This window comes from Copidosoma floridanum, unplaced genomic scaffold (genome assembly GCF_036245765.1).
Source record: "Copidosoma floridanum isolate Cflo_tuat_1 unplaced genomic scaffold, Cflo_Japanese_pri ptg000016l, whole genome shotgun sequence".
NCBI lineage: Eukaryota > Metazoa > Arthropoda > Insecta > Hymenoptera > Encyrtidae > Copidosoma > Copidosoma floridanum.
This window is the reverse complement of record NW_028321893.1, coordinates 15,419,579-15,491,667: the sequence shown is the minus strand read 5'-3', so window position 1 is coordinate 15,491,667 and position 72,089 is coordinate 15,419,579. Positions and strand designations below refer to the sequence as shown.

The following is a 72,089-nucleotide window of genomic DNA, read 5'->3' as shown; positions in this document are numbered from 1 at the left end:
ACTAAATGAATAAGTTTCTTTCACTATTTGACTCAATTGTTCTGATGAGAGTAGTAATGGGTGGAGATGACCTTCGGTGGTATTCTCAATTGCATTAATTAGAGTTTTGTAGGATTGTAGTATGTAATACAAGAATTCTTGAAAATATAATACTCATACGTTAATTGAGTCAGAGAGTGTGTTAATTTTTTCCTGTTCTAATAAGTATGTAGTATTCATTGCTATTTCATGTACTTGTTGTGCGAGGTTTAGATTATTAATTTTTGCTCGTTCCATTTTCTTATAAAGCGTTTCTAAGTTTGATCGTACAATATGTGTTTGATTTGCAATAAGAGTGGAAATATTTCCTGTTTTTAAATAGATATAATTTAGTTCTGTAGCAATTTCTTCTCTATCGTCTGCATCCATTATTCCAAAAATTTTTTTAGACATCCATCCTACGAGTTCAAGAGGTGCGCCCCTTCTTTTTATTGTATGAAATTCGTTTAATGTCGAATCAAATGTTTCAATGGTAGGTGAAAAGAACTGTTGTAACTCAAATTGTAGTAAATCAATATTTTTTTGTAGTTGTTTTAGGTGAGTCATAGGTATAAGTTTTTTACTCTGATGCGTATTTAATTGGTTATGGCACTGATGTGATATTTCGTTCATTTGATTTCCCAAATCCTTGTTACAACTCATAAGGTTTTTACAATCTAAAAGCACGGTTATAGTCCATTCTGTACGGATGAGACAAATTTCATTTTGGTACTCGAAATAAATTCTGGGGTTGTTGGAAATTTTTTGGTTTTCATACAAGTTTTTTTAAGAAAAGTGGTCCATTGATAATGCAAGAAGGTTATTTTCCGTAATAAATCCTATTATGAGTAGCTTTAGAATCATCTTGACCGGTTGTGGAGATTCCTGTAACAAAAAGGAAATCTCATTCGTAACAGCGCTTTACTTTATCTAAATGTTTGATGATTATTTTTCCATTCTCTGCCTTAAGTGTTATATAACTATTGTTTTTATTTATATTGGTGATTTTAAAAATTCTATTGGAATATTTATCTTATCTCCTTTTCCAAGGTTCTTTTATTGCGTAAGCTTTCCTACTGACTTCTAATTTCTGAGGTCTAGCATGTTTATCGTAATTTTGTTTGCTTTTATGTTTACATTTTATGAGCTCATCGTGAGTTTTTTCATGCATATCCCTTAAACAATGGATCAAATCAATCAGATAATTATTATAAGATTGCACTTGATTTTCAGTTGGGTATAGATTCAGTGGATGGTCTTTTCTGCCGTACACTAATTCATATGGTGCAAGCCCGATAGCTGTATGCAGTGATGTATTGTATTCATGTATGACAAAAGGTAAAATTTCGTCCCAGTCTTGTTTTGTTTTAGCTTTTAATCTTAAAAAGCTTGCAAGCATGGCATGGCTGCGTTCTAGTGAACCGTTTGATTGAGGATGATAACGTGTAGTGGTCTTAAGGTTGAAACCGAAAATTTGGGCTAAATTTGTTAGTATATTATTTCGAAAACTCTTTCCATTATCACTGAGTACTATTTGAGGTACTTCATACAAAGCTATTAAGTGTCTTGCCAGAGCATCTGCGACTGTGATAGCTCGGATGTCAGGTAAAGCTACTGCTACGCAATATTTTGAGAATAAACATTGTATAGTTAATATATGTTTATTTCCATATGTTGTAATTGTTAGCGATCCTACAGTATCGATGGCTATTTTTGAGAAAATTTCAGCTGGAGTATCAGTTATTATCATAGGTTCTTTTGTTTTTATCCGTGTTCATTTTTGTTCTTGGAAAATTTTGCATTTTCGCACAAAATTTTTAATATCTTTTCTCATACCTTCCTAATAATACAATTCTCGTATCCTTCTATAAGTTTTATTCATACTCCTGTGCCCACCGAAGAGACTGTTGTGGCATTTAATTAATTTTTGCTGTCTCACTTCGTTCGATAAATAAGCACATTCCCCGGAACATATAGTTATTTTAACATTTAAATGACTGAGTTCTTCTTGGAATTGCTTTGGGAAATATTCCTCCAGGTAGTTTGTCAGTTATTTCGTCCTTCCTGGATATTCTCAACGTTTCTATATTCCTATTTTCTATTGCCTTGGCTAGACCTGCTAAGCACGAGTAAAGATCTTGAGGCAATATTTCATCTTTTTCTCTTTCTTTGATAACCAAACAGAATACTGATTCATTTTTATAAGTGGTTGTTATTACGTCACCCGTTTGCAGTCTCGTTTTATTTAATTCGTATTCTGAAATGTAATTTAAATCTAATAATAATTTATTATTTATAGAATTAAGTGTTAAGTCAGCCAAAATAAACGTTGCAATGTTGTCTTTTGCATGTGTTAAACATTCTTGTGTGCTTCATATTTTGATATGATCCATTCCTGTTCTTATCAAAGGTTTAATTACAGAGCTTTCTTTGCAAGTGACTACTTCTATAATTTCTGGATCGTCAGTCTGAAATGGCTGTGGGTCTGTCCGGAGTATCTGAACTTCGTTTTTCTTGAATTCGGCGCTTAAGTAACCTTTGATCTATTGATGGTCCGGTGAGATCTCCTTGCCTTCCTTCCATTCCTGTCGGTATACTGAGAGGAGAATTTTTAGAGCCCTTTTTTCTTCCTCTTGTTACCTGCTTCGCTGCAGTAGTGAATTCAAGCTTTTTGAGCTTTGATTGTATAAATCGCTGGCTCTATTAGCACGTGCAATAGATGTTTTTGTTTGTCAGGGGATTTTTAAAATAGGGTTTAAAGGTAACATACAAGACTGTAATGTTTTATGATTACTAGACTCGCTGTCGGAGCTTAAGCTATTAGAGCAACTTCTGCTTCTGTTGCTGCTGGATGTTGAAAATTTCCTTACTCTTTTACACCCCCCCTTAAAATTTATGTAATCTTTATCAGTATTTATTTCATAAGAATCTGTGGGGTTACGTGATAGAGCATCAGCACTTAAATTTAAACGTCCGGGTTGGTACTTATAGGTGTAGTTGTACCCACGGAGCTTCGCTCTCCATCGAATTAGGCGACTCATGGGATCTTTTGTTGATTCGATCCATGTCAAAGGCTCGTGGTCTCCGTAAACCGTAAATATTTGTCCGTACAGATGGTGTCAAAAATGTTGTACAGCAACTATTACTGCTAAACACTCTTTCTCAGTAGTAGAGTCATTTCTTTCACATTAATTAAGAGTGCGAGACATGTAAGCTACAGGGTGGTCTTCTCCTGGTTCTCCTAGACTTAAAACAGCACCAAGAGCTTAATTGAATGCGTTGATAGTTAGAATAAATGGTTTGTCGAGATCGACACATGCAAGTACCGGGGCTTCATACAAGGCTGATTTTAATTTCTCAAAGCACTCTTTTTGAGTTTTAGTCCAATCGAATTTTTGACTTTTTCATAATAATAGGGTTAAAGGTTCTGCGATTCCAGGATAATTTCTTATAAATCGTCTGTAATATCCTGTGAGTCCTAAAAATTCTCGAATTTTCGTGCAATTTGTTGGTATTGGAAAATCTTAAATTGCTTTAAGTTTCTTGGGGTCGGGTTTCACTTCATAACCACCTATTTTATGTCCCAAGTATGTCACTTCAGGGGTTAAAAATTCATATTTATCTAGCTGTAATTTTAATCCAGCATCTGATAGTCTATTTAATAGTTTTCTTAAATTTATTTCATGTTCTTCTAAAGTTTTGGCACATATTGTAATATCATCTAAAAATATAAATAGTTCTGTGCCTTGTAATCCCAATAATACGGAATCCATAAGTCTTTGAAATGTTGCTGGTGAGTTGCATAATCCAAATGGCATACCTGTATACTCATAATGTCCGTATGGAGTACTAAAAACTGTTTTGTGGTGATCTTCTGGAGACACTTCAATTTGATGAAATCCGTTAGCTAGATCGAATACTGAAAAAAATTTTGACCCACCAATTCGCTCTAATATCTTTGTAATATTAAGCAATGGGTAAGCATCAGGGATAGTTTTAGCGTTTAATTTCCTGTAATCTATTACACGACAATGTCTCTTTTCTCTGTTGGGTCCTGGCTTTTTGGGGACAATCCACAGAGGGCTATTGTATGGGCCAGAAGAGTAGCTAATAGTTCTTTCTTGTAATAATTTATCGATCTGATCTCTAATTTCCTTGTGTAGAGCAGGAGGGTATATATATTGTTTAGTAAAGACAGGTTAATCGTCAGTTGTCGGTATATTATGTTGTACTTACGATGTATGTGGAGCAGCATCACCTTTGACATAAAGAAGATGTGAGTCCTCTTTTACTACTTGGAAAAGTTATTTATAACTTATCTTATCATGATGACGCCAGCAAAGTTCTTCTGTAATATATTCTATTCTGTCCTCTGTTGTTATGTTGGTAACATTATTACTAAAATATGAATCGAGAAAATTTTCTGAATCATCTAAATCAAAAGGCACAATATCTTGAGGAGGAATCACAATTACCACTGGCTCTTCTCTGGTGCTTACAGCCATCGTAAAACAGCGACCCTTATCGTATGTTACTGCTGCTTCGCCTATGAATATACCAGGAGTAGTTTTTATCAAATGTAAGTATGCTTATCCGTGGCTGTTAGTTTCCGTTACAGGAATTTCTATTGGAATTCTCATTCTGGCTGGTATTTTTGATACACGATTTTAACGAAAGGTTACTACTGTAGGCTTAAAATCTTGAGAAGTTGGCAGATATTCTGAATTTTCTGTATTTATGCCAATGTCATCTATAATTTCGTGAAAATTGTGTTGTTTACTTATATATTATGTCGTTGTATCGATCAATTTAAGTCCACGTTCTTCGTCACTTGTTGTTGCAATTCTTTGTATAAATGGAATGGGACTTATAGGTCTTCTTTTTAGTATCAAGGCTCTCATGTTATAACAAAGTCTGGCTCGTTTTTCAGCTATAAATAAATTTCCTAATATTCCTGGTTCACTGAATGGTGATTCTGGTGACAAAACATGAAAAACGTGATTTTTGTCAATTATATTAAACATCACTGTTCCTAATGTTATAATATTCTGAGAAGTTAATCCAATGAGGGCAATTTTTGTATCTGTATTTATAATAACATTTGATAATAATGAAGATAATTTTATGGCATTAACGTCAGCTCCTGTATCTATGATAAAAGTGTCTTCACTTTCATTTAGTTGTGAAATTTTTAGTCTTATTGTCGGCGCAGTGCCGATAGTTTTTGCGACGGACACTTGGATGATTGCACTAATTGGTTCGTCAGTGGACGCTAATTCAGGTCTTCGCTCGCCGTTGCGTTGGGGCAACGAGCAACGTGTTCGTTTAAAGAATGGTACGGTTGAGTAGAATTTGGCCTGAAAACTTGTTGATTACTGAAGGAATTCGACCTTGATCAAAAGCTCGTGTCGTTTCGTGATTCTCGTGGATATGTCTGAACATTTTTACAAGTGCAGGGGTAATTTCCCATTAGAAAAGTAGAAGAACTGCCAAATACACACTGCAGTAAGCTTGTGTGAAAGGGGCAATTTAAATAGGCTAATAATTGATTTTAATGTTATATTGGATGCGTGGGGCCAAAATTTCGATGATTTTTCCACAAGTCGTTCATAGGTTAATTAGATTGCGTTTTATTCGATTTTTGTAACAATTTTACAGATTGATCAGTAGAGTCGTTATTTCGATATTAAAGAGCTGGGTGTGATACTATTTTTCCATCTGAATTAAACGTAGTAGAAGAATTTTTGTGTCATTAAAATTGTTATAATAAGATATATTAACACGACTGTACATGTTGGGATCATCATACTCAATTTTTCGTATATTGTTTTGATTGGGCTGAAAATATGAAAACTGTTCTGGTTTATTTTGTTGGTGTACTGATAGATTTTGTCTTGCTGTAGAGTGTAACTGCTGAGCAAGATACGTACGTAAATTCTGATGGTCCATGGTAGCGTCAGTATTGGGGTACAATATTTATCCAACTTCTTCGGCTCTCAATGCTACCCGTAAAGCGCCAGTAAAGATTTTTGGTATGTTTGACATCATGTTGGCCTTGAATCCATCGGGTAAGCCTCGCATAAATGATTCACGACCAACCATTTCTAGATATAATTTTGAATCAGACTGTTGATTTTCTGGAATATTGTTGGAAGCGGCTTCTATTTTTGATGCACTAGCGCCTTGGTTAATGAGTTAAGAGATTATTTTGTGAAAATCGCGAAACAGTTTCTTCCTGTTTCATCTGAGAATTATTGATGACGCTGATGTATTAAGCGTAAGTTTTAGAAGAAGCAAAGTGTGCCTTTGAATGGTTTATAAGATCGTCTAATGTATTAATTGTTAATCTGTCTAGACAACTTCTTGCTCTACCCTTCAGCCTAGAGATCACTGTTCTTAAGAACATGGGTTCTTCTGCATTTGAGATAAGGGACCTACCATTTTCAATATGTTTCAAGAAATCTCTAAGTGGTGCATTTTGTCCACTAGATATGAGACTATGTAGGGCAGCTTGATTGACGCGTAAAGCTAAATTATTTAGAGCCACGTTACTTGATAATTCAAGTAATTTTTTGGCTTCCCGTGCGCTATAGTATTGTTCAAGTAACTGTACCCTCGAAGCTACATCAGCTACCTTGTTTATATCCTTAAGTGTATAAATCATTACAGAAAAATTCATAGATAAAAAAGAAAAAAAAAAAATATATATAAAGAGAAAAAAATATGATAAAAAAATTTGGGTAAGGTTAAAGCATATTTCAAGTAAAACAAAAGGCTGAGTTCCCCACAAGGGATGCCAATTTGTTACGTCTGAGCTTCAAAATAAAGGGTGGAACTCGTAGATTCGTTCTACAAACAAATAAGCTTAATTTTTATTCGTCAAGAACCAGCCATAGGCCCAAAAACCTTATTTGCTCTTACTTACAGTATGCTTTTCTTTTAAATCATTTACTCAGCGTTGTGGTATTAGGTTTCAACGAATTTTATGTGTACAAAGGTGTTAGTATATCGTACGCCAAGCTGGTGTTGACCTACTATTTGAATTTATCTGATGTAATATGGACATTGCGTATTTTGTTCGTCTCTTTATCTCACGTCCTTGTAAGGTCATTATCATCCGTTATGGATTTAATTTTTCTTTGGTATATAATTAATTTATCAAAGTAAAATTTATAATTCTATCAATTGAAATCTTAATTCTTATAAAACTTCATATAATTTGGAAATTGGAGTATTTTAATTAAGAAAAGAAATATAATCAACAACCAAGTTATGTCTTATCTGATGACTTAATAATTCAGTGATGCGGAAAATAATTAATTTTACAAATAATATAAATTATAAAGGTTCAGATTCGCGTTTACAATATTTCAACAAATTTTTATTATTCTTAACTTAACTTACTTCTATGATCGTTGCTTAACTGCTGCTTGCGCGCACGCAGTCGCAAGATCTTACAAAGTTGACCGCAACGATGATCTTAATCCTACACAAGAGTACTCGTGGCGATGGAAATAATAAGGCTGCTGCTTTTAACGTTGGAACCCAAGTTAACGGTCCTTTCTTTCTTGTTCCTCCTTGATTTACTTTTTAGGCGAGTTTACAGTGGCCTGGTTTGCTCAAGCTTTTCTCACACAGCTTAGTCACCGAACTAAGTCTTACATCCGCTTGAAATGCACTCTTTTAACACGTAGCTTAATCACTGAACTAAGTCTTACATCCGCTTAAAAGACGCAACAGAACTCATTCTCCAACCTTTATAGTTACTTTGGAGCACTTGATGAAAGAGGAAAGGCAATTATTAGTATGTTCAAGGAGTTTTTATACTCTTGCATTTAAAAAGGACACGTCAAGTTGGGGATCCAAACGACCAATCAGAGCTTAACCCAATTACTCTCTATTTACATAAACATAAACGTGGTGCAACAACTACACCTCGAACAATGGTAAAAATCGCTGATCTCTCGGTTGCTGCATTTGGTACAGTTGATGTTGAAATTGTTCACGACGTTCGCTGCGGATTATTCACAGTAATACATGTTAAAACTGCTAATTGTTTTTATTGTTGCGGACATTTAGTGCAAATTAATTTTTGTAAGATGAGCGCTGTACAAGATTATTTGGAATTTGCACGCGTAGTTAGAGTTTTGCGACGGCAGCTCTTTTCAAAGGAAGTAAGTCATATGTCACAAGATTGCATAAGCAGCTATACAGCTTAATGTTTAACAATTGCTGAGCATTCGCTTTTTATAATTTTTTAACGGAGCTGTCAATTTTGAAATAATGAATAATAAGTATATGACATGGGATGTCACAGAGGTATGTAAAATGCACAATAAAAGTTACCGATCAGACAGATATTTTAACGCATTTAATGTCAAACATCCAACAACAAACACTTCTGATTTAAGGACAGTCAATAAAAACCAACTTTGAAAACTATACTGGGCAATTTTGCTAGATGCTTTATAACAAAAAATTTGTTTTTTTTGCCACTTGAAGTTATCAAAGTTTAAAAAAAAGATACATAAGAAAAAGAAAATAAACTAACAGAATTAGTACGTACAATATTTTCAATATTATATTAAGTTCAGATATACCTAACCTCTCATAGAATTTCATGTCAATGTTTTGATCCAATTTTTTTTAGTTCCTACAAAAGGAAGATTCTTCAAGTGAAGAATCTCATACAAACGTTGGGAGCAGTTACAGTACATCTGAATTTTCGGGAGATAATCCATCTTTGCTAAGTGATCGAGTAGATTTTTTCAACAAAGGAATAAGCTTCTCAGAATTCTAGCCCATCAAAAAAAAAAAAAAACTGTCGTTGAAAAGGTATTTAAAATAAAAATAAAAACAAATGTTGTTCGTAATTGATAAAAAAATTTTCAATTCGAGTCAAGACGATCCAGATGATCTTGAAAAAGAAGACGACGAGTCCTCGATAATAAGTGCTTTACAAGAAAGTCTCAATACTTCGGCCAACCGTGATTATAAAATCAAAATTTTGACTATTTTCTTAACGTGGTCTTTTGAACAAATTAAGCACACATTTCCTTCCGCAACTTGTCACATGATAGGCGTAGCAAAAAATATTGCTAAAAATAAGAGATTAGTTGGGGATTTAAACCCAAAACAACATCCATCTCTAGATGATAATGTTATCGATACCATTGTTAGCTTGTACCAGTCTCACAACTACACTAACTATATGCCCGAAAAAAACGATTGCGTTTTGATAAAAGTTGACAATAAATCAGTACCTATTCAAAAAAGACTAGTATTAAATAATTTAAAAGAATTGTATGAAATTCTTGCCCTATGAATTGTAGTTTCTTTAAAATTGCTAGCTTAAGGCCAAAGTATTGTATTTTGGCAGGTGCTTTTGGTACTGACTCTGTTTGTGTATGTCCTATACACAAAAATGTTAGTTTATTAGCGCATGCTGCCAATTTTAAATCACTTTCTTGCAGTTCTGAGCTGCCTTTGACTAATCTTTAGGATTTTTTGGATCGTGTAGTATGCAAAAACAAAACGACTGATAGTTGTTTAAATTCTTGTTAAAAGTGCCAAGGCGTGACGAATGTTATTGAGCAACTGGAGAATATTTTGAAGAAAAATGTATTGAAATTGTTACCTACAAACAATGGGTTGCGGTTGAAAGAACCTCATTGCAAATCCTAATATCTCTAGTTAATGAATTTTTACAGAAGTTAGGTGAAGGTTTGCTAAAACTGTTAATTTATTTATTTTTGGTTAGCAAACAAAGTGATTTTTTAAATGAGATAAAAACAAACTGAGAGAAAACGAGTGTATTGTAATTTACGACTTCTCAGAAAATTATGCTTTCATAATTTAAAATTTGGTTCAGGGTATATATTGGAACAACGATCAGGCAACCGTACACCCATTGTTAATTTATTATAGGAATGCCTTGTATCAATTAAAAATTTCAAGTTTTTTTGCATTTCTGTATGCCTACATCACGACACAATTGCCGTACATCTATATCGAGAGCAGTTGATTGAATTTTTTGAAACAAATTTACCGTGTGTTAATAAAATAATATACATGTCTGACGGTGCGAGTTGAAAGTATAAAAATAAAAAAAACTTTATTTATCTTACTCATCACTTTGAAGACTTGAAGATAGCAGCAGAGTGGCATTTTTTTCCCACTTCACATGGGAAGGGGCCATGCGATGGAATAGGCGGGACTGTAAAACGACTAGCTGGCAGAGCAAGTCCTTAGAGAATTAACAATCGCATTTAAACGCCGTGAGAACTTTTTAACTGGGCCACAGAATCTCTGCCAAATATTATTTGTTGTTATTTTACAAATGATGATTACGAAGAAAAAAAAAATTAGTGCCAGGAAGATTTTTGAGAGCAACAACGTTTCAGGAAACGCTTAATCATCATAACATGGTTTCACTATCTCGTCAAGAATTGGAATCCAGGCTGTTTTTTTTTGCACAAAAAAACAAATATTGTGAAAATTTTTAAGTGTCATGATTTTGTATTGAAACTGTAAACAAGTTTTAGGTGTACATGAAAATTTTGTTACATCTGTAAATAAATATTAAGCAATCATAATGTTTACTTGACTTCTTATAACACATTTTTATTAATTTAATAAAACATAATTCCTTTGGTTATTATTGCTCATCTTTATTTCACAAGTAAAAAATACTCTTAATAAATGATTAAATGGGGATTTCTCGCTTTTTTGTATGATAATACAAAATTTTGAGGTTATACTGACAAATGGTAACTACAAAAGTTGTAGATCATTTTATTATCTACAACTTTTACGTTAAATTTTTTTCTATACGTGGTACAGAAATCATTTTTCACTCAAAAAACAGTTTTTTTTACCATTACGCGCTACATAAATTAACATTTTAACAAAAACAGTTGAAAAGTTTCCATATTTTAAAAACATGATAGTAACTTAAAATTTGACGCAGAATACGATGGTAATAATAAAAACTCGATTAATTTTGGGGACAATTTTTTCAAGTCAATTAAAACAATTTATCTGTTAATAACAATATTAATTTGTTGGTAACTTTTTTTTTCAATTTTTTTTTTGAAAGTGCAACTCTTTAGCTGAAAAAGTGCCATTGGTAAAAATTTCGTAGATCTTAAACATTTGGAGCCAGACATTGTTAAAAATGAGTCTTCATCCACCATTATAAGATTTGTTATAACTTATAAAATCGAAAATAGGAAATAAATAAAAATTTCTTGGATACGTATCTCTTATTTTCCACTATAGAAACTGGAAAAAAATTTTTAAGCAAAATCAGAGAGGTGAAAGTCAAAATCCGTTAGATTTGGAAAAGAATGACTGATATGTAAACTTTCGCGTACAATCCGTTCTCACGTCTTATTGGCTAGAGTCTTAGTAACGGGAGCGCTGTCTGAAATTAGTTTGCTAAGTTGCCATTCCCATACCCTACGTAGTCCAGGAAAATTACTTGAATTTTACAATGTTTCAAAAGTCCACAAATAGTGAAAAAGTTAAATGTTTTTAGTAAACTAGTTTGTTACTCATGATTTTTGTATGAAAATGTTGAAAAAACGTTTAATATGCAACATTTGATGATATGCGTGTCATCATACTTTATGAATAATAATCTTTGAATAAGTGTCGTAGCTAATCAACTGAGGAATAATTATAGCTCTGTTTCGTAAAAATCTGTCTTATTACGACTAAAAATTTGTTAAGCTACAGCATACCCTCAACGCATGGCAAAGCGACTGCTCTATACGTAATACTTACTTATAAAGTGTGGTTTCACAGATATGAAATATTACGTATTTTACATAGGTTCAACATTTTTACATAAAAATCAAGAGTCGCAAATCAGTTTCTTGAAAAGAGCGTATTTGTTTTTTATTTATAGACCACAATCTCGCTCTTGTATAATGTACCATGAGAATCATTGTAAAATTCAAATAATTTTCCTAAACTTCTATCTACTTGTCAATCACATCGCGCCTCATATATGGGCCTTGACCTTCCTATAGCCTCACCGCTGTAACGTAACATTTATTTTATTGGTATTACTTGTCAAGACGCAATACAAACTTAGAGTATCGTGCATTAGTAAAGATAAACTAAAGAATTGTATTAGCCTCCTAAGCTTTTTGTCAACTTTAGCTGGACTTAAATTCTAACGCCCAAATTCTGTGACCGTTTTGTAATTTAGTCATTTTGTGTACAATAAAAAATGTGCTACATAAGTCTCCGGATACGCCCAATATCGTGTACGAGGAAAGGTTATCTAAGACGTAATAGTATATAGTTTGTGAAAGACATACAAATCATAGAAATTGGTTCGCTGTACGCTTCGTGGCTCACGCAGTCAATTGCTTTGTTAAAAAATTGATTTTGATAGTACAGAGTACAGTGACCCCTACATGAGAGTTATTACTGCAGTTATCTTTTTCTAATATGAAAAAATATATAAATATATACATACATATTTGCAGGACTGGTTATTAGTGTCTTGGGTTTTGTTTTGCCAAAGATACCCAGTAGATAGTGTCATAAAACAAAATTCAACTCATCTACATCATAACTATAGATGTACGTTCCATTCCAAATAACCTCACAGTAATGAAAAGCTTATCAGTATCAAGTGTAAGTATTTTTAACTTTTCAGATGTAATTGGTAATAAATTTTTTATGCAAGTCCAAAGTGTTTTCCATTAATTATAGTTTGAAAAACCATTCAGTATGGTACTGATGGAAGGTGGTTGAAACAATCTGTCACCCAATCAGAGTACTCGTGGGAGTAAATGAAATTCTGGAAATCCTGCGATCAGTGGTAATCTGTGCGAAATCACCTCTGAATCTGATACTATTGCATCGTCAAGCAGTAACATGAATGTTAAGGTTAAAGCATCGTGGTATGTTGACATGCTTGAAAAAGTATAAGAGGATGATGCCTGCAAACATGTAGCTAAATTGAAAAAAGCTCTGGTTCAACGTGTCAATAAGAAAAAAAAAAAAAAAAAAAAAAGTAATCAAAATGTGGTAATGAACGTTCTGCTGCAGCAGCTGTCAAAAAGCAGCGTGAGGCTAAGCAAAAAAGAAAAAAATCTTCAGATGTAAATCGTTTCTGAAGCAAAACAAGTTGAGAAACTTGTGAAGAAAGAAGATTCCATGCTACTGGATTTGTTGGCAAGTGTTAACTGTCGTAAATCAGCGGAAAAATCTGCCGACGAAGCTATTCCTTCGATGAGAGCAGCAGAGGCTTAACTCACAGCCCTCGAAGCTAGAAAATTTAATCATGAAATTCTTTCAGCAAATACTGATGAGAAAATAGAGAATCAATAAAAAAAATCGATAAGCAAGAACGTGTAAGTGTATAAATTATTCCTGAGATACAATTATGATAGACAAGTAATTGATTTTTATTGATTATAAGAATAACTTTTTCTTTTACAGCAACAAGGAATAACTTATACTTTAGAGCATAATATTAAACGTGTTAAAGAGTTGCTCGTAGAAAATAGAATTCTAACTGATCAAGTAAGGTCGAAGGATTATATGGTGAGTGCAACAGAGTTAATTGATTTTTTTATATACCGTATACGAAAATAAAGACCCTTTTACGTATTAAAAAAAAAAAAAAAAAAAAAAAATAGTGTTCCCACTCTTGTATGTATAGTTATCAATAGCTAAGCTTAAAATTCAGTGTATTTTATGTAGCTTGATAATACCAATTATCATTATACGCAAGAGGTTGTTGGTAAAAAACTCAATTTTGTTATCATTATAATTATTATCATTATTATTATTACTTTTAATATTATTAATGTTACTATCGTTAATATTATTATTATTATCTAAATAATCAATTGTAACTATACAATTTGCATGACAATGATGGATAAATGTCGTGATTTATTTCATTTTGTTGTGAATTATTTTAAAAATATTCCTGATTCTTAATAAACCGTACAAGTACTAATTAACGATTAAAATAAGTGAAAAAAAAAATTTCGAACATTTATTAAAGGTTTTATAGTTTCTTCAAAAAAGAGAAAGAAGCAAGCCTTGCTTCCAACAAGAGAGAAAATAAACAAGTGAACAGTTATTCAAAAATTTCATAGGTGTAACAGAAATGAAAAGAATACTTAGCCTTACGTAACATTAAATGATATACTTTTAATGTTTATTATGATTACATGAGGTATTTTCACTCCTCACGTTATCATGCAAAATGGCGAGGGCTGGGGGACAAAGTTTGGATTATCACAATAACTTTAATGTGACTATAAAATTTTCTTGAGATATTTCAATTACTCAAATTGACTATAAAAACTTCTCCTTTTCACAAGCTGTCGAATGGGTATCAGATATACGGCATTTTTTCTTTGTAAATAAGTGAAATCGATAAATAAACTTGTCTTGGACAAAAAGTAAAGCCAGAAAACATTTTTTTTAATCCTTTACAAGCATCTGATCGCACCTGTTTTGAAATTTAGCAGCAATCGATATTTGATTATTAATTAAAAATGTTTGCTGCATTACATAACATTACGTAAATAGCCTAAAACTCAGCTTAGCTGAAAAGTGTGGATTGTTTGGTTAGAGTGCGAATTACTCCTATACTTATTTATACAGTCTCATTAAATGCTTTGTCCAGCAGCCGATGCGACAAAATTTTTTACCATTTCAATAAATAATTTTATTCTTGTTCAGTATCTCAGGCTCAAACTTCCAGTGATAGCATGTAAGCACTACTTATGTGCATTGGTGTGACAGCTCGCGTCAATCGCATCGGCTAATGGGTAGAGCTTTTCATAAAACTGTATGTATATGTATCGGAGTAACTCGCACTCTAACCAAACAATCTACACTTTTCAGTTGAGCTGAGTTTTAGGCTATTTACGTGATGTTGTGTCATGCAGTAACAATTTGTTATAATTAATCAAATGTTAATTATTGCTGTATTTTAAAACAGGTGCGATTAGATGCTTGTAAAGGGTTTAAAAAAAATGTTTTCTGGCTTTACTTTTCACCCGTGACAGCTTCATTTATCGATTTTACTTATTTAGAAAGAAACAATGCCGTATACTTGATACCCATTTGATAGCTTGTGAAAAGGAGGAATTTTTTTAATGAAATCAAGTTACTGACATATCTCAATAAATTTTATAGTCACGATTAAACTTATTGTGTAAATTGAAACTTTGTTCCCTAGCCCTCGCCATTTTGCATGATGACGTCAGAAGTGAGAATAGCTCATAACAACTTTCACTTTTTAAATTTATATTTATACTTCAAGTGTATAAATTTTAATCTGTAAGTAAATTAAGACATTCTACCATTCATACATCCAATTTCTAAGTTATTTAAAGTAACGACCAAATAATAAATTAAAAATGATGCTGCTCCAAAACATACACTCTGTATCGTTTTTTGTTTTATAAAATTTAGTTTTCACACAAGCATTGCTGATGAGTACAGAAAGCTGTTTTAAGATAAAAAATCTGGTATTTTGTGTTAATAATGACTTTTATATACACCTATACATCTTCAGTTCAAAGTCCATTACACGAATAGTCAGGTACCCTAAGCTATCGATACTTACCGCTTGAATTGGATAGGTCTGTTATGTAGTATGTACATTTGTATACAGTGCTTATGGGTAGATTACGTATTTTTACTATTGTTGTTATCAGTCTGGTGGGACGATCGCCGCATCACATAAGAATTGTAAGATCCAACAACAATAACATGATTAGTCTTGACCTTTATTACATAAAGTCGAATAAGCTATAACTTATGAATGAAATTTTTTGTATGTAGATGTATGCAAAAAATTTTTTTAGGTTTTGAGGCAACTGCTGAAGATATTGCTAATTTATATGCTATAATCTCGGGCTGCAAAAAGTTTGGAGCTACTGCAGAACTATGTTGGCTGCTGCATCATAACGACAGCCCATGCACCCTAGTATGTCGAAATTTATCTGGCCTTCTAAGAAGTCGATCAATTAAGCAGTTGTACGAGAAAAAAAATAACTGAAAACCTTACCGTTGTCTTAATATAGACCCGATAAGATGAAGACTTTTATCAACTGCCTCTTATTGTGGGTGAAAAAAAGTTTATAGCCAACGCAGAGCTGTACAACAGGTTTGTTTGCTTCAATTGTGGTTTAGAGTATTGTGATATTCGGGTAGATAGGAGTATTACTTATGACTTACAAATTAAGTTTCATATTATGGACATGTGAGCATAATACTTTTTTTGGTTTTGTTGCAAACTGTTAAATAATATTGATGATTTATGGAGTTTTATCTCGAGCTACAAAAAGTTCAGAGTTTCTGTAGAGCTTTATTTGCTGCTGCATCACATAGACAGCACACACGCGCTACACTGTTGATCTTTAGTCAGCCTTTTAAGGACTCTATCAATAAAACGGGCAAAACTAGAGGCATATATTGATATTAATTCGATGAGTATAGATACTGTTATCAATTGGCTCTTATCGTGGACTGAAAAAAAGGTGTATAGCCAACGCAGAGCTATGCAACAAGCTTGTCCACTAAATTGGTGGTGCAGGATATTGTAACACTCGGGTAGATATTAGTATAAGCTATGGTTTATGAATAAAGATTTTTGTGTGTGAATGTTTGACAAATATTTTTCTTAGGTTTTATTGCAACTGCTAAAGGTATTGCTGATTTATAGGATTTGCTCTGGGGCTACAAAAAGTTCAGAGCTTCTGCAGAGCTATGTTGGCTACTTCACCACGTAGGCAGCACATGTATACTAGACTGTTAATCTTTAGCTAGCCCTTTAAGAACTCGACAAATTAAGTAGGCGCACGAGAGTAAAATAACTGAAAATCTCACCGTTGTCTCAATACAGACCTGATAAAATGGAGACTTTTATAAATTGCCTCGAATCAACGGCTTAAAAAAAGTTTGTAGCCAATGCAGAGCTATGCAACAGGCTTTTTTGCTAAAATAGTGCTGTAAGACATTGTAACAGGTCAAAATAGATAAAACAGCTGCTGGTTGAGCCTAGCAGCGTTATAGTCGTTACTTCCCATAATTTATGCTACATGACTTGCGTCCAATCTTAGCACGTAGAACGGCACCCAACGACAAATCAAAAGTTGAACGTGAAACATTATCTCACTTGCTGTGGCATCAGTTAATACATTTGAGCTGTGTTTTTGATTCACAATGTTTTGATTCATGTGGGTCAGCACAAAAGCTGCAGGAGGCCGCACTGTTACAGTTGCAAGCAACGTGTTCAAAATTCTGGCATTTATAGCATTGTAGTATGCTTATGTGGTCCGCAAAGTGATACCGAAACCATTCCAAATATATGAGAGTACGCTGGAACAGTACCGAACGAGCAGCAGGTATGACTTGAATTACACACGACTTGTATTTCTTTCTATTCATTGGGTACATATAGGCCATGTTAAGATCAGTGGGTATACAATTAGGTAAGTTTTGCTGTGCAATAGCTTCAAGTATTTCCTCTTTGGAGAGACTGACAGGTGTGTCATAAACTACAATCCATGGCAATAGCTTGCTCTTTTGCTTGACCTCAAGCACAATATTACGCAAATCAGAGTAGTCTGCTGGAGAACTTAATCAATCCCCTTTAATCACAACGTTCTTCTTAGATAGCATATTGACACATTTGACTAGAATGCTGAGAAAGGAGGATTTAACCTTTTCCAGTAATGCACTTTTCGTTGCCTTAGCTGAATCAAAGTTCTCGGCGGCATTCTCGCACAAGAGAGAGAGAGATAAAGGTAAAAACCATTTACAAAAACAATAACAAAAACTATTTTATCTTGTGAGATACATTAGATTTTTTCACTGCTGTAAAGTAAAATATAGGTAATTGAGACTTATTCATAAAATTAGTGGCCAGTAAGTTGGAAGTGAGAACAAAACACGATTGGCAGCGAACGTTTGGTTGTGATTCTGGTCCATCTACCCTCAATCAACTATGTCACTTTTTCTGCAACTAAATCACTATTGTTGGAAAAAATTTGTGATCGATCTTGTCTAGTAAATCAGTTCAACCAAAGCATGCTTTTTCTGATACTTTTAGCCCCGATCACAAAAAATGTCATCTGTGTGTTACTTTTCATTCGTTGAAATCCTGTCCAATCTTTTAAAGCAAAAATGTAAAAAAAAACTAAATCTTTGTATTCCAGAGCATGTATTGTCTTAATTGCTTACACTATTATTTCAGAAAGAATCACCTAACACAAAGGCATCGTAGTAAAAGCAACAAAAAAGGTAGTTGAAACTTCTTTTTTTGCATCAAACTCATACAGACAATTGTAAAAGTTCAAAGAAAGGTAGTGAAGTAGCTCATATCAATTACGTTAAAAATTTCAAAAGTCATCAATCAGTCGAAATTTTTCCATGTACCGTTCGAGTTTTGATCAGCTGTAATAATGGAGAAGAGCTCTTGGTATGAGCGCTAGTTGACCAAGGATCACAACATTCTATGATCTTTTAATGTCTGTGTAATCTCATCCATCTAAAATAGCATCGATATCATTTGATTTGGGGACACTATTCTTGATGTTACATTTTAGAAAAGTATTCTTTTAAGTGAGTCCTTAAAAAGTGGTTTTTTACGAGGGGTATCATACACAGCATGGGAGAACAAGAGGAATCAATCATGTGTTTGCAGGATCGTAGAGATAGAAAGACTAGGGATAATGTTTTTTTTAGTGGATCTTTTTAAAGTGCTAGTCTTTACATAGTCAGAGGTATTCGTTCTTTTTGAAATGAAGCTTTACGAAAGGGAGTGAATATAATTGACGATGTTAAAGAAAGTAGTATTCCGTTTGAAGACGCATTCAAAAATCATGTGAATTAATCAGGTAAAAATTTAAAATGTAAAGCTATAGAAAAATCGTAAAGCTCATGGAAGGATCAGAATATAATGTTTTACCATAATCGATGTATGCGTGGAATACTATCACAGCGTGACGTCACCCCATTTAAAATAATATGGTGTGACGTCACCCTGTGATAGTCTTCCACGCATACGTCGATATAAGAGAAGAGCTTAGTCTTGACGTAAAGTGGCAGTGTTAACATCTCGTTAAACAGTGCAAAAAAAATCGGTCGAAAGTAATAAAACGAAAAATTGGTCACGTAAAGAAATGAAAAAATAGTTAAAAGAAAAAACCAAACAGAGAAGGAAGAAAAGTTGGTCGTCAAATAAAGAAAAGTCGATAAAAAATTTAAAAAAAGCCAGTAGATATTTTTGGAAAATCATGTCTTACTTAGATAGCCACACGGACCCTTGCCTGAAAAGCGAATTGGATTTATTTTTTGTTTCCCTCACACAGACATCATTAGAAAATAAAAAATGGGTGCATTACAAACCTGTTTTGTCGTTAAGTGATAAAAGTCCCATAATATTCATTATTAGTTCTGAAAACAAGAATTACATCGACTTAGCTAAAACGATGCTTAGAGTAAATCTCAAATTGAAACCTGATGACATTGATGGAGATGTGGTTGTAGCTCGATCCAGTAAAAAATATTTTCTATTTGATATATAATCAGGTTGACGTATGTTTTAATCAAAAACTCGTGACTCCTCCAAATAATCCTAACTGATATGAAGCGCACATGAAAACGCTTTTAAATTACAGTCCTGTGGCAAAATTATCGGATTTGCCAACAAATCTGTGGGAAAAGGACGTATCTGGTAAAATGGATGAATTATCTGGCTCGAAAAAAAATGTAGTTCTTACTCAGCGTCAAGAATATTTAAAAGATGGAAAAGCCATGGACTAAGTAGATAATTTACACTGTGATTTATTTAATCAAGATACATAATTATTAAATGGCATCATAGTTCGTTTACGTCTAGTACGCTCGAAAGATGCTTTTTGTTTCATAGATACATCAGTGAAAAGTCATGATTAGCTTTACCAAGGCTGCGGTTCTCGCTCAGCAAGTAAAAGATAGCCCTACAGTTTTGATAAAGCACACAAAGCCTCTGTCAAAGTTTACAGCAAAATATCCAATTACGTGACAGAAACTAGTAGGGAGATTGCTGGTGCCAGTGGTTGAGAGTGTGTCGCTTTTTTTCCACTGATTTAAGCGCACTGTCACGGCTGACCAGTCGAACTATACGCACGTTTTCAGCAGTGGAGGGAAAGACTAAAATGTGTGAAGGATAGGTACCTAATAGAGGGGGAAGAAAAGTATGCGTATACATGGGTAAAGCTATATATGTTTTGGCTCCCTCCTTCCTGAGCTCTCGGATCTCTTGCCTCTTGGCTCTCACTGTAGCTCGCAGCTCTCGCACACATGTATACCTATATATGTTCCTGATGCACTGTCCCGAGTAGAAATGAACCTACAGTTTGAATCCAGTCTTGATCCATCAACTGTAACTTTGGGTCCAGCCTGGATACATTAAATGGATCAAGGCTAAATCAATTGTGCTCGCAGTTTTGGATCAATAATAGATCCAGGCAGCTGGACATATAGATAATGGATACAAAATTGATTAATAGTTGATCCAGATGCTTTATTATTCATCTTATTATTTATTATAAAAAGAAGTATTGACATTTGTATTGTAGAAATTATGTCATAAGTTAACTAAGTGACAATGATTGTAATTTGAAACTGTACGTAAAAATAAAACTTATTGAACGAATTAATAAAAACAAACAAATATTATACTACCTTACTTTTTACATATTTAAAAGTAAATAAGAACATTTGTAATAAAACAAGACTAGCTTTCGTTTATCGACTTCTTAATGTTATTTTCAATTGCAATCCAATTTGTTATAGACAGTAAATCCTGGTTGAACAAATAGTTACTTTTGTATACTCCAAAACTTCAATTATTTAATACATACATTCAGCTTGGTTTTTACTATCTTTACTCAACTTTCCAGGAAACATAACCTTATTACTTTTATTTATAATCACGGGATTTTTATTGCTTAGACTTTCTGACGACACTTAATATGAACAGTGACAACTGTCATGCGCTAACGGGGTGACATCTTCAATGGTAATTTACAAATGCGAGTAATTGAATTTATCTACATTTTCCATCCAATACGGTATTGCCAAGGCAAGTCAACTTTTTCAGTTAAAACTACCGTTTGTAGAAAATTTTCATACGTAGCAATTCAAAAAAAGTACCACCTTGATCAGGACTTAAACCTACAACTCTTTTCTTACCGGGAAAGTGCGTTACCAATTTCGCCATCGAGGTCTCAGTGATTCCTCTTCTCAACCACTACATTTTATACTTTTTGCGCGATTTTTCGTTTATTTATAATTTAACTTTTGATTGATAACTTAAGTCATAGATTCATACATTAATTGTGCATACGAGAATACATATATACACAAGTATAAAATTCTACAATTCGTAAGGCAGCCAGTATTATACGTTTTGTGTGTGTGTGTGTGTGCGTGTATGCGTGCGTGCGTATCACGTGATCTCATTATCCAGTACTTTAGCTAAAATGGGCCCATCATGGATCCAAGACTGCGAGCACAATGGATCCAGGCTTCATCAATATAGTGGATCAAGTCTGGATCTAATCATCTATTTCCCTTAAAATCTTTCTACTCGGGGTGTTGAAAAAAATTTTGTTTTGAATGTAGGACAGTTAAGTATCTTACTATGTTCAGTGAAATATTGAGTAAAGATTTTTCGACTCCCAATATTTCATGTAAATTCTAGGAACTTCTCCATAAAGTTATTATTTTAACAACTCGAATAACTAATGTTATTACAGCTACGAGAAAAAAAAATTTACGTGATGAATAACTACGTTCTGTAACGTTAAAAGATTGCAATTCCTTAATGAATATTTAAGAATCAAAACTTTCTCAACAACATGTTTTATTTTAACGTTTATCTAATAATGAATGACTTTTCTAGAATTGGAATATTGTTCTTCGACACGTGTTACCGTTCCAATATGAAAACGTAATTATTATAATACTGAAAAAAATAACAATTCTGCTTTAAAGTACTTGAACTTTAACTCTATTACCAACAGAGGAAAAAACTAAAACTTAAACTCAAACCTTGGCGATTTACTGTAAACATATGTCACTGTGAGTACCTTAAGGAACAGTGTACCAGTAGTCAAGGCAGCTAAGTATCAAAATATATATTTTTGCACCCATCACTTCAGGGTTAAAATCTCCATGACAACATATTTGTTTTTTTTTTACATGTGATTTTTCTCTATTTTAGTATCACTTAGTATAAGTGCTTGTTGTGGTATCAGCCCCAGAATGGCAAAGTTGGTGTGGCTGTGGGTGACTGGGATCAGCTTTAGCTGCAGGAGCCAGAGTTTGGAATGTGACTGTTGTTGTTTTTGTTGTTGTTGTTGTTGTTGTTGTTGTTGTTATTGTTGTTGGCGTAGGCTGCTCAAGTTGCCGGTAGGTGAGAGCAGTGAGGTGTGGTACTGCGAGCCTGAGGGTGGCAATTTCCTGCGTGAGGTCTGGGTGTCCAGGTTGACCTTTAGATAAACTCACGGAACGTGACGTGGGACTCACAGCCATTACGGACGTTCCAGTTTTCATCAGCTTTTCTGGGGCCTCAGCGAGCTTGGACATGTCAGCTTGGTCCAGTACTTAAAGCAGCATAGCAGCATTGGGTGGTAAAAGGTCCAGCCACCTGAACTCGAGAGTTTTGTTGGTAAAATTGGCGCCAGCCTGGCTTTTGAGTTTGTGCCAAAGCTGTGAGGGTTTCATATGGCCAAGTTTCAAGCCGGAGAGCGATTTTTGTAACTGTTTCTCGGGCGAATCGGACGTCCTCGTAAGAATGGCTTTCGAATTGCCATGAATTTGCCTGTCTCTGAAGGATCGCTGATGATGTCTGCAAGCTGGTCAATGGTGTCACTGTCAAGTGTAATGATAATGAGTTTATATTTTGCTGCATCGTTGATGCCATTGTGCGATGCAAAAAGACACTCAGCGTGTTGAAGCCAGAGTATGCATGAGCTTGGTATACCAGAACCGGGGCACTTCGCACTTTGTTGCCATTTCCACGTCCTCGGGAGGGTCCTCGTCTGATGTTGTAGGCAATACATCGAGGGGTGACAGCAGTTTGAAACGAGAGGTTATGTTCTCGATCATCTCGTCAGTAGCGTGGGTTGCGTCGGAGCTTCCTGCGGTGGCTTGACGCTCGAAACTCGTGCGGATGGTCATGTGGCTGCTTGTGGAAGCAGGCTCTAGCACTTGTCTTGGTACGTCCATGGGATCGATCACGTGGGCGAAATTGAGGTTATAGCTCTTGCTAAAAAGCTCTTGGCTCACCTAGCTGCTCTGTGTCATGTTCTCCTGAGGGCGATGAGTAGTGTTCTCGAGGAGCAGAGACATTTACGTCAGGCACTCGAAGGCTGCGGTTGAGCTGAGAGCGAGATGGAGCTGAGGCACGATGGTTGTTGGCGTGGCTTGAGTGGGCAAGATGGTGGACGACAGGAAGCCGTGTAGCTCTCCACTAGCATTGGTCAAAAACGGAAAAGGTGGAGGCAGCTAAAACCGTGGGACAAAGCTTTCTGTTAGTAGGATAGGTGCTGAAGCCTGTTGCTGGGCTGCTGCTTCTGAGCTTATGCCAAAAAAAGGCTTGCTGCTGCTGTTGCGAATGCTTCTCTTGCATGGCCTTGCTCTCTGGGCCATGGCTTCCGCCACGGCCTCGTGAACGTGTGTACGGAATCCTCGTGCATCGACTGATAACTTGCACTTGAAGTCACTCTTTTGGGAATGTATTAATGGCAGAATTTCGGGTTAGAGTAAGTGCATCCAAAGATGATTACAAAATGTATAGAAATGCTTTTATTGAGGTACAACATTATTACAAAGAGAACATGGCTCATTAGCGAGCGGCACGTGTTGCAGCTCAAGGCTTTTTAATAGAACTGTGTAATATAAAAGAACAAAAAGAAGGCTTGTAAAACTCAAGTAATGTAACACTGAATTAGTAATAGAATATGCGCTCTAGCTGTTGGTGCAAGTGAGAGAGAGCTAGCTTGCGCCGACGCAGAATATGGCTCTCGGAACTAGCTGTTGATTCTTGCGCGAGCAACCTGCTTGAGCGCAAGGTGTTGAAGGCGCGCTGGACGGTGCTGCCACATGTATACTAAACATTAACTGGGAGCTACTTTCAAAATTAATGATACAAGAGATCATTGAATTTTGAATACAACGAAGCTTTGCGACTTAAAGGCCATCGAACTATTTTAATAGTCAAAAACAATATTTCAAAAAAAACAAATGAAAGCTACGCTGAGATGCATCGTACTTTCGATAAATTATCTGTACAATTTTTTGTATTTAATACTTGAACATGAAACGTTGGGTGGATGTTTTTGGGACATACTAAAATATTGCCACGTAAAATTGTAGATTTAAAAAAAACTTTTTACACACGTCTGTCTATTGAATCAATACAGCATTCTGTAAATTTTAAGACTATAACCATTATTGACATTAATTACTGCACACACCGACTTTTTAGAAAAAAAAAAAAATCAGAAGGCACATTTGACGATCACTACATACTTTTCTGGTGATTTATAAAATAGTTATGCCAATAATAGCGAGATAGATTTAAAAGTTAACAGCGCAAAGCTATTATCTTAACTTAGCAAAGTACACGGCAGTAAAGCCGTTTCAATGTTCATTTTGTTAGCTATACAAAGATAAATTCTTAAAAGAAAAATTATTGTTATACTTCGAACACATTTAAAAAATCAGGACTTAACTTCTTATCAGTCTTGAGAAGATCTCATAGTATTAAACAAAATTTGTATTTACACATATCTTTAAATATATATATACATATATGTAGAAAGTTACAAACATTTTTAGTATTTTTCACCTATTTTTAACAATTTTCTATTTTGAGTAGCATAAGTATTGTTTTGTTCATGCCGTCTGCCATGATTAAGATCACTCGTTTTTCTATAAATTTTGACTAATAATAATTTTTGCCAAGCTTAAACCCTGTATTCGTAAGATTTACGTTCTTTTTCAAACCATTAAGGAATCACGTCACTTGTATATTTTTTAACAATTTTGGTTAATGATAGTAACAATTTTCTTTGATGCCAAACACTTGCATAATGATTGTCAAAAGCATTTAGTTGACAACTAATAATTTTAAGAAAGTAATTACTGGCTCTAGTTAAATTACTTATTGTTGGTACATTTTTGATCTGAATAGGGATATTCTCTTATTTCTAAATATATTTAAGTATTACATAAGTTTTCTGTCAGTTGTTTGGTCATCTTTTTTGCGCAATCACAACACTTATTTTCATTAACGATACTTTGCACACGTAACCACTTGAAAAAGTAATTGAATTTTGTTTGAACATTTGTTTGGCTTTAAAATCAGGCATTTATGTACAATCGATTAGTAAACAAAATTGCATCATTTCATCCATGTTAAATGGCTCATTAACTTCTTTAATTTCAGAATCATTGTATTCAGGTACAAGTAAACTTTCTTCATTCTCTTGAATAACTACTTTATCAGACTTTGAGTATTAAGAAATTTTATTGTACCAATACAAACTGTTACATCTTTAACCAGAGAATTCTTACTCGAGCTTACTAGAGTGTGCTTCATTTATCGTGATGTTACCTTGATTGCTAGCTCCCATAGCATCTGTTGATGAAACGTGTCTAAAACTTAAACGGTACATTCGAAAAGTAGGATTGTTATTAAAATCACACCTCCCTCGGAACCGTGAGTGAGTATGCTCAACGCTGTCTTGATTGAAAAGACCTGTCGACAACTTAAAATTTCAAAATTCCACGTTTAAATTTTTCTACAATGAAACTAAAGCTCTTACCATCTGTAGCAATTCTTTGAAACAAGGTGGTCTCGAATTTTTAACAAAGTGCCTACCCTTAACACTTCTACTTATTTCTACGGTGTACCATTTTTCAGACCACTGAACAAATTTATTAAATAGCTCAAAAATCTTTAGATTTTGTTTTGATAAGGGGCGTTTCTGTTTATCTACAGTTCGCAAGGAATAACTATTACAAGCATTAATTACAGTATCTCATTTCTCGACAAATTTGACAACATCTGCCGCAATATCAGATACTAACCCATGAGGATATTGCGAAGCTGTATAAACAGCAGCTGTTATTTGACGGCTTAAAAGTTGCATCGCTATTAATGATTTCGAAACTCAAGGGTGTGAAGTGACTTTGAGTTAAATAACTTGATTCAGTATGATTTTATCATTGACATAAATGTATCTGTGAGATCTTAACTAGACAAGCAATAGTTTTATAATATGAGGCCAATTAAAGACGACGTAAATTTTGCCATTTTTCGGAAAAAAATAAGGTTCTTTACCAGTTACATTAAATAATTTTCACATAAGTGTTTGATTTTTTGGACCTTGATCACAAACGATCACTTTCATATTTGCTCCAATTTAAAATAAAACAATGATTTATTTAGATTTGTGTCACCCTCATCAGGCTACAAAATTAAAAACACAATAGGAGATCTGATAAAACTAACACACAAAAATAAACTAAAATTTAAGATACAAATTATTACCGTTGGTACGCGAGAATTCGTAAGTATATTGACTTACTCGTCACCTGCCAAATTATTGACTGACAATAAATTACAAAAAAAGCCAGCGCTTATATAGGCGAAGAAACAAGGGTTGAAGTTGTCTCAATCGAATTCATGGTTACAAATATTTAAATGTGCGCAAACAACGGAATCAGAATTTTTTTTTTAAATTTGTTAATTAATGCCGACCTCAGCAGCTTGCTTTGTCTCACCCACATATGACGCAGGACAATTTTTACAATAAAATTTACACACGACATTTGTCTCTCTTCAAGTTTCTCCGTCTTGCCTTTTCCGAAACAGACGACGTGATTTAGTTTGTTGTTGATAAGTGGGTAAGTGTAAACATTGTAAGGTTTTAACATGGTCGACATTTTTTAAAAATTATTGTCGATGCATGGTTTACCAATTTTGTAAATAGGATAAGTGTTTATAGTAGTTTTGTTGTGATTTATATATTTATGTCTTTTAAATCTAACTTTTATATTTTTGTTAATAAAGTTAAAAGGATTATTTTTTTGTCCAAAGGTTTTTTACTCTAGTAATATTCTTACTGTGAAAACGTGTACTAAAAAGTAAGATGGCTCTATGAACTAAATTGAAATCAATACTTTTTCTGCAGCTAACTGGATGACCAGAAAAATAATTTCAGATACGTCCGGAAGTAGTAGGTTTTTCAAACCAGTCAGAATTAAAATAATTAAAATCTTTGATTATGGTAAAGTCTAAAAAATTAAGTTTACTGTCAGTCTCCATTTCATGTTTAAACTGTAGTTTAGGATGATATGAATTAAAAATATTTAATATTTGGTCAATGCGGTCCACGTTCATAAAAAGTAATTCATCATCTACGGAACAAAAATAAAAAGATTAATTAATACTGTAATTATGTTTTAAAATGGAGAGACAGTTATTTTCCAAGTCATTCATTACAAGGTCAGCAAAGAGAGGTAAAATGGGAGAATCCATTGGCATGTAAAAAATTTGTTGGTAAAAATTGTTGTCAAAAGTAAAAAAAAGTAATGTTGAATAAAAATTTTGTGCATTGCTGAATTTTGACAGTAGGGATTTGATATTTATTCATTACGTTCGATGTACGTCGAACAATGCTTCTCAGTACTAACTCTAAAGGGATATTAGTAAACAGGGAGCTGGCACCTAATGACATTATTCTGTAGTTAGTAGGGAGTTGTACATATTTTAGTTTGTTTTTTCATTAAAAACTATGATTAATGCGTGATTTTGGAACATTAACAGAAATCTTAAGTTCATTGTAACTTGTTTTTGCCAGAAAATATATTAGGCTATTGACCAAAGAGGCGATAGGGTGTTAGAGGGCATCGACCTTATGAATTTTTTACAAGCCATAGCATTTAGCTAAAGTTGTGTCTGTGAGTAAAAAAGCGTTGGGATGGTACGTTCTAAAAAGGAAACCATTAGAATTCAGATTATAATAACATTAATAAATAGAAAAATGTACTTTTATTCAACCAAGCGTACCTTCCTTTACTACGAAAGTTTCAATGTATTGATTGAGTTCATCGTCCTTTACTGTCTAACTTTGTTGCTTCACCTGTATAAGCGCTGGCTTATTGTGTAATTTATTGTCAGACGATAGTTCGACAGGTGCCGAGTAAGTCAATATACTTACGAATTCTCGTGTACCTGCGGTAATAGTTTATATCTTCAATTTTATTCCATTTTTGTGTGTAAGTTTTATCAGATCTCTTATTGTGTTTTAAATTTTGTAGCCTGATGAGGGTGACACAAATGGTCAGTGAAATATTGCATTAATAAACCAACATAAGAAAATTTAAACACACCTTGTATTTATTTATTTCTTATATCTCGCTAACGGATTACTGATCACCTTGAATTTTTAAACAAAGCACTTAGGGTTTTTCTGACAATTTTAACAAGCTCTTCAGACAATACACCATGTTCATTAAAACCAAAAGAAAGCAATCGGTGCCAAGAATTTTTGGCATTTATACTCTATAAACATGTTAACGAAGCTTGACGAGCTAATCTGTCTCCCCTAGGATTTTCAGTAATATGTATAAAACCTTCAATAAGATCTTGCACTTTTGAATATTCTTCGCTTGAAATAGTCAACATTTCATCAAATATCGTAGCACATATGCTTTCTTTTGGTGGCAACAACATTAGTTTTTCTTTTTTAATCAAGTGCAAAACTACATCATTTAAACCCGGTAAAATATTTTACTCAGCAATCCACACTCAGACTGTTGATTCCTCTGCTAATCGTACCTTTAAATCTCGCAACTGAGTATATAGCAAGACGCAGAATAAAAACATATTATCTTACATAAGTTGTATTCATCTTCGTTATGCTCACTCTTTTCACGTTTGAATTGCATTTTTACCAAAGTAATAGCAGTTTTAGAAAGACCTTTGCCTTTTACAATGTCATCAATTGAGTGAATCTCGATTTTACTTGGTTTTTAATGGTTAAACTTTTCCATTGAACTGAATATTTTGACGCTTTGATTTTCTTATGATTTTTGGATTTATCTACTTTTAAATCTACTATTCTTTTCCTGAAATTAGTAATTATCTGCCAGGCTTTACTCAAAACTAATTTTGATTTTAAACATGAAGAAGTCTTACTACTTAATTTCAGTTCTATTTTCGTGTCTGAAATACGGGTAGCGCTTATGCTACTACTGGCATTTACGATTTTGTTTCGTTGTTCAAGTCCTTCAAAGCTTCAGTTATGTTCATTAACCTCAACTTCTCAGAAATTAAAAAAAATTTGTTGTCCAGAAGGATACATATGACATCACTCATTTGTTTCATTACACTCGAGATCCCTTCAGATAGCACATTGTCACTTTTTTCCACATTATTTTGTCCACAAACCATATTATCAACGCTAGAATCAACAGACACATCAATGTTCATCAATGTGACAGCGGCATCGTCGATCGATGCTGGAAGCACATTAATTGCTGTGAAAATTAATTCTTGAGGTTGGTTACCAGTTTGTTCGCATGATAATTTCTCCTTTGACTGTCACTCCCGTTCAATTTAATGTTGTATAATGTAATTTTCATGTATGATCTTCGCTTCAGGTGCCTCCTAGTGAATTAGAGTTGAATCTTGTAGCAAGCGTATACTTTGGCCTTTATCATTTTTTACGAAAACAACATCGTTAAAATGTCCATTACATATTCCGGCTGAGTGCTTGGATGATAATGCCCAATGTTTGATCCTGTCACCTAGTTTTAATTTATAGTAATTGTAGCCTGTGCGGTTTTTTTTCAATGAGTGGTAATTTATGTAAAATAACATCCCACTAATTTAAGATGCTTTTAAAACACAAATTTGACGTGCCTGTGGATAAAAAAGGGGATGAGGTGGTAACCTTAGAAGTTAACTGGAGACCTTATAAGGTAATAATATACGAGAGGTTACACTGGTGCCAATTGCATTAATATCTGCAAAGGAGAAAAACCAAAAATGCCTTAAAAGTTAAAATATTAAAAAACAGTACGTCCAGGGTTCAAAATCAAATGAAAATCGAGTATATTGTAGTTTTTAGTATACTGAACAATCTGCAGTAAGTCCAATTGAAAAATTTACAATTGACAACCCATTTCAAAATTGCTAAATTGAAATTTTTATTGTTCATAATTTTTGTCGTGCCAAAAATATCGCGTTAAAACTTAATAGAATCGATAGGTATAGACAATACCTTCAATATCTTCAAATTTTAGATTCTTATGATAATAAACAAAAAAGTTATTAAGAAAACTTATTGTTGTACCCCTTATTCTCGTTAATTCCGATACTAGAGATTTGTAACTAATTGCACATTGTTGCTTCTATTTTCTAATGAATTGAAAAAAAAAACGCTTTCTGTGGGACCAATAGGAGCCAAATAGCGCATTTTCATTTTTTCACTGTAGTGGCTGCCCTAATTATCATTTTGACTTCAGACCATGCTTATTCTCTTTTTTAATATTGACTTCATAAGAAAAAATTTTTTTCCGATTCATTTCATTAACCTTTTTGCCATAAATAAAATATTAATTACCGCCACCGCCTATTACAAGCCAAGCACACCAAGCATGCCAATGGCGCCCAAACTGACCCGAAGCGCCACTCCACTATTTGAACGTCAAGCTGCTGCGCGAGATTCTTAGTTGCAAAATTAATTAATGATAAACAAAACCACTGAAAAATTTCTGGCAAGATGTATTCATAGGTAATTCTTTCTTAGATTTACGAGGGTGCTATTTATTTTGACGTACATCTTCTCTGGAACGCCAAAAAATGCATGTTTTCAATAACACTTACCAAAAATCAAGCTTTCCAGAGCTTTTATCAATTTTGCTTACTTTTATGGATTGCTGCGTTAGTTCTAGCCCATTACCAGTATAAAACATCAATATAAAAAAGTATTAGCATAAAATATTTATGTGCAGTGTCTAGAAAAAAATCAAAACCGATAAAGTGCACAGTAGATGGTACAAGCTGTTTGCTTCCTTGTCACTGCCAAAATCTAGCAACTTGGCTCCACTTTCACCTTCCGAAGAAACTGCCGCCCAGCACTGCTTACGCGTATATTTTTAATGCTAACTACAATGAGAACTTTATAGTATAAGTGTAAGTGGATGTCGACGTACGACGTACCGAGTTAGGATGAAGCTGAGGAGACCGTGCAAAAAGTCTTGAACAGTCTTGAACCAATGACAATTTATTATACAGAGCTTAAAAATTATTCAGACGATGAGGAAGGTCCCTATTCTGTTTGTAATGAATCGCAGCATGTATCAAACAAACGTTGATTATATGATCAATGTCTAATTTGAAAACTGTATTTTTTGGTATTGTAATGCTCTACATAAGACACGTCAAATATAGATGAATACAACGACTCATTTACACCCAATCCTTTGAAAACCATAAATACTAATTATATTGCGATATAAGAACAAACAATCTGCAAGAAGCATTAAAAACACAGTTTTTGGCGATAACGTTTCCTATAAGTTAATGCTCAATAGGGAAAGGTAGAACAACATGGGTTATATTTTTTTTAAGTACTCACTATACTATAAAAAATCAATGTATTTATATTAAAAAATGCACTATAACACTAAGAAAAATCCTTCATACATGTATTCAGAACACTTTGTTTGACGAAAAGGAACTTAATTGCAAAATTCTAAAGCCGAATAGCAAGTCATCTGAATGACCCATAGTACCCTACCTGGAGGGCGTGATGAGTATATAAATTGGGTGTAATGGGTAATATATGTTACCCATGCTTTTATTAAATCATGATATATTTGACAAGCTAATACTTATTTTATTTTATTTCAAACGTAATATCTATTATTTCTATGAAGCACAGTTTTAAAATTAAGAACACAAATATTTATTTATCACAATAAATCTTTTTATTACAATATATACAACTCTGACTCATACAATAGCTGGCTGCTTTTGTTTGTAATACAACACATTTTTTTAATTATAAACGGTTACATTATAAATTCATTCAATAGTGAACATTAAAATAATAATACTAAAACTCTATTTTAATGTAACAAACAATGATAAACTTTTTTAAATTCTTATAGAACACTTAATTACAATTTTTATGTGTAAAACAGAGAATTAAACAGTAAGTAATCATCTTTAATACTGTTAGTAAATTAGGAAATACCAGGCACTATATGCTTAGAGAAATATACTTTTAGACTGAATCACTTGATTTAGAACACTTTTTTTTATTTTGATTCATTAATGTAGGAGTTTGTAACTCTTGCATAGAAATAACGCGAGAGACTTTAGAAACTCCTACTTTTTGATGCAACAGAAAATTTAGCATGTTCGTATTGCTCAATTGTGCCTGGACTTGATTTTGAAGGAAAACTTCAGATTTTTCTGTATTGACTTATTCAGATGTTTGACAAAGTGGTTTAAAATGATAATTGTTTGCAAGAACTATTTCCTGTTCTTTTTTTTTTTTTTATTTTTTTTTCTTCTTTATTAAATTTTCCTAATAACTTTGATCTGTCAAAAGTGCAGCTCGTCCTTTGCAAGAAAATTTTGTCTTGGGCACAGCTTGTTTCTAAACATGTTGGGGTTTTACAGGAATGAGTTTATTGTCTTTTAATAAGTATAGCTGTCCATCAGACAAGTCAACGCCTTCACATGCATCAAATGTGGATCTCAAAGTGCCATCTGAAACAGTGTGACATGATTGACTAAGAAATTGTGAAACAAAAAATTTTAGTAGCACATATTTAAAACCTTACCTAATGTTGTTGGAACAGTAGCCAGAACAGATAACAGTTGGGCTGTTTCATTGCACACATTTTCAGTTGAGTCCTTGCTAGAGCTGTTGCCTAGTTTAATAGACTCTTGTTCCTTATAATTATGCTGCAACATTTTTGGCATTTTTTAAATTTATTATTTTTAATGAATTATTTTCTCATATTTAACAGAGTTATTGTAAAATCAGCTGATGTAGAAGCAACCTTAGTTTTTTCTGGCTGATTAACTTCAATTATCTCGGACAGTTTTCTTTTACTGAACGAAAAATTTTCCACATTAAAAATCTGGGGGTTACAAGGGCATATGCCAGTTTTGCCAAAACCATTTATGGCTGTCTAAACTGTTGCTGCTTTTACAAAAGCCTTCCCTGCTAACTCTGTTACTTGGTAAATTCACAGTACTTTGGGACTGTTTGCACGAAGCCAGTGTGCAACTCCACTCGCATAGTTGTATCATTTAATGGTTTGTTGAAAGATACATCTGCAGGCTGCATTTTTTGCTTTGTATAAGGTGGGATGCATATTTTAATAACACCATTCTCCTGTGCAAGATCTATAACTTTAATATTCTTCACATGCGTAGAATGTCCATCGAGAATCAATAACACTGGATCATTTTTTGTAGCATCACAAAATTTAATGAGCTGTTCAATCCATTTGTAGAAAATTTCGTTCTGCGTGTAACCATTTGGATGTTATTTCACCCAGCTCCGTTATGGTGCACTATGCAGCAACGCTTGATTTGCATTTTTCCACGAAAAAATAAGCATCATCGGCATATAAGCCTCATTTGCCAAAATACAAATTCCAATGGTTACTCTTTCTCCTCTCTCTACTGATGTTAAAAATCCTACCTGTCTTTTACCTTTCGTAGCAACTACTTTCTGCATTTGTTTGGATATGATACTGATACTGGACTCACCGACGTTAAAGATTCTTGATGCAGGCAAAATACTGCTAGCTAGGACTGGCTCAAGGATTCAAAAAAAATTAGCAACAGCCACCTCAGTAAGCCCCAAAACTTGTACTCCAGATGTTTTTTCTAATTTTCTAATGGATAGTTCTGGGTAACGTTTGAGAAAACTCCTTAGCCAGTTTTTTTAAGCTAAACCCTCTTTTTTGTTAAAAGGGTTATCTGGTTTGCATTTCTCTGGCAACTGAAATGCTAGCCTCCTAATTTCTGTGCATTTAAAACCAAATAAATTTTTCTCTATGGTTAATAAATATTTCACCAGTTCTTTCTCTTTGTTCAGTGAGAAAGTGGTTTTGAAACCTGATGCTAAAAGATTTTTTTTATCAGCTTATACTAAATTAATTTATAAAATTTTGCAATTGCTGAACTAATAATACAATAATTACCTGTAGTAACAATCTCAGCTGTGCTCAATTTGCGACTTTTCTTCAAACAAACTTTTCTTCTTATAGTTTCATAAGGGACTGAGTATTTAACAGTGACTTGACGAATACTATTTTCTTCTTTTAAAGCATCCTCAAGAGCTTTTTTCATTATTTCTTCATTCCAAGACAAACGTTTTAATTTTTTCTTTATTACGCTCATATTTAACACAAATAATTATTTGGCATAACTAAATAATATAATGACTATTTCTCGTTTTGTTTATATCTAGCTGTGTATGGGTTAGGTATACTTATCCTACATGCAACTCATCGTACCCTACCTTCATTACCCATCACACTTGCCACATATTTTTTTCAATATTTAAAAATAAATTTCAGTGACAGTCTTCGAATTAAAAAAAAAGGTAGAGTAAAAGAATAAGGTCTCAATATTTCGATGGCACAATTTTTTTATTTAACAAATTCATTTTACAGCAAGATATAGTCTTATGAAAAATTAGAAATTTTACAATTTTCTTGCTCATTATCATCAAGCCGTGAAAAACGGATTCATCACTTTTAACTCAACTTATTGTTTGTCTTAAAAATTGAACAGTAATAAATCAAATACATTTACGTAGTTTTTATACGAAAAAATTTAGATTGAATACATAAAAAACGACGACCAATCTTACCCACCCAACCCATATCGTCCTACCTGTCCCTACTGATAGTGGGCTAAAACTAACGCAGCAGTATAAAAAAGTAGGCAAATATTGATAGAAGTTCTGGGGAGCTAGATTTTGTTAAGTATTTTTGAAAAAATGCATTTTTCGGTGTCTCGGAGAAGACGTACGTAAAAGTAAATAGTTTCATCGTAAAGCTAAAGAAAAGTTATCCAATAGTACGCTTGTCCAGACGTTCTCCAGTGTTTTGTTTATTATTAATAAATTTTACAACTAAAAATTCCATGCAGCGACATTTATGTAGCTTTGTGGGCAAAAAATGAGAAACTTCACATTTTAATTCCAGGTATCGAAAAAACTGTAAATTTACGAGCAAAATCCGCGTAACACTCATTTAGCCCTTTTATTCATCTGAAACTAAAAACATATTTTATAATGCTCTGAATACCACTGTTACTTTAGCAATAAACTTTCCTTGTATATTTAAAAAAGTTTCCAAATCGATATCTTTGTAAACTACGTTGCAATTGACTGACACATAAAAGATGCCGTTTTCAGTAGAATGACCCACATACATACACCCTGACCATGGCCTGGTTGTAATCTAGTAGCAGAGAAGAAAAGAGATATTGCTAACGCCAATGCTACGATGCGAGACGACTTTTTGGCACTGATCGGAGCGCTCCACCGAAGCCAGCCGTCGAACCGAGCGCACATCTTACTGCTCGTGTCGAACAGCGTGCACCTACGAGAAGAGGAGTGGATTCGCGTGAAAATGATCATATATGCACACATTTTCGAGAGACGGGGAAGGAGTATACTGAATGTGTGTCTACGAGGAGAGGAGTGGAAATATTGACTATAGCTATATACCTGAGCACACAGCCAAAGCAAGCGAGGATACGAGTTTTTCTCTTTTGATTGCAACCGAGTATATCGTATATATATTAAACTGATTTTTGCTCTCACTCTTTTTTCTTTTTCCGCTACTTTTATTGCTTATTTTGAAATTAAGTATTATTTTGAAAAAAAATTTCAGCTATTTTTTTAAGGATGGCAGTTCAGTTATAATCCCTAATTTATTATTTTTCCTTACAACTGTTATGAACTGTAGGACAAGCTCTGGAAGTTATTAATGAATACAAGTGGCTTTCAGATACCTAAGGATCAGAGTTTTGGTAGCTAAGTTAATTGATGCTTATGCCACTGCTCAAATTGCTCTGCTATCACAGGATCGATTCCAACTTTTTGCTGATTGTTTTTTTTTTTTTTTTTTTTTTTTTTTTTTTTTTTTTTTTTTTGTTCTTTTTTTTTTTAATGCAGTTTATCGTTTTGGTTGATCTTTTTTTAATTATTTTTTATACACATTGATAGCTATTGTTGCCCATTTTTTTTTTTTTTTTTTACGTTAAAACAAATACATATCTTCCGCCCTCGGGTGGTTTTGGGAGGCTAGTACTTCCTCGGCCAGAAAAGCAGTTTTCCGATACTCATTCGAAAAGTCTCCTTTACGAACCTTGTTACGAACCTCGCCTTCGGCTCGGGCCGCAAACCTCTCGGTTCGCAAACAGAGACTTTTCAAACTCGTAGGAAAACTACAATTTCGCAATAGTGTGTGAAAAATGGGTGTTCTCCGCACTGGTATTAGTTAGGAAAATCGATTTTCCCACATTGTGTGCAACAAAGGTGTGCGGCAAAGGTTTTTTCGCACAGTGTGCGGAAAAGGTGTGTGGCGAAGGTTTTGGTCGCACAGTGTGTGGAAAAAGTGTGCGGAAAAGGTTTTGCCACACACCAGAAAAAATTTTGCTACACACTGGAAATCAAAATTCATACCTATTTTGTACCTATTTTCCTCACACATTGCAAAAAAACTTGTACGCAACTCGTGCGGGACGATTTCCCGCACTCGTGTGATAGACTCGCACTCGTGGCTGGTGACAGTAACTCGTACTTTGCGATTACACTCGTGCTATGCACTCGTGTGCTCAACTGGTACTCGTTCCCATCAACTCCGACCACTCGTGTGAGTCTATCACTACTCGTGCGGAAAATCGTATTTTCCGCACTTGTTACGTAAATAACCATTTATACTAAATCTATTCAATAATTAGGTAAGTAGATACTTCTCATTTGCAAGGCCATTTCGCAATTTCATAATAATATAACAAATTTCTCAAAATGTACGTATAATTTGTACATCTTTAAAGTTACAAGATATTATAAACAATATATTTAAAATTAATAATATATTTTAATTTTAAAAAGTTTGTTATGCCTTAGAAAAATGCCAAATTTTTTTTTTAAGTGGATTATTAACTCTTACATTAGATGTTTGTAATTTCTTGTAAGTTCACATGTGTACGAATTTTACTTACATCTTAAGAAATTTTTTGTGCAAGATTTGTCTTGCGCGCCCATGCCCTCCCCTCACCCTCTTTCCGCTAAAAGAAGAGGGAGCTGCTGCTCGCTTGGTCTCTGCTGGCGCGAGCGAACTGAGCTCACGAGTGGAACCAACGTGTGTGCACGCCTCGACCTCCTGCTTCGCTGGGGACTCTCGAACCGGACCTCCACGTCGATCTGCCTACTCTAAAATATCTGTTACGGCTGATCTGCCGATCTTGTATTTACTCGACGTCCTAATAAAGAATAATTCAAACATTGGTCCTTCGAGCCGGATAGCGTGACTGGGACAGACAACCGCCAGAACCTCATCGAGCCCAGGACAGCCAGAACCACTGTGCTACGCGAAGCAATGTAAGTAGGACGATGTGAGATGCGATCATGCGAAAATACATTCTCTACGTCCGAGAACGTATCGAGACATTGGGCCTCTGTTGCAAGTGATGCAATCGTGCAGAGCCGCGCCACGTGGTAGAGCGATTTGAGGTTATGATAGCCTTAACAAGATGCGACAGGCGAGAGACGCTCCACCGCGACTGCCGTGCAGTCCGCGTCGTGGACCTCGCGTGCGACCGCGATTACTCAGTCAGTGAGGCTGTCGAGAGGTTTTGGGTTGCAGATGACAGGCTGCTTCATGCTTAAACCGCGGGATTTACTAGTTCACGTCATCCCGCGGCTGGTCGGGTCGACAGATTCATTTGCGATTCCTCACGCCCTTTTTCTCAATATTCTACGTAGACTCATTTGGCACGCACGATTGCACCACAAGTAACAAGGCGCCGTTTGAGAGACAAGCGTCGAGCTCAGCGCGTGACTAATTTACAGGGATAACGAAGGCTGGCCCTCGTTGCTGGAAACGCAGCAAGCCCTGCTAGAGGTTCTCGCGGAATTCACTCAATCCGCCAAGAGCGTCGAAGTATGGAGCATGGGTCTCGTCGACGCCAGGTTCGAGCTACTCGCTGATTATTGGAATGACTTCCAAGCCAATCATAAGGATCTGATTCAGGGCGCACCTGTGGATAAAGTTGCCTCCTTGAGAGCCCTGTACAGGTCCGCAGAGAGATACTACCTCGACGCTAAGGCGTGCCTGTATGACGCTAGGAGTCGGCTGTTCCCGGCCATGCCAGGAGGTGGTGGCCAGTTACCACTCCCCGGACCGCTCCCTGGACCGCACTCGGGCCCTCGCCTGCCGAGCATCAATATCCCGCTCTTCTCTGGCCGTCGTGAGGATTGGCAGTCTTTCCGCGACCTGTTCCAGGCGCTCATTCACCAGGATGCTCGGCTCACCGACGTCGAGAGGCTTTACTACCTGAAGGCAAACGTACAGGGTTAGGCAAAAGCAGTTCTGGACACCTTGCAGCTCGTTGGCTCCAATTATTCCACGGCCTGGAGTCTTCTTGTCTCGCGGTTCGAGCATCGCCGCCTCCTTGTGCAGGACCACGTCATGGCACTCCGAACGCTCAAGCCTCTGCGCGACGAGTCCGCTGCTGGTCTGCAGGGCTTGCTCGATGCCTTAGAAAAGCACCGTGATCAACTGCGAGCGCTCAATCAGCCGGTGGAACATTGGGATGTGTGGATGGTCTCTTTTGCCTCGACCGCCATGGACCCCTCGACTCGGAGAGCCTGGGAAGACGAGCTCGAGAAGTTGAAGGCAGCCAGCTCTGCACAAGGGGAAGCGGCCTCCTTCGCCACTTTGTCCAGCTTTCTGCGGAGGCGCGGCCGCTCTCTGACTTCAATGGAAGCCTCGCGCCCTCCCCGATCGACGAACGATCCTGTACGCTCGACCGGCAGTCGCCCTCCCGCGCCGACGCCACTCAGCCGCAACCACCGATCTTTAGCCACCCACGCAGTCAACGATGACTGCTCTGCTTGCCACGCGCTGCACTACGTAGGTCACTGTAGCCGTTTCCTGGAACTGGACGCGCTTGGGCGAAGGGGTTTCGTCGCTCAGCACAAGCTGTGCTTTAACTGCCTGAAGCCGGGCCACATGGCAACTGTCTGCCCTTCCCAAGGCGTATGCCAACATTGCAAGGCGCGGCATCACAGCCTCATCCATGATGGTGGTCGCAAGCGCAGGGCCGCGCCCGACCCAGCACCAGCTGAGGCAAAGCAGTGTCTCTTCACCTCGGACTCCAAGGACGGGATCGACGCAGCAGCTGCTTCACCGTTGTGACTAGCCGTCTTGCCCACGCTCAAGGTTCAGCTCATGGGCCCCGGGGGGCGGACAGTCACAGCAAGAGCACTCGTCGACGCTTGTTCGGAGATTTCAATCACGTCCACTGCCCTTGCTCGAAAGCTTGGCGCCAGTTCCGAGCCAGCTGTCACGAGCATCTCTGGCGTCGGAGGCGCTGTCTTATGCGCTCCCCAACGATTGCAAGTTTGCAGCTCCAAACCCGGAACTCAACCTGGACGTTGCGGCTGACTGCGCACTGCTTGCCCCAAATGGGACTCCGCACCCCCTCCGGACCGTTACAACCAGCCGTCATCGAACTCTGGAACGATTTACCAGATCTTTCAGACCCGACCTTTGTAATACCGGGCGGCGTCGATATCCTACTTGGAGCCGACGTGTACCCCCATCTACTACGGCCAGGGCAGTTATTCCGTGGAGATGTCGTCGGACAGCTCACCGTTGCCGGCTGGATGCTCGCTGGTCACGCACCGGGCCAAGCGACCTCGTCCTCGCCAGCTGTTGACGCTTTAAGTCAATCGAATTATTGACTATCATACGCGGAGCAACTGCCACAATTTATGCCATGGTTGATAGTAAAGGAAAGGAATACAAAATAAACTCTAAGAACAATTTTCTAAACTCATGGAACGAAATTGACTTTATTTGTTTTACCTTTCGAAAGGCCTCGAATAATATAGTTGCCTGGCCGCTCGCAAAACACACACCTTTTATCTCTTCTTAGTAAATTTACAAAATACCTGCGCTGTGTTACTAATCTGGCTCGCAGATGTTGAGGTGAGACGAAGGCCTTGATTTGACGAAGGAAAAACGATGTATTCGTCGGTGCCTCCAAAAGACTGCTCGTTGCTGATGAAGTCCACGGCAATTGATAAGTTGTAGTTTTGTCGCTCTCTCGAATCTCCAAGTTTGAAGAAGAGTCGACACCGTGGCTTCCCAATCGCTTGCTCCGGCCGAACTGAACTCGAATACGCTTCACACTATCGACTACCTCAAGAAATTTTCCCCCACGCATAAGGAAAAGCGAGCTATCCTTTGTCTAGTTAATACCTAACAACACACAGACTCACACAGAGAGAGCATACCTACTACTCAAATTACAATTTTACTCTCTACTCTTACATCTCTCTCTCTCTCTTTCTCATACATCCGAACACCGGCTGCTTGCATGACGACACAGGACACCTCAGCTCCGCCTTGGCACGAGCAGCTAATCGCACTGATGCAACGGTTTTGGGAATTGGAGGACGTGCCACGGGTAATTCGTCAATCTCCTGATGACATCGAGTGCGAGGTCATCTTTGCCGATCATCATCGGGCTGCCGACGGGCGCTATGTCGTCCGCCTCCCGCTCAAGCGCGACGGAATTGAGCGACTAGGAGAGAGCTTAACCGGCGCTAGAGCATCTCTTCGTTCGCTACAGCGCAGATTGCGGGGTGCCCCGGAGATGGCCATCGAATATGCACGCTTTATGGACGAATATCTTAGGTGCGGGCACATGCGGTTACTGACCGACGTGGAGCTACGCGAGTCGTCGGGCCTCGTGCATTATATCCCGCACCATGGCATCTGGCAAGCTGGCGACCACCAGAAGAAACTGCGCGTCGTATTCAACGCATCGCGACCGACATCCACTGGCTGTAGCCTCAACGATATCCTGCACGCTGGACCGAAGCTCCAAGCCTGCTTGCCGACTGTCTTGCTCCGCTGGAGAAGGCATCGGATTGCTTTCTGCGCGGACATCCAGATGATGTTTCGGCAGATCTGGATCGACAAGCGTGACGTGGACCTCCAGCGTATCCTGTGGAGCACTGATGACTCTAGCCCGCCGAAGCACTATCAGTTGCTCACTGTGACCTACGGTGAAGCTAGTGCTCCCTATCTCTCTCTACGGACGATTTCCCAGCTATGCGAGGATGAAGGCCATGCTTGGCCCGAGGCCGTGCCTGTCGTCAAACAAGATCGATACGTCGATGATATTCTCTCTGGCGCTGACGACGTTGAGACGGCTCGACTTCGCCGCGACCAGCTGATCGGCTTGTTGCAAGCTGGGGGCTTCCCTCTGAGGAAGTGGGTGGCCAACGATCCGGAGCTGTTGCGTGATCTCTTTCCAGATGCCCGACTAAGGCCAACCTGGCGACAGCTCAGCGCAGACGGTCTTGTCAGCGAACTCGGCGTCAGCTGGGACCCGATTGACGATTGCTTCCACCTCACACCGCCTACCCTACAGCCACGGCCGACCAAGCGCGCGATGCTTGCCGCTCTAGCACGACTCTTTGATCCCTGTGGATGGATCGCGCCCGTTGTCTTAACTGCCAAAATGATCATCCAGGATCTCTGGCGAGCGCGACTCGAATGGGATGAGCCCGCGCCTGCTGCCATGGCCCAACGCTGGAGCGGATTTCTGACTCAACTGCAGAATGTCCCTAGCATTGCCATTCCTCGCTGGATCAGCTGCAGTCCCGCCACTAGTTTGCAACTCCACGCATTTGCAGACGCGAGCCGGCGCGCGATGGCTGCTGTCGTGTACTCGCGCTCTGAGAACCCAGCCGATGGTGTCTGCGTGAGTATTTTGATGTCCAGGACCAAGTTGACCCCCATCAAAAGCTTGCAGCCAGACGCCACTAGTCCAACACGTATGACGATCCCTCGATTGGAGCTACGATCGGCACTGCTCACAGCGAGACTGCTACGCAAGGTTGCCGAGGAATATGCTGTGAGCGTTGAGCACTGTCACACCTGGAGAGACTCCCAGATCGTGCTTTACTGGCTCCGATCATCGGAGCCGATAAACAACTCATTGATCGACAATTACATGGCTCACATCCAGGAGCTTCTGCCCTCCCACGTATGGAGATATGTTCCGACGGACTCTAATCCAGCGGATGTGGCGTCCCGGGGCACGGATCTGTTCACGCTTCAGCAAATGCGTGCTTGGTGGGAAGGCCCTTATTGGCTCGCGGGCCCTCTTGACTTGTGGCCAGCCGAAAACGCAAAGTTGCCTAGCTCCTGCAACCTAGTCACCGACGGCGCTCTCCAATCTTGTTGTGCTGTTCAATGCACTACGCCAAATCTGCTCGAGAAGTTCTCAGACCTTGGCCGTCTCCTACGCTTCCTCGCTCGACTGCGTCGCTGGATCCGTCGTCAGCTATGTCGAGATCCCGCTCCCTCGCCTTTCACCCTTCTGACGACGATTGAGCTGCGCGATGCCTACCTCGCCTGCGTCCGCCTCAGCCAGCGACAATTCTTCGCGCTAGAGATTGCGAGCTTGCAAAAGGGCGGCCATGTCCCTGCGAAAAATCCACTGCTGTCTCTAGACCCGATCTTCTCCGATGACGTCCTTCGAGTTGGCGGTCGTCTCCAACATTCTGCGCTCACCTTCGATGAGCAGCATCCGCCAATCCTCGACAGCCGATGCAGCCTCGCTCGGCTCATTATCCAGTGGGCTCATTCTCGTGCTCTTCACGGAGGAGTCGGAGTCACCAGCGCCTATGTGGCTCGCAAGGCCTGGATTGTTGGCGGGCGGCGGTGAATCAAAAGTATTCTCCAGGGATGCGTGGTCTGCACCCGACTGCAGGCGCGGCCCGCCACTCAACACATGGCACCTCTACCGGCCGCACGGGTTACTCCTGCTCGAGCTTTCTCTCGCACTGGAGTTGACTACGCTGGCCCATTCAACATTTTGTCTGCTAAGGGCCGAGGCATCCGCACAAGTAAGGGCTACGTCGCGATCTTCGTCTGCATGACCACCAAGGCGTCACACCTTGAGCCCGTTGGTGATCTCTCCACCGAGTCATTCATTGGAGCGCTCACAAGATTCTGCGCCAGGCGCGGTCGGCCCTTAGAGATCTGGAGTGATAACGCCACCTGCTTCCGCGCCGCAGACCGTGAAATGCGCGAGGCTCTCCAGGATGCCGAAATAAAGTGGGAGCGTGTTGCTGGCTCACTGGCTGAACAAGGCGTCACGTGGCACTTCATTCCTCCACGGGCGTCCCACTTCGGCGGACTGTGGGAGGCCGGTGTCAAAGCAATGAAACATCATCTCCGTCGTGCCCTTGGACCGCGCAACCTCACCTACGAGGAGTTTTCCACCGTTTTGGCCAGCATCGAGGCGGTCCTCAATAGCCGCCCTCTCACTCCATTCACCGGAGGCTTAGATGACCTGGACATCCTCACCCCTGGACCCTTCCTCGTCGGTGGCCCGCTGAATTCTGTGCTTGAGGCCAGTACCCCGCCCGAGAAGCTCAATCACCTCAGTCACTGTAAGCTGGTCCGGGGAATCCGAGACCAGTTCTGGAGCCGCTGGAGCCGCGAGTACTTGAACACGCTCCAACAACGACCCAAGTGAAAGGTCCCACGTCGTAATTTCCAGGTTGATGACGTCGTCGCCGTGGTGGACGCCACGCTCCTCCAGTCTAGCGGCACGTGGCCGCTCGGTCGCATCATCTCGGTTCATCCCGGACCCGACGGGCTCGTTCGCGCCGCCACCATCCAGACCACCACTAGCGAATACACTCGTCCCATCAGCAAGCTCTCTATACTGCCCGTCCGATCGCCTAGTGCCGGCGACGCCGCCTCCAAAGACCCTGTGGCCGAATCTGACCCAGGTACGGCGGGCGGGGACTGAGATCGTTCACGGAACGAGGCGGGCGGGTTGTGCAAGATTTGTCTTGCGCGCCCATGCCCTCCCCTCACCCTCTTTCTGCTAAAAGAAGAGGGAGCTGCTGCTCGCTAGGTCTCTGCTGGCACGAGCGAACTGAGCTCACGAGTGGAACCAACGTGTGTGCACGCCTCGACCTCCTACTTCGCTGGGGACTCTCGAACCGGACCTTCACGTCGATCTGCCTACTCTAAAATATCTGTTACGGCTGATCTGCCGATCTTGTATTTACTCGACGTCCTAATAAAGAATAATTCAAACATTTTTATTTATTTTATTATTATGAAATTGCGAAATGGCGTTGCCAACGAGAAGTATCAACTTACTAAGTTATTAAATAGATTTAGTATGTATAAAACATGATAAAAGAAGTTTAACCAAAACGATAAACTGCATTAAAAAAAAAAAAAAAATTCTGCAGAAAGTTGGAATCGATCCCGTAATAGCAAAACACTTCGAGCGGCGGTATAAGCATCAATTAACTAAGCTACCGAAACTTCGATCCTTAAGTATCTGAAAGCCACTTATGTTCATTATTAACTTCCAGAGCTTGTCCTATAGTTGATAACAGTTATAAAGAAAAATAATAAATTAGGGATTATAACTGAACTGCCATTCTTAAAAAAAAAGCTGAAATTTTTTTTCAAAATAATACTGAATTTCAAAATAAGTATTTGAAGTAGGGGAAAAAGAAAAAAGAGCGAGAGCAAAAATCAGTTCAATATATATAAGATATACTCGGTTGCAGTCAAAAGAGAAAAACCGTGTCCTCGCTTGCTTTGGCTGTGCGCTCAGGTATAAAGCTATAGTCAATATTTCCACTCCTCTCCTCGTAGACACACATTCGGTATACCCCTTCCCCGTCTCTCTAAAATGTGCGCATATATGATCACTTCCACGCGAATCCACTCCTCTTCTCGTAGGTGCATGCTGTTCGACACGAGCAGTAAGATGTGCGCCCAGTTCGACGGCTGGCCGAGGCGGGGCACTCCGATCAGTGCCAAAAAGTCGTCTCGCATCGTAGCATTGGCGTTAGCAATTTCTCTACTCATCTCTTCTAGTAGAAGAGTAAATAAGTTGCTAAGTCTCAAAATTACTACCAACAGGCATTTTTTATTAGAGGTAATCGACATCGCTGACTGTCGTCTTACAGCACTTAAACCTTGTTTTGCTTAAAACGATAAAAGATGCGGCAAAAATGAAAATACCAATGTGCAGAGCAAAAAATTACCTAACAATAAGGTCTTTCATTTTTTTTCGACTTAGCAAAAAATTTCCAAATAAAAATTAACAACAGGTATTTGCATAAGATGCCACGAGAGTGAAAGAAATAGAGTGTATGGTCAGATTAGATCACACATGTAGTGGTGTGGGGAGAGAGGTAAGAGGAGAGACAATAGTTAAGTTTTTGTTTTTCAGCTTACGGGCAGAGTTCATGATTTGTTTTAAAAACCAAGAAAAACTTGTCAAGTTTTTATGTCTTATTGTGAACGATAAAAAATGCAACAATCGTTTTGAATTCACACAATACTAAAATATAGTATTGAAATTTAAGAAAGTTTTCTTGCCCTGGTTTCACTAAATGAGATGTATGTCATTAAATAGTTTAGATTACGTCGAATCTGACCGTGCCCTTATTTATACTCTTTATCGAACAAAATCTGGAGAAATAAACGCTTAAAGTTCGCTCTTTCAACAAGAGCGGTTATGGCATACATACTTAAAATAACAATTTGTAACCTCAATCGAAAGTGTCATGTATTACGATTATACACGCATTGTAGATTTTAACTTTATCTTTCCAATCCCGTCGTGAAAAATATGGGTAAATGGTCAAGAAATTGAAATAATTGCAAAAAAGGCATGAGTCAGCTTATTTTTTCTGCTACGAGAAAGTCAGGAAAGCCGCCACATTGCTTGTGAGGAGCAGACGTAATTCAAATTCAAATGTTATTCAAGTTAAATGACGGCTTACATTTCCAACGTTCCTAACACTATTATATTGATGTACTGTAAAAACATTTGAGAGATATTTAATGCCTATGAAAATACAAATTATACTTGAGTTAACAATGTCAGCTATATTAAGTTTCATAAATTGTCACATTTCAAAAGAAATAATACAGTTATATTTATGTTGGTATTCCTACCAACTACTTTAGTTTTTTATCCATCTCAATTTGAGTTGGCACCTCTACACGAGGGAGCCTCCTTACATACACAATTATTCATTGTAAACTTAAGGCGGAAAACGAGAAAAGCTTCAATATTTTCTGCAAAGTGAGTAAATAGAAACATAAGTTAGTGGTCTATTCAGTTTTCCCTAATTCACCTGAGGGAAATCGACGCAAAGAATATCCGTTGTATGGTCCATTATTACAGTTTATGTATTGACACCTCGAATACACGTTGTCACTCGCCATAGTTGCGTTGTTAACTTAACATACTAATGAGTAAAAGAAACTCGAAGAAGCAAAATATTATATTTAACGAGCTTACAACACTAAAAAGTATTCAGTGCACGCCACACTCGTTAAAAACTATTTAGAGTAGCGTAAGATTTGCGGTGTACAAGCATGATGTATCGATAGCAGACGTGTATTAATAGATGTCGTGTACTTGAGGCGTGCTAATAGCGCTGCCTCGCATAAAGACAATCAAAATAACAACGCCTCAATGCATCTGTGACAAAAACAAAAGCTGTATAGCTGAACGGGAACGGATGTACTAATTCTTACAGTGTACTGTATACATTTTAAAATTATATTTTCATACTCTTGTACCCATGATCATATTCTCATAATATGTTGTCACAGTTTTTTGTGTATTACAGTCATTGATAAAATAATAATTTACATGATGCCTCAATTACAATTTTATTTGTAGATAAAGGCGGTAAACCTTTCCTGCCACATAACATTTATTTGTATAACTTTGACCATATATCATTAAAATCAAGATTTGATTTGTCCACATTGATTAGCAGTGGTGTTAATGCGGGGGGGGGGGCAATCTGGAGGTACTGGTGAAATACATATTCCAAATGTACTCTTAAAATATGAGAAAAATTGCCAAAAGACATCTTAATATTTTTAATTAATTGTTTTTCAGAAATGCAGATAAGCTACGTAATAATTCACAATAAAAAATAACTCAATCATGAATATATATGTCTTACTCCCTTCTAGGTCTTAAGAGATTTACAATTACACTGCTCTAAACTTCTTAGTATGCAATTATGGGAATCTTTCGGTTGAGATCCTAACACTAAGCTATGAAAGGCATCAAAGCTTCTTGAAGTAAGTAAGGAATGTATATATAAATAAATAAAACAAAAGTGAAAATAGTCCTAGAAAAGGACAAAAAATCTAAGAAAAGGTAAATACCACTTTTAGACATAGTCTGTATAAATAATAGTCTTTGTTTTGATTTTTCTGAAATCGGAAAGCAGTAAACTGCGTGCTCAACGGACGATAAACAATCATAGCAATACGCTTATTTTTAGAAAAGTCATTAACAAATTAAGCAATCATAGATACGAGTTGTGATACTCCTAAAAAAAATTAAGTTGTAAGAATCGTAAGACAAAAAAGTAAATGAAAAGAAACTGCGAAAATTGCCAAATTAAATGCATTTTTTCAGTCAAAAACACTGAAAAATAGTGTGAGCCACTTGTATAAAATATGCTTTACAGTTTGTTAGTGTAATAACATACAATATGTTAATGACATACAATTGTAGGATCCCCGGCTTCGATTGTAAGCACAAACAAGTGCACCTGCATCATGCTATCTGACAGTAGGGAAATGCTAATAACTAGTGTTTTACACTGACACCAAACACAACACCATGACAATACACCACTCGTTACACCAACAAAGCCACCAATTAAGGGCGACCAGCATTTCCTAAAGAAGAAGACGATCTGCTACATTAAATGCAAACAGATACTCTAAATCATCCTACACACCCATTCTGATAGGACATTTAGCTAGAATCGAACGCTAACCCTGTAGGACATGCGAAAGAATCAGGGTGAAGCCAGGTTTTGCGAGGGCGGGTTTGTGACGTGGCAAGCCAACGTCACAGGAAGAGCATATGTTTAGTGATAGCAGACAAGAGGAGAGGCTGCACGATGCGCACTACTCTACCTTATCCCAGACCCATGCACCTATCCCTACTATGGGCAGCACGGCCAGTTCTCGACCATGAGTAGCAGCTGATGTGTGTGCGTATCAACGCACACCTGCGTAAGTGGCCAAGGCAGCACGAATCGGTAGGCCGGCAAAAGAGACACTATCACTCTTGTCTGCTTGCCGTCGGGACGTGTGATCCAAGGGAAAATACACCCGTCGTGCGTTTCTACAGGTGTATGTACAAATTGTTGTAAAAGTGTTGCACTGCACCAGGCGACAACAGGAGACGCAGCAACGGCTACCTGTTGACGACCAGGGCCACTGCAACGACTCCCTCACGCACGCTGTCAAGGACGGTTGGGTCCAAGTGCCGACGCCTGCCGATTGGATTTCCCGGTGCCCGAAGCTAGTGCTACAGTAAATACCCCTGCAGTAGTGAAAACGGTAGGCCTGTTTCCTTTGTATCCTGTTCTTACCACGTAAAAGCGTTGTGCCAAGCAGCAACTGCCGAACCTACACCCGCAGGGCTAAAGCTGTATAAAGTCAGGCCAGGTTGGATAGTTATGCAGCGTAGTCTCTTTTATAGACTTTGGGTATTGAATGCAGAGGATGATGCTAAAAAAAACAATGTTTGTATGTAAAAATAAAGGTATCTTCCACTGATTTGTGTTTAAGTGCCAACTATCTGCCTATTCCTTTGGTCCTGCAGAAAAAATAATTATGTGCCGTGTCTTGTTGCTAATTGCAAAGCGGGTAAGAAACGACACATCACACACTATACCAACATTAAATGAATAAATATCTTTACTTTTAAAAACATGCAGTTAAAAACATTTATTCTAATAAATTGATGGAGTCAAAGGAAATTTCTGAGAAAAATGTGATGAAAATGCAGAAAAAGCTTTAGAATAAGAACTTGATACTAGTTAAAAAAGTGATAATACTACAAGTCAAGTAAGTTACTTTTGTAATGAAACATCTTCAGGCACGCCCTATATGGGAAGTTGACCCGTGAAACCAGCGAGCGAACGCTGGGATGTACATGTCCACATACATTATCTACGTATACCAGCCAGCGTTGACTGCGTTGCAGAGGTCTGTCTCTCTTTCTCTCTCTCTCTCTCTCTCCCTCTTGCGTGCGCACAAACAATGGGCCTCTGTTATAGGTAAGGTACTATCAGGTAAGTAATGACTGACACAAAAACATCGCTTGATCTCTTTGAATTCTCCAAAAACACATCATAAAAATCGTTCTACTTTCCTGTTTATCATTTTATACGTGTAAATGTACTTAAATAAATGATCATAAAGTATGACATATGTGTAATACGATAACCTAACCTTTGAAAACAAGAAAAAACGATGAATTTCGAAAGGGAAGCTCACTTGCTAAAAATAACAATACTACGGATAGTAGGGAAACTACATGATCGAGGTACAAAAATATAGAGGAGTTGGTCTATGCACAAACATAACCTTGATTCTTTCTTTTTTTGACTATATCTTTAAAAAAAAAACAAGCAAAAAATTTTTTTCTGTATGCTGAGTTTGGATAATTGTAAGGACTTTTATAATATCTTCGAAAAATTTTTGTCAGAACATAACCTCTCAAAATTCGAAAAACAGTTATATCTCAAAAAGGAAGCTAAATTAACCCAGAATAACTATTTTTACGGGTTTCCTAAGAAAGAATGACATGATCAACCTGCACAAATAGAGAGGGTTGGACTATGCACGAACATATCCTTAATTTTCTTGTTTGTGTCAATAACCTCTTAAATTTAGAAAAACAACGTATCTCAAAGGAGATGCCAGATAGGATAAAAATGTATGTTACACGGATTTATACAAACAATCGTAATCATTTAAAAAAAAAATGAAAGTCAGTTTTCAATGGCAAAGCTTCATCCTACATATCCTACCTATAAACTGATTTATTTTCTATTTTCTGTTACGTTTTATAAAAATAATTGTCACGTGACTAAAACCTATATTCTTATTATTAATTTTGAGATTAGTAGAAATTCGTTAAGCACGGATAAATTTTAATACTAAATTATAAACTATAATAGAAAACAAATTGAATGACAAATTACAACTTTACTACAAAGTATAGCTATATCTCTATTGTTTCCATCTCAATCAGGTACAGTAGATTATTTTACTTTTAGGATAGCCATAATTTTCAAGAATTTTTTATTTGTCAGACACAGAGATTCCAACAAGAACTGATTAACGCATATATGATTTGATATCGAATGCACGAATAATAATTTTAAATAAAAGAAATTTTTAACTTGCGTAACGGTACAAATGTACCTTTTTACGGCGCAGTACAGTAAAAATTTTTGTTTCGTTCTGCATTACATGATCAACAACTGTCGTCATTGTCGTCAGTGGGACAATGGGTAAAATCTGTCTGAGTGCAGTACTTTTTTTCCGTACTGATTTTCATTAAAACTATACTTTTGATAAACAAACAAAAAATTTCCTCTACTGCATCGGGAGTCGCTATTGGCTATATTTTAAATTCGTTACATCGTTACAACTGGATCATGGTAAGCACAAAAAATATAACGTTTTTTTAATTTACTTAATGCCTGCAATAATTTTATTAATTTTCTCACATTGCTAACCTAGTAAAAATGCAAAAAATTAAGTGTTCATTCAATAGCTGATTAAATATGAAAGTTTTTAAATACATTATCATTAGTAGGGACGCCCTCATGAACTTCACAGCTGGTTTGACACATTTGTTGCAAATTAAAAAAAAAATCCAGTGATCGCGCCATCTTAGAAAACGTCACAAGTGAAAATACCTTACTGTCTCAGTTTCTGTAATACCAAGTTAAATAACACTTGAGTTGGAAGTTTTACTTTCACTGGGGATCCTGAGACCTACACCTGGTTTTCTAAATTTAGATTGGAGATTGTGTCCAAGTGAAGTTCTTGATGATTTAAAGAAGACTTTTTAATCACTTAAACCAAGACGATTAAAATGACCACTTCCAAGAAATGTTGATAATAGATCTTTGAGTGAAAATTACTATTGTGTACTCACTAAATCAAACCAGAAAGAGTTTGGTTATGCTACTCAACAACGAATGATGCGGTATATTGTGAACCTTGATGGTTATTTGCTGATAGATATGATCCCATCCCTCATATTCAGCTAGGTGCAAAGCTAAAATAAATAACTGGCAGGAATTGAGCAAGAAAATTAATGTAAATGAGGGTAGTAGAATACAAATAAATGCGTGCATAACGTATTCTTAGGGGAAAAGCAACACAATCTTCAAAGCAAACAAAGCAGCTCAATTACTCGTTGGCAGGAAATTTTCAAGCTTATTTTAGACGTAATTATAACGTTAGTTTCTTGTTGAATGGCTTTTAGGGGACACCGTGAACATAACAAAGCAATAAACAGTGAGTCTAGAAATTTCTTAAGTATTATTAAACTTTTGTTAAGATATGACCTACTTCTACGTAGATATTCAAGAAATAAGGAAACAAATATAAAGATTTGAGTCCTCTTATTCATACTAAGCTTATTAGCTACAACTCACGTAAAGAATTACATAGTAAGTGAAAGCGTGGAAGCTTCATTTTTTTCTATCATTGTTAATAAAACATAAGATATTTCCGAGAGTGGCGAGCCCTCCTTCAAAATACTTTATGCTTCGCCTGACTTTGGAAAAGTTATTTGTTAAAAAGCATCTTTTTTAGGATTTGTAACAGTAACGAAACATTTTGCTGCAAATTTAGAAAATGAAGTTTCTGAGTTCCTGCGTAAACATAACATTGGCAGGGTTACGATAAAGCTGCAATTACGAGTGTGAAATATACAGGGTTACAATCTTGTATCAAAAAAAATATCTCCCAAAACTAAATTTGTGCTAAATTTTTATTACTAGACTATCAAGTATTGAGTTCAAATTTACCACATGTATGTATATCAGTTATTTTGTATTTAACTTTACCTATTTTTTCAGTCTAAGCAGAGCGTTCATTTTCAAAACTAAATATAGTAAAAACGTGTTTACGTAGTGCTATGTTCTCATAATACTCAAGAAGACTTGCTATTTCAAGTCTAGAACATAAAGTTGCTTGTGAACTCGATTAAGATCAAGTTATTAAAGATTTTGCTAACGTCAATAACCGCCATACTTTAGTCAGTTTATAGTATGACACATTGGATTTTTAGACTAGCAAAAATCTATTTGCAGCTGTGATATTTTGTGATTGTACAAGACGTGCAATATTGTATGATAATTAACATGTCCCGTTTACCAATGTCTCTGTCCTGTACGGCTTTTTTTTGTTTTCATAGAGTATTATTTTATTTCGTTAAACTAATAGAGATTAAATGCGCAACATTTAAATGTAAATTGTGTTCAAAATCCTATGATATTATAGTATGTTAATACATGTTGACGCTATACTGTGATATAGTGCAAACCAGAGTTTTAATCCTTGTTTTGTTTGTATTTATATTTAAAGCGTACGAAATAAAAATTTTAGACAATCTGTGATTGCCTTGTGTACAATATATATAAACGAAATCATCACATTCATGTGCCTCATTTGAAATTTCCTTTTTTCTTAATTTTGAATTTTGCGCATCTCACACGCTTCTTTATTTTAATAGATAAATTTTCGAATGTTATCACCAAGAGGACAAAATTTTAAATTTAATATGTTGGTTGCATCATTAACATTTTATAGGTTATTGCGTTTCTTAAAAGGGATATCAATACCTGGAATAAGGGCATTAAATGTTGCTTCTTTTGTTTTCACAGGTGAGTGAATGTTTCGTTGTAATTATTCATTGTAGTGTTCAAACTATAAGATAGGATTATGAAGTGGAACTTTTGTTTTCACAGAGAACATAACTTGGTTTTTTATTTCATAACACCCTAAAGCTCAACCCAGTTACAAGAAAAGGAACATTATAAAACAGCATTTTCTTAAGATGTTTCAAGAAACATGAAGAAGTTGAGGTTTTATTTCGCTGCAAAGTCGTCTGCTGGAGGGAGAATCAAGCATCATGTGCATAACCTCAATAGCTTTACCTAATGGACAGATTTATAAGATACCAACCGAATACTAATTTTTAAATCTTTATCAACTAATCACAAACACACTAAACTGTGTCAATAAAAAAAAATCCTTAAATAAACAACATGAAACAAGGAAGATATGTATATTTAGAAGAAATTTCAGAAATGAAAGGTAAATGTGAATCTATACCTAGAAGATTAAACCAAACATTGGAGAACTTTTAGAAAAATTACTTAAAGAAAAAACAAAAAAATCTAAAACTAAAAATTTTACTAAAATTGCAAATGATTTTATGATTACACAATTTACTGGTAGAAACTTAAATGTCTACCAGTGGATTAAAGATTTCAATAAAGAATGTGAACGTTTAAGAATTAATAAAGACAAAAAAAAATTCAGAGTTGAAAAATTTTTTTGGAACACTCAAGTGTACATTGGTACAGCTGTATGCTAATTAAACTTTCAGTAGAATCGGAATGGGAAGAATGGGGAAAAAAATTATGTGAGACATTCGCAAATAAGGGATGGTCACTTATTAGATATGTTCTTGCCCTTAAATACCAAACAGGCTCATTACTAAAGTATGCTCTAAAAAAAGAAAAATTACTACTCGAAGTGATAAAAACTATTGATACTGGGACATTTATAGACCTCATAGCATCAGGCTTATCAAACTATGTGATTGATAAAATTAATAGAGAAGCTGTACAAGAAACGAAAGATTTCTACAATGAAATAGGAAAACAGAAAGACACAAATAGAATAAATAAGCCAGTTGCATATTTTTCAAAAAATTTAACTGAATTTAAAAAAAAGAAAAATGCAATTTACCTAGAATGTATAGCATTAAAGGGAGCTTTGAAATATTAGCAACATTGGCTTATGAAAAGATAATTTATAGTTTATTCTGATCATAAATCACTAGAGAATATGAACATCAAGGCTAGAACTGACGAGAAACTACGTGATTTGATGTACTATTACTTATGGCAATATAATTTTAAACTGAAATACAACCCCAGAAAAACAAATCAAGAAGATAACTACTTAAATAGAAATCTAGTCTTGGAATCTTATGACAATACGAATGATTTTATAAAAGTAGTAAATTTAATAAGCTTGGAAAACATGAAAAAGGTCCAGCGCACAAATCTAGAACTGAAAAATAGCAAAATTAGAGAACGAGATTCATTAAAAAAAAATACTAGAAAGGAAAAAATTATACTTTCAGAAGAACTCAGCAAAAATCTAATAAAAAATGTCCACAATACTTACGGTCATATTGGATGAACTCAGATGATAAATGAAATAACACCATTCTACACAGCAAGAAATATTATTGCAAAAATTTAAGAAACCTGTGATGACTGTGAAATTTATATAAAAAAAAAACCAAGGAGGAAGTCAAAGTATATTTTAATGTCACATTTAGGTCCAGCAACACGGCTATTTAAAATTTATTCCATCAACACCATTGGGGACTTTGCAGGATCAAGATCAACTAAAAAAATACTTACATCTTCTGGTTGACCACTTCACAAGGTATGCATAAATTCTTACATTTAAAAATCAAAGCTCTAGTGACTTCATTAAGCTAATAATAATTGTAACGCAAAGTTACAATATTTATATGGTATTAACCGACTAATATCCTAGTATAAATTCTAAAGAACTTAAACAATTTCTGTATAAAGAAAACATAAGAAAGGTTTTTACTGCTGTTGATGCACTATTTTCAAATGGACTCAATGGGAGACTAAATTCAACAATAGTCAACATGATACGATGTTGAATAAATGAGAGTATGAAGAAAACAGCATGTCCAACGATTGCACAGAAATGTGTGGGGAAATATAACGGAACTGAACACACTGTCATAAAATTTTTTCCGAAATATATTTTGGAAGGAGAAAATACGAATATTTTACCACTTAAATTGAAATCAAGAAGCAAAAAAAAAAGATCTGAGGAAGGACAGAATTTGCCTTTGAAAACACACTAAAATTCCATAATTATAATAGAAAAGGTATTTGACAGACATAGAGAAAAGTGTATATTGGAAGTGAAAGACTGGGCCTATATTAAAAATCGAAATAGGCTAAATAGAAAGAAGATGGATTAACTACGGATTCTATCATATTAAATTCTGAAAAAGATTTCCAATTCTATTTATGAGGTTGATGCTGGCCACAAGAAAGCAGAATCAAATCTTTATCATGATATAAAGCTGTCTCCAGTACAAGTTAGTTAATGAAAAATTACGCGCGTGTTCAATTGTAATTGTCTTTGGAAGGGGGGGGGGGAGATGTAAAGGAAACCATCTCATTTATATGCCTAATTTAAAATTACCACTTTTTCTAATTTTGAATTTCATGCGTCTCACATGCTTCTATATTTTAATAGATAAATTTTTGAATGTCATCACCAAGAGGATGACATTGTGAATTTTACAAGTTGGTTGCATCATCAATATTTTATAAGTTATCGCGTTTTTTAAAAGGAATACCAATACCTGAAATAAAGGCATTACATGTTGTTTTTTTTGTTTTTACAGAGAACACAGCTTGGGTGCTTATTTCATTACACCCTAACGCTTAACTCAATTATAAAAAAAGGAGCATTCTATGTATATATATATATATATATATATATATAAAACTATCTATGTAACAAATCTTAAGTATTTCAATGTCTGTTTTCATTATCCAAATGGTTTTTTCTCGTTAGCTGCCTTATAGTATCCTAAAATCTCGTCATTGAAAAAAAAAAAAAAAAATTGCTGTGTTTAGAAAATCATGTGTAATATTCCTATACACAAGGCACTCCCCTCCCACCCCACACACACACACCAACGTATATCTTGTGTAAAGTAATAGTACACAAGATTTTTTAAATATCATAAATATACATGAAATTCTCCAAAATAGCAGGACGCTATCCCAGCAGGCACAGAAACACAATATGAATTGTAATCGAATTCTTTTTTTTTAATTCTTAAAGAATTCATTAGAATGAATTCAATATGTATTCAATATGTGATCATATGTTTTTAAAAGAATTCTTAATGAATTCTTTTTAAATATAATTTTACGTCGTTAAGTATACGTTAAGAATTCATAAATTCATCAACTTATGTCATAAGAGATGGGCCCAACAAGAGTTCTTAAAGAATTCATTAGTCTTCATGTAAAAAATCTTCTTTATCGACTGCCTGAAATTATCGCACATATACATATCAGCCTGATATCTTAATTCGTTCCCAGCGAAATTCAAATGATTTATTTATTTAATTACGAATAATAACCTGAACGTCAAAATAAATTGATGTCACTTTGTTACGAGGTTAATCCCGACACAACTTTCATTTATCTACAACTACGATATGGTTATGATTATTACTCGTATTTTATTATAATTAATAAAAAGAGTTTAAATTTTGCGGGGAACGGGCTAAAGTATGTATGTATAAACATTAGGTGCGTTTTTTTAAGTAGTCGGTCGGTTGGTAAACTTGTTCATGAGTCTATTTAGATGTTTATAATTGAAATGGGATTCATCCCGATCACCAGGACATCGTCATCGGCACCCCCAAATACCTAGACTCTCGTTAGAGTCCAATTGAATTTTTTTAATTAAAAACTCTAGGTGACGATTACCAGAACATCGTCATCAGCACCCTCGTGTACCTAAACTCGTTTCTGGCTGTATTTAAGAGTTTATAACTAATGAAAACATTGAATTTCAGATGGAATCCTAAAATCATCAAAAGAGTATACGAAACAAAAATGTAGTCATCATGTGAAGACTTGGCTCCAACATACCTCTAACAGGCTTAAACAAAAAACTAAGAAGACTACTGCCACAGAGCTGGCTCTGAACTTGTTATTTTAAGTTGAGAACATTACTTTGTTTTAATGTTGAATGCTTTCAAAAAGTATTTTCATTGTAGTTACTTGGAAGTTTTACTATCGTTCTAAAACGAAACCCGTTTTTACACATATATTTTAAATTTTTTTTCCATATATTTCAAATCTGTTCTTTAAATTATTATACAGATTTTTGAAACCTCACATTAACCTGAGTATAATGATAAAAAACAACATAATATTTATTATTATTTTTTACTCAATCAATAAGTACTTAAAAAATGTTAATTGAAATACATAAAAATAGTTTCAAAATTTAAAATTAACATAATAAATTCATTACTTTTTGTCAGTCTCTGCTTGTTTCAATACAAAAGATCGAAGCTAGTCTATTTTAGATAGTCAGTCGATGCTAAGAGTAATTTATATCAGTATGTAAAATACGATGCATTTCTTTTGTAGTAATTATTGTCAGAGCCTAGACCATCGTATTTTCTTGAGACGTACCTAAGCACCCTAAAAATTATTACTGGGTTAATTGATTTAAAAGATTGCGTTGTTACCAACATGTGTTTCATAATCATTAAGAAAAATTTTTTTTTGTATTCTATTTTGATCTCACGGTACTTAAAAATTAAATTTGAATAAAAAATTATTTCGTTAACAAGTCGGTTTTCTTCTGTATACACTTACTCACTCCGGCTTTGGATATATATTAATATCCGAAAAAAGTCTGCAGACAAGTGGAATCAAACCCAGGTAGCTTGAGCCCGCGTGTGACACAAACACGCTTTACCACTCGGTTATCGAGTATTCGGAAATTCCCTAACATTGAACGCCTACATTAACTATTTACAAAAGCTATGATTCTTTGTTATTTTAATTTCCTCTATTAATTAAAAAATTGTGTGAAAAATCTCTTTGCTCTTCTCGCTTATGGACAACGCTATCTCATAACCTTTTATTACACGCGCACTTATCTTTACGTATTATAGCAACGTCGTACGATCTGGATTATGTATTATTGTAAGTACATGATCTTATAATGCAAATTATAAAATAAAGTCTTTAGACGTGTAACAAAAATTATTTTTAACACAAATAAATACCAAATTAAGATTGCAAAAAAAATCGTATAATCATAGCGAGCTTCCATATTTAGGACAAGCTTCGGAGCTTCACCATAAACATGATTAACTTTCGACCTTAAGACCCCCAGTGCTTTTGAAGCACAGGTGGCTCGCACGCGTGTCTATCGTCTCGTTTTTGCATTCTCGGGTTCGAATCTCAGTATGAAAGATGACTTTTTTTTTTGTTTTAGTGGTCTTACTGGTTATTTTGTATTTTTTACTCAAAAAACTCTTTTATCATAAATACTTATGCAGATATTTAAATTTAAATTAAATATTAAATGCCTTAAAAAATTTTATTTTCATTGTCCAATAAGCTCCAGATTGTATTTTTGTATCTTATACATACTTCTTCATTTAACTTTTATGCGATTCATAAAAATAAGTTTTTTGCTACTTCGAGAAAAAAATAATAAATAGGATGTCGTATAAAAACTTTTCTTATAACTTAATAATAATTCTTCAGATTTATTTTAAATGCTAGCGATAGCTTATTTCGTGTCGTTTTAATTGTTAAAAAGTAAAGCAGTGTTAAAAAACAATTAAAAATTCATGCATAAACGAAAAAAGTCTCAAAATAATACCTTCTTTAAGTTTCATTTATTTTTTGTAGCAATAGGCGAAAATCAATTAAGTAGTGCACCATAATAAACTTTTACTACCTTATTAAATATTTAATTTGTACTAACATGTCTACCTAATTGATAGTAATAGAAGACTTCAAGTAAAAAAAGTTAATAAATAATTAATAAGGCCTTTAAAGTAATTTTTAAAAAATCAGATCACATGGACGAAGAGTCGAGTCCAAGAATGCAAAAACGAAACGACGAACTTGCGTGCGAGCCATCTGCGTTAAAAGGAAGCTGTGTAAGCTGTAGTCAAAAGTCACTTATATTCATAACAAAGCTCCAAAGCTTGTCCTAAACATCGCTGGGGCTCGTTGGAATTATTATATTTATTTTGCAATCTCAACTTGGTATGTGTTCGTATTGATAATAATTTCGATTACATGTGCAAAAACTTCTTTAAATAATAATTTTCATTGTTACAAGAAAACTCTGTGAAATTACATCACCGTAACTGCAACCTTTCTCCAGTACACACCTTAAATTTTTTTCCACCCTAACAAGAATTAAATAAAATTATATTAAATTACGTTTTTTACGATCACAGATGGGTAGAAAGAATTATTAATTTTACTCATCATAAGCTGTAGGCCAAGCTCTGGAGGTGGTCGATGAACATATGTGACTTCCAAACTATCATGACACAATGTCTTGATAGCTCAGACGGTTAAGGCTTATACCTATGGAGAGATTATTTTGCAATGCTGGGTTCGATCCTCATTGTCACCATCATTTTTTTTTTTATTTTTTTTTATTTCTAAGTAATGGATTATTTCGTTACAATTTCTTAGTATAACTTTTATTTAAATTTATGTACGTTGTCAACTCTTTGTGTCATATACATCAAAATAAATAATTTTTCAATGCCGTGTTACGTGAGATTGAGAAGCTGGTAAGGAGGTGCGTCACAAAAAGAACTTAACTCGTTGGTCAATTATTTATTAGCTTCTTAAAGGCAAAGGCATGTGTGTGTCTTGCGCGGTGTTCCCTACTCATTGCCCAGCCTCTTGCCTGAAAGACGCTTGAGCAGCTTTACAGCAAGTAGCTTGACGTTTAGAATTTTTAAATATGGTGTAGTAATTTGAACAGAACAGCAGATAAGTAGGGAACACCGCGCAAGACACACACATGCCTTCGCCTTCAAGAAGCTAATAAATAATTGACCAACGAGTTAAGTTCTTTTTGTAACGCACCTCCTTACCAGCTTCTCAATCTCACGTAACACAGCATTGAAAAATTATTTATTTTGATGTATTCGACACAAAGAGTTGACAACGTACATAAATTTAAATGGAAGTTATACTAAAAAATTGAAACAGAATAATCCATTACTTAAAAAAAAAAAAAAAAAAAAAAAATGATGGTGACAATGAGGATCGAACCCAGCATTGCAAAATAATCTCTCCATAGGTATAAGCCTTGACCGTCTGAGCTATCGAGACATTGTGTCATGATAGTTTGGAAGTCACATATGTTCATCAACCACCTCCAGAGCTTGGCCTACAGCTTATGATGAGTAAAATTAATAATTCTTTCTACTCATCTGTGATCGTAAAGTACGTAATTTCATATAATTTTATTTAATTCTTGTTAGGGTGGAAAAAAATTTAAGGTGTGTACTGGAGAAAGGTTGCAGTTACGGTGATGTAATTTCACAGAGTTTTTTTGTGACGATGAAAATTATTATTTAAAGTTTTTGCACGTGTAATCGAAATTATTATCAATACGAACACATACCAAGTTGAGATTGCAAAATAAATATAATAATTCTAACGAGCCCCAGCGATGTTTAGGACAAGCTTTGGAGCTTTGTTATGAATATAAGTGACTTTTGACTACAGCTTACACAGCTTCCCCTTAACGCAGATGGCTGGCATGCAAGTTCGTCTTTTTTTTTTTGCATTCTTGGACTCGACTCTTCGTCCATGTAATCCAATTTTTTAAAAATTACTTTGAAGGCCTTATTAATTATTTATTAACTTTTTTAACTTGAAGTCTTCTATTACTATTAATTAGGTAGACATGTTAGTACAAATTAAATATTTAATAAGGTAGTAAAAGTTTATTATGGTGCACTACTTGATTGATTTTCGCCTATTGCTACAAAAAATAAATGAAACTTAAAGAAGATATTATTTTGAGACTTTTTTCGTTTATGCATGAATTTTTTATTGTTTTTTAACACTGCTTTACTTTTTAACAACTTAAACGACACGAAATAAGCTATCGCTAAAATTCAAAATAAATCCGAAGAATTATTATTAAGTTATAAGAAAAGTTTTTATACGACATTCTATTTATTATTTTTTTCTCGAAGTAGCAAAAAACTTATTTATATCAATCGAATAAAAGTTAAATGAAGAAGTATGTATAAGATACAAAAATACAATCTGGAGCTTATTGGACAATGAAAATACAATTTTTTAAGGCATTTAATATTTAATTTAAATTTAAATATCTGCATAAGTATTTATGATAAAAGAGTTTTTTGAGTAAAAAATACAAAATAACCAGTAAGACCACTGAAACAAAAAAGAAATTCATCTTCCATACTGAGATTCGAACCCGAGAATGCAAAAACGAGACGATAGACACGCGTGTGAGCCACCTGTGCTACGAAAGCACTGGAAGTCTTAAGGTCGAAAGTTAATCATGTTTATGGTGAAGCTCCGAAGCTTGTCCTAAAGATGGAATTTTGCTATGATTATACGATTTTTTTTGTAATCCTAATTTGGTATTTATTTGTATTAAAAATAATTTTTGTTACACGTCTGAAGACTTTATTTTATAATTTGCATTATAAGATCATGTACTTACAATAATACATAATCCAGATCGTACGACGTTGCTATAATATGTAAAGATAAGTGCGCGTGTAATAAAAGTTATAAGATAGCGTTGTCCATAAGCGAGAAGAGCAGAGAGATTTTTCACACAATTTTTTAATTATTAGAGGGAATTAAAATAACAAATAATCATAGCTTTTGTAAATAGTTAATGTAGGCGTTTAATGTTAGGGAATTTCCGAATCTTCGATAGCCGAGTGGTGAAGCGTGTTTGTGTCACACGTGGGCTCAAGCTACCTGGGTTCGATTCCACTTGTCTGCAGACTTTTTTCGGATATTAATGTATAACCAAAGCCGGAGTGAGTAAGTGTATACAGAAGAAAACCGACTTGTTAACGAAACAATTTTTTATTCAAATTTAATTTTTAAGTACCGTGGGATCAAAATGAATACTTTAGGAATACTCTAAGAACACTTTAGGAACACTTTGCGAATACAAAAACAAGTTCCTTGGTGAATTCATAAAGAATTCTTTATGATTTGTGGTTTGTGTACTACATTATAAGAAAGTAGTGGTTATTTGTTTATTGATGAGTAGTTTGTAGTTTAAATATCCGTTAATGCTGTAACTAATTTATGTGATTTATGTTTACAACATATTAGATAAGTAGAACGATTAGTGCTATTTTATAAATTTATGATTTGTTTAAAGGTACACTATTATTCGTAGTCATACAATATAATTATATTCTAAACATAGAGATTCTAACATTTGTTACATGTTAAAAAAATATTAGAAAATAAATATGATGCAAAAATTATTTTTTTTTGTTGTTACTGTATAGCAAATTGATAAAAAGTATGTACCAAAATTTTTTTAATGAATTCCTTAGGGACAGTAAATGAATTCATTACATTTACTAAAGAAAGATCAATGTATTCATAATGAACTTTAAATGAATTCTTTTTAATGGTCTTTCAGCAGCTCTCCCCACAAAAGTCGTAAAAAGTTTCTTCAAAAGAATTCTTTAAGAATTCTTTGCGAACTCAAGACACATGACATAACCTGATGAGATTATGAATTCAATCAGAATTCTTTTAGCTCATATCATGACAACCTGTAGAATTCATTAAAATATTCTGAATTCAAAATGAATTCAAATTAGAATAAATAATGCCTGCTGGGTATCGAATATCTTGAGGGTGGGTGGGGAAAGCACACTAAGTAACGGGAGTGTTAATTAGTAAAGTTGCAGTCAAAGCTTTATCCATCGAAAATTTCAATTGAACAAATACTAAATGTTTCTTTATACTTACACAGTTTTTTATCGAATCCACAGATAACGCAACATATTATCAATATCATTTGCCTAATACAACGTTTCTCTGAAGTACATTCAGAGAAGGATTTGTTAACAATTAACTTGAAATATTTACTATTAACTTACGTATCATATGTATCACGAGTGGTGCTATCTAGCCTGGCACAGATTCAACGTAAATATAGCATGTTACATATTAACATGTTGTATGTGTCAGTTAAAATTGAATAAGTTATAAAAAATATGTAAACAAATTTTCTGCTAACATACTTGTACTTTAAAAACTAGTAAATCCTTTTCTCAATTTTGCATGCCAAAATAGTAAATATTTTTATTTTATTATACTGTTATTAATGATTTCTTTAATTTATAAGCCTAGTAAGCTTATTATTTCACTCGTTGTATTTTATTCTAAGTAAACTAAGAGTAAACGTGGGTATTACTGATTCTTCTGCAATTACTGCCGCTTCACGTAAATGAGGCTGTAGATAATTTTTCTTATAATATTAGACTTCAAGAAATAATCCATTACTTAATAAAGTTTTTTGATATCTACTACGATTATAGATATGTAAAGAATTAATTATAAATCAATAAAATGTACAGATTTGTCGATAGTAATAAGGTCGTGGCCATACTACTTAATTTTTCCCGTTTATCAGTAACAACTAAAACGCACTCTTCCAACAGTATCTTTATATGTATTACGACAAATAAGGATTTTCTAATATAATAAACGATAATCTTATTCTTCAAATTATCAACTTTCAATCCATTACTCAGAGACAAAGAAAAATATAATTTAGTCCTATTTTCCACTAGAAGAAAAAATTTGATATTCTCCTACGGAATTTCACCAGGAATACAAGAAAAGTTGTTTTGTCTAAATCAAAAGTTGATTTTATTTATTTATTGAACAATTTATAACCTAATGCCAGTGGTTTTTTGCTTATACCTCCGCTTCTATAGCTCTAAGAGGCATTTTACCACCGTCAACCTCTTTGTCATCAAGCTTCCTATAAAAACAAGGCTTTTTAAAATAAATTATTTATTGTTAGTAACACATTATTAGCAGTACAAATAAAAATTTCTTATACCAAAAAACTTAATATCGACGTAGGAAAAAAAAACAATCATGGCAATTTAAATGTAACTGTCAAAAAATAATGGTATTGAGTTGCAAAACTTAAAATTATTTGTGTAACTGCAGGGTTATTATTAGTTTGTGTCATTTAATTTTTTCAAGTGAAACCTTTAAGTGTTTTTAAAAGCTTAGCGGTCTATTTATTGACACTTTGCTTTCGTGAAAACATTGTCTTTGATGTTAATAACTGTAAGAAACAAAAAAGATGAATTATTCTTTATTTTGACGTTTTCTCACAAAAATTCGTGTTGCAACTTAAGCATTTGAAAATATCTCACTCAATTTTGCACATTGTTTTTTAACAAATGGCATTGAATTTGTCATTAAAAATAACGCAATTGAAAAAAGAATAGTCTTGCTTACTTAATAGCCAAAATATAAGAAATGGACGTTTTTGCAATAACGGACTAACAATTAAGTTTTCTATTGCAAAAAAACTTTTGTATTATATTCATGTATATATATACCTCCATTTCACTACAAGAGCAGGCCATTAATTTTATTGCATAGGAATCTATAAAAATTCTTTAAAATCGCACTGTAAAATATGCTGGTAACTCTGCATTCCCATCTCTTGCAAACAGGTGGCCAACCATCTACAGTGTGCATGGGGCAAAACGTGGGGTGTGACTGTCATTTAAATCTAAACACTTTGTTGTGTAGAGCTTGGTTGTCGTCTACAAGAGCGAGAAAAAGGTGTTTCGTTCCGAGAGCACGTTAGGACTCATCAGTAAGGATCATGACACACTCCATGCCTTAGACATGAGAGAAGTGTGGACTCAGACCGACTTGATCGTGCTTATATAGTAATTAATCGGATTTCTCACCACTTAACTTAAGATAATATTAGGGGCTCACCCATCTAGCGAGTAAGTGTCTGAAGCACAAGAGACGTGAAACGCCACAGTTGTACATAATCATACAGTTATAAACATGGTATATAGTATTAATAAATTAGTTATAAAGTTTTTTAAGCATTTTATCTTGGAATTATTTTTTTTTTCTTTACCTATAATATATTAATTGTATGCCAGGGAAAAAAATTATACACTGAAACTAATGATTTTTATTTTTCTAATGCAATGGGCACTTCAAAGTAGGTTAGGAAAGTTTTTTTATGGTATTTTTTCAAACATGATGTAGCTTGCACAGAAATGGTTCAGGCAAGCCAGCACCCGTGTGTTGGGACACCGGCGCGTACAACTGACGACAAAGTAGTACATCTAAGAGTGCAATTAACGCGGCTGATCTCGGCAGCGGTCGTGGCTGACCGGTTAGGCGATACCCCAACCTGCATTTCACCTTCAGACACTGAATTTGGTATGTATTATACCAATTTCAAAAAATTTTCATTATTTATACCATAGGGAGTATCCCTTTTTTGCACACTGCCAAATTTTCAGAGCCAATAAATTTTATAACATAAATACGACATTTTCAGACCTCATTTCATCTTTTAGTTTTCTCTCCAATGATTCACTAATTTTCAGAATCTATGATCTAATTCAATGTTGCGTCTGCGCTACGATTTGGTCGCGTTTAAGCTTGCGCTTTATAACTCGAAACTCGCACTGGACATTTAGGTGGGACGTGGGGCTAGAGGATAGTTTTTTAAAGATATTAGATTTAAACGATATGGGGTATTTGCAATGAGGGTACGACTGTTTAGAGGAAATCAAGTTGTATTGAATAGAATCGGTTATTGTGCAGTATCCCAATGCACTAACTCGCAGCGCCCTTAAGTTTTGTCAACGTTACCTAAAACAGCGTATCGAAGGGTGCCCCGTTCGTGATTAAGAAACTACCCGTACCGTTACGAGTAAGGGTGTGCACGTTAATTCGATTGTTCTGCGGTGTTCCAACAGTACCACTACCGTAGCTTGTAATGGTGTGTGCGTTAGAATTTATTATTTCCTGATGACCTGCAGGTACCACTACTGTAGCAAGTAATGGTGTGCGCGTTAGAGCTTATGCCCATGCCAGAAAGAAAAGGGGAAAAAAAATAAAAAATGTGATAAAATTTTTACACCTAATTTTATTCGAAACCAAAAAAACTTATGCATGCGACGAACCAGCGCGACGTGTCCTCACATCGTGGTAGACTGGGAGGTAGCAGAGGTGGACTCTTACTACTTAGTCTACCATTCTAGGGGTGATATTTAGGAGAGTGCCAATTTTGGAGCCTCCAGGCCTTTTTATAAGGAGTAGTGGACCTTGGTGACGCGCTGGTTTGAGAGACACGCAGGAAAACTTGCTGGGGGAAAATCTTGAAGAAAATACAATAGCTGAAAATCTAATTGACTAGGACTGCTTTAGTTTAGCCACTCAGAAATGGGCGCTTCCCACATCCAGCTCACTCTCCTCCTTGCATCAAGAGAAGGAAAGGTGATTCCCTTGCTCATGCCCTTCCTTTCCCTTTCACATCGAAATTTTACAGGATTTCAATGTAACTTAATAGTAACATTAAGATATAATATTAATAATATCTACTCATGCTAAACACCCTTCATTTGTTCAACTAAACTCGTTACAAAAAGAGTGGTGAAAATCGCTTAACAATTCAATTAATGCTCGGGTGAGTAAAAGATAGGTACGTTACGATATATCAATTGATACAAATACTTAAACAGCAGTAACGGTGGCCGTTGCCGTAATGACTTATAATTATAATATTAGTGGTAGTAGTTATAATAATAATAATAATAATAATAATAATAATAATAATAATAATAATGATAATAGTAATAATAACAATAATAATAATAACAAAAACAATAACATTAACAGTAATAATAATCATCGTTGTAGTAAAGATAGTGATAAAAATACCAGTACTTTGCCCGTTGTGAGTTAACATAGTTACATTTACAGGTAGTTTTGACTGTTTGTAATGTTACAAAAATAATACAGAATTTTGGTAGAATTTTAGTCAACACGTTTTTTGCTGCTAGTCATTGGAGAGGGAGTCGGTTTGTAGTACCCTGGGGAGTTATCACTTAATTCTTTAAAAATTAATAAGGTTGCTTTACTAAGCTTACCGTAGTTAATGTGTAATGTTGTTGCTTGCTAACAGTGTAGTGTGTACGGGTTGTTTTTAACTGTATGTGACAGTTTTGGCATTTACTATTATTTTTGCTTATTTATTGGGATGTAATATGGGCCTTTAAAGTTGTACTAAATTCAACATGGCGTGAAAGTGTGAATGCATATACTCGTGCAGCATAGGATTTGGAGGCTATTTTTCCTCCGTGCTTAAGTATTTGATAAATAAGGCCCATGCGTTTTTCTGAACCATATTTACGTCAAGGAGCAGCTCCCAGTGCACTTTTTTATACTCTAGAGCTATGTAACTCACGAAAATCCGAAATAAAATACGCAGCTGCTAATAGTTTTCCGTGTACATATATCTACAGCAGTGGTCGTATACATACAGATACAGCGCTCTATCAGCAGCTGCGTATTTTATTTAGGATTTTCGTGAGTTACATAGCTCTCGAGTATAAAAAAAGTGCACCAGGAGTTGCTCCTTGATGTAAATATGGTTAAGAAAAACGCACGGGCCTCATTGTCATCAAACATTTAAAAACGGATTAAAAATAGCCTCCGAGTCCTATTAGAGCGCGTGTATATGCGTTGACTCTTCCACGCCATGTTGAATTTGGTACCCCCTCTAGTGGCCCATATTACATCCCAATATGTATTAACCTTAACTTATTTTAATATTTAGCTTTGTGTGGTTTAATCCTGGTTTAGAGTTACATTCGCACAATATTACACCTCAGTTCAGCTGCTCCCTGTTAAACTTTCGCATCTATGGTCATTTCATTTTTATGGATCAAAGAATATTTTTTTTGTTTCTCATTTTCGGTCAGCATAGGCCAGTGTGCATGTACATGAATCATCATTGTGCTGCAGGTACGAGTACATTGCAGGAGATTCATCTCTTTTTAGATGCACGTTGATCTTTGCTCAAAACACTTTTAAAATAACATGGAAAATTCCTAAGGAATAAGCAGAAAAAAATTTGTTAGTAGTTTAAATTTACCAAGGTTACAACAATTATAATCTCTTACTTAACTTCATCCAAAAATAAAATGAGCTCATGTGAGACCTGAACCTATATCAGATGACAAAGAAGCCTACTGTACTAAATAGTAAACAGCAACAAAAAAAACTGCATTTTTGAAACATAGTAAATTAGCCCACGACGCAAGATTATTTCACTGTTTCGTATTTTTTTTATTACAGTGACTAACATTAAATTTATGTTTTTCTTTCGTGACAGAGAATTTCTCTTTTGCTTGTCTGTTATATAAAGTGGCCATTCTCCGGGATCTTGTGAAAATTTTTTAATTTAAAAATTTTTTTTTATACTTGAGTAAAATATGTAATATTAAACATTTGAGAAAAAAAACAAAAAAAAAAGAATAAAAAAAAACAAAAAAAGCGTGATTTTAATCTGCTTCGTAGGTAAGTTGTTCAGTAGCAAAGCATGAACGCTTACCACACAAAGTATACCCATGTATATCTTACACAATTGTTTATTATGATACTAGTACACGATAAAGGCGATTGAGGCACGCGTGTCAGTTCACATACGAATGCCAGCGAGTGTTAGTCAAATAACCTCTCGCACGTGTGGTGTGTACAACTTTTCAACACAGCGTGCGTGGGAAGCGAGATCATGAGCCATCCACTGGAGCTCTGCGAAGACCTTGACGTACACACGCAATTACACGAGTGCGCAGCATGTACTGTGAGTAGCATGTGTAAATCAAGGTCCTAACAGCCACAACAGATGGCTCGTAATCGAGTCCCCGCGCACGGCGTGTCGAAGACACATATTGTACTTAATGTATTAAAATAGTACTTGCTGCTAAGAAACTAAGCTACGAAGCAAACAAATTTCAAAGATTAAACTAAGCTACGAAGCAAACAAATTTTAAAGATTAAGCCCGTTTACCCCATTAGCACCTTAAAATTCTTACTATCAGTGTGTTTCATAGCTAATGAATTTTGCGTAAGGAGTACGAGAATTATTTGTCCAAGAAGCTTACTGTAGCAGGGAAAGGCTCGTGGAAAAATATTTACTACGCAGCAAACATTGTAACTTAGATGCAACTACAATTTAAAATCGCACGCACTACTTGAGACAAATGTATGGCATTATTTACAAGGTGTATATTCACAAGTAGAAGATAATGCCGCACTTTTTTTTCTTGTAACGTAATATACTGTTATAGGCAAAGTACGTACCGACTCCGAATCTAGTTTGTTGCTTTAATCATTGTCGAATTTCTGAAGATACAAGCTTGTTCTTTATTAATAGTATTCATATTTTCTTCTGATAAGCTATATTTGCTTATAAAAATTTCAATTTGCGAAATAGGAAAATGTTTTTTGTTTGTTTCAGGATTTATGACAATTCGCAAGTTATTTTTGGATCCACCACGATGAACTTTTCCGATGACCCAGCTTGATTTTTGTCCTTTTTATCTAGTTTACCTTTTATTTTTTTTTTAAACCACCAATATTGCTTCTTTTTGTCAGCTGTGTCTATCAATTTTATGATGAATAATTTGCAGAAGTTCACAGTTTATCTTATGCCCGTTGTAAAAGCGGATTAGAAAGTTTTCCAACGAATCCCACCTTTATTGTGGGTCATACGACGCGCGACGCCCCTATCTTAATAGTACCCTAGGCAAATGCCCAGTTTCTTGGTCCTATTAATGCCCATTTCTGAATGTGCCCCGACACACAAATGTATCTTTTAATTAGGGCAAATACAGTTTGAAATCAGGTGCATAAAAAGCATAAGCTTTTTTCACTTTAAGGCTTAGGAGATATTAAAGGAGTCTTTCAACACTATTTTATTTCATTTAGTATATCGTTGACTTTTATCGGCCAACTATGACACAATAAGTGTGCGATGGCTCAGTCGGATAGGTCATGGATTGGCATGAGGGAAACCGTGGTTCGATTCCCAGCCAGTGCAACTTCTTTGGGCAAGTACCTCTGTAAATTTTCAGAGGAGCTTTTTCACCATGCAATGCTCCTCGTAAGGAATGGCGATCATCTCGCAGAAAATTTGCCTAATTTCCCCCTTACCCCTTCCTTGAAATAGGTCGCCTCTTTCTTTCTTTCCTTTTCCTATAGTGCCCAGGATACTGCCTTCAAGATCGTTCATTATAGTTAGAGTGGAAATGTAGAGAGTGCAGTGAGGAAAGAGCGAGCATGCGGCAGCACAGGCAACTGTTTTGAATGTATGTGTATACCTATATATGGATATCTGACACTGTTTTTTCTATTTAGTTGCAAAAATAACTTATCAGTCCTTTTAAAAATTGAATATAATATAAGTATTATGGTATTGCGGTCTGAAATTTAACATGTGACTATAAAATCATTACAAATATGAAGTTTCAGGAAGATTCTACCCATAACTCTGTGTGTAATGAATGTCCTTAACAGGAGCCAGACAAAAAGAGCTATGATGAAAAAAAAACTGCAACACAATAAAGTGAGTGAACACTCCCAGAATATGTTTCCAACTCTTTAAAAAAAAAAAAAAAATATTTATTTGATTATAAAGATAACAAAATATTTAAATATTTGTTCACTTTAGGTGTTAATTTGAATGCTCTATATCACTTATTCTTTGTCAGTACTTAAAAGCTTCTAGTCTAGAAAAATTCTAAATAATAACTTACCAGAAAAATAAGCTTTAAGCATCCTTCTCATACATTATACGAAGAGGGATGGTTGGAAAGCAGTCGAGAACAAAATAAAATTGTACTATGTGATTAAGAACAACATCTTGTACGCAATGAATTAGAGAAATTTGCAATGCATGAATCGCTGATACGTAGAAAAAAATAAAAAAATAAAACTACATCTGCTTACAACCAGGGGCGTAGCGACGAGGGGGGGGGGCGAGATTGAGGGTTTAACCCTCTTCCCCAAGACCAAAAAAATTAAAACTCATGACTGCAGGTAGTATAATAATATTTGTTTATGTTTGAAAAATAAAAATTACAAAAAATTCAGAAATTTCTAAAACTTTAAAATGACAATCGACGAGGTTGCTTAGCGAATTCCATGATTACGGCTTCTAGATGAATATCTATCTGGCAAATATTAAGGAGGGCCAGTCCGCTAGGGCATTCTTCTCCCATGGTATTTCTTAGGTACGTTTTTATATGCCTTAGAGAACTAAATCTCATTTTGTTTGTTGCTGTTGGGACTAAAATAAGAAGTACTTTTACTACAGTACGTACTGGACCCCACGTATCTTTATTATACTCTTGTTAGTAATATAATAGTTTATTTTATTAAGTATTTAAAATGTCAGAGATTAAAAGCTTATAAATAAAAATTTGGACCTTACCTTTAACAAAAACCAAGGATATCTTGAATCAATATTTTCATGAATTTAATAATTTTACCACAGTCAAATAATTTGTAATGAATTACTTGTAATGAATTATAAAATAAAGGTAGTGGAAAAAAATCTTTTAATTGGAAGGTAAAACGCTCGACAACCTCTTGCAGTAGGTACTCATATTCCCATAATAATTATTCTTGCCGATTTTTTCATCAATAGCTCAGAATAAGTAGAAGCTACTCATCTTATACTGAAATGCAAACATTAACCTTACGTATTTACAGATAAGTGAAAACATATATAACGTCCCCGACTCAAGTTGACACAATTTTTAAATAAAAATAAATACTTAGTTGTATAATTAAGGAAGAAATTATTTTTTTCAATGTCATGTACAATTTTTAATA

The 72,089-nt window shown here is 35.5% G+C and overlaps 2 protein-coding genes across 2 annotated transcripts; both read left to right on the top strand.

The window, feature by feature from the left end:
* The first annotated feature begins 40,735 nt into the window (after positions 1-40,735).
* LOC149374684 (uncharacterized) lies at positions 40,736-43,099 on the top strand. Its single transcript, XM_089592328.1, has one exon. It carries the CDS (start codon positions 40,736-40,738, stop codon positions 43,097-43,099), a length of 2,364 nt encoding a protein of 787 aa, XP_089448454.1.
* A 66-nt stretch (positions 43,100-43,165) lies between these two features.
* Positions 43,166-43,915, top strand: LOC106645764 (uncharacterized). Its single transcript, XM_014361695.2, has one exon. It carries the CDS (start codon positions 43,166-43,168, stop codon positions 43,913-43,915), a length of 750 nt encoding a protein of 249 aa, XP_014217181.2.
* The last annotated feature ends 28,174 nt before the right edge of the window (positions 43,916-72,089 follow it).

Excerpts from the sequence above, each read along its gene's own strand:
- LOC149374684 (XM_089592328.1), top strand. The coding sequence starts at position 40,736 with ATGACGACACAGGACACCTCAGCTCCGCCTTGGCACGAGCAGCTAATC.
- LOC106645764 (XM_014361695.2), top strand. The coding sequence starts at position 43,166 with ATGGCACCTCTACCGGCCGCACGGGTTACTCCTGCTCGAGCTTTCTCT.